Here is a 69,890-nt window from a genome sequence, read left to right as displayed (position 1 = left end):
GGATAGCACTCTCATTATCACATAGGAGTGGGACTTTGCTTAGATTGTAGCCAAAGTCCCTGAGGGTTTGCCTCATCCAAAGTAGTTGCACGCAACACTGTCCTGCGGCAACGTACTCGGCCTCAGCGGTGGATAGGGCAACAGAGGTTTGTTTCTTAGAACTCCATGACACCAGGGACCTTCCTAAGAATTGGCACGTCCCCGATGTACTCTTCCTATCCACCTTACATCCAGCATAGTCGGAGTCTGAATATCCAATCAAGTCAAAGGTAGACCCCTTTGGATACCAGATCCCGAAACAAGGCGTAGCGACTAAATATCTAAGAATTCGCTTCACCGCCACTAAGTGACACTCCTTAGGATCGGATTGAAATCTAGCACACATGCATACACTAAGCATAATATCCGGTCTACTAGCACATAAATAAAGTAAAGACCCTATCATTGACCGGTATGCCTTTTGATCAACGGACTTACCTCCTTTGTTGAGGTCGGTGTGTCCGTCGGTTCCCATTGGAGTCTTTGCGGGCTTGGCGTCCTTCATCCCAAACCGCTTGATCAAGTCTTGCGTGTACTTGGTTTGAGAGATGAAGGTTCCATCCTTGAGTTGCCTCACTTGGAACCCAAGGAAGTAGCTTAACTCGCCCATCATTGACATCTCGAATTTCTGCGTCATCACCCTGCTAAACTCTTCACATGACTTTTGGTTAGTAGAACCAAATATTATGTCATCGACATAAATTTGGCACACAAAAAGATCACCATCACAAGTCTTAGTAAAAAGAGTTGGATCTGCTTTCCCAACCTTGAAAGCATTAGCAATTAAAAAGTCTCTAAGGCATTCATACCATGCTCTTGGGGCTTGCTTAAGTCCATAGAGCGCCTTAGAGAGCTTACACACGTGGTCGGGGTGCCGTTCATCCTCGAAGCCAGGGGGTTGCTCCACGTACACCTCCTCCTTGATTGGCCCGTTGAGGAAAGCGCTCTTCACATCCATTTGGAACAACCTGAAGGAATGGTGAGCGGCATATGCTAGCAAAATATGAATGGACTCTAGCCTAGCCACAGGAGCAAAAGTCTCCTCAAAGTCCAAACCTGCGACTTGGGCATAACCTTTTGCCACAAGTCGTGCCTTGTTCCTTGTCACCACCCCGTGCTCGTCTTGTTTGTTGCGGAACACCCACTTGGTTCCCACAACATTTTGCTTGGGACGAGGCACCAGTGTCCAAACTTCATTTCTTTTGAAGTTGTTGAGCTCCTCCTGCATGGCCAACACCCAGTTCGGATCTAGCAAGGCCTCTTCTACCCTGAAAGGCTCAATAGAAGAGACAAAGGAGTAATGCTCACAAAAATTAACTAATCGAGATCGAGTAGTTACTCCCTTGCTAATATCACCCAAAATTTGGTCGACGGGATGATCCCTTTGAATCATTGCTCGAACTTGGGTTGGAGGTGTCGGTTGTGCTTCTTCCTCCATCACATGAACATCTTGTGCTCCCCCTTGATCACACGCCTCCCGTTCATCATCCTGAGTTGGGGGTTGCACCATTGTTGAGGAAGAAGGTTGATCTTGCTCATCTTGTTCCTGTGGCCGCACATCTCCAATCGCCATGGTACGTATTGCGGTCGTTGGAACTTCTTCTTCATCTACATCATCAAAATCAACAACTTGCTCTCTTGGAGAGCCATTAGTCTCATCAAATACAACGTCACTAGAGACTTCAACCAAACCCGATGATTTGTTGAAGACTCTATATGCCTTTGTATTTGAGTCATAACCTAACAAAAACCCTTCTACAGCTTTGGGAGCAAACTTAGAATTTCTACCCTTCTTCACTAGAATGTAGCATTTGCTCCCAAATACACGAAAGTAGGATACATTTGGTTTGTTACCGGTTAGAAGCTCGTACGAAGTCTTCTTGAGGAGGTGGTGAAGGTAGACCCTGTTGATGGCGTGGCAAGCTGTGTTCACGGCTTCCGACCAAAAACGCTCGGGGGTCTTGAACTCTCCAAGCATCGTCCTCGCCATGTCTATAAGCGTCCTGTTCTTCCTCTCTACCACACCATTTTGCTGTGGTGTGTAGGGAGCGGAGAACTCGTGCTTGATCCCTTCCTCCTCAAGGTACTCCTCCACTTGAAGGTTCTTGAATTCGGGCCCATTGTCGCTCCTTATCTTTTTCACCTTGAGCTCAAACTCGTTTTGAGCTCTCCTTAGGAAGCGCTTGAGGGTCCCTTGGGTTTCAGATTTATCCTGCAAAAAGAATACCCAAGTGAAGCGGGAAAAATCATCAACTATAACAAGACCATACTTACTTCCTCCTATACTTAGATAGGCGACGGGTCCGAAGAGGTCCATGTGAAGCATCTCCAAAGGTCTTGATGTGGTCATCACATTTTTGGGGTGATGAGAGCTTCCCACCTGTTTGCCTGCTTGACAAGCTGCACAAGGTCTATCTTTTTCGAATTGCACATTAGTTAGACATATCACGTGTTCTCCCTTTAGAAGCTTGTGAAGGTTTTTCATCCCCACATGTGCTAAGCGGCGATGCCACAGCCAGCCCATGCTAGTCTTAGCAATTAAGCATGCATCTAGACCGGCCTCCTCTTTTGCAAAATCAACTAAGTAAAGTTTGTCGTCTAATACACCCTTAAAAGCTAATGAACCATCACTTCTTCTAAAGACAGACACATCTACATTTGTGAATAGACAATTATATCCCATATTGCATAATTGACTAACGGATAACAAATTATATCCAAGAGACTCAACTAAAAACACATTAGATATAGAGTGTTCGGATGAAATAGCAATTTTACCTAACCCTTTTACCTTGCCTTGATTCCCATCACCAAATATTATTGAATCTTGGGAATCCTTGTTTTTGACATAGGAGGTGAACATATTCTTCTCCCCCGTCATATGGTTTGTGCATCCGCTGTCGATAATCCAGCTTGAACCCCCGGATGCATAAACCTGCAAGGCAAATTTAGGCTTGGGTTTTAGGTACCCAACTCTTGTTGGGTCCTACAAGGTTAGTCACAATTGTCTTAGGGACCCAAATGCAAGTTTTGTCTCCCTTGCATTTTGCCCCTAATTTTCTAGCAACTATCTTTCTATCCTTTCTACAAATAGCAAAGGAAGCATTTAAAGCATGATATATTGTAGAAGGTTCATTAACGTTCCTAGGAACATTAACAACATTTCTTCTAGGCATATGAACAAAATGTCTCCTAGACATATCTTTACCATGCATATAGGAAGAACTAGAAGCAAACATGGCATGAGAGTCAAAAGCATCATAAGCATTACAACTCTTATTAGACTGTCTTCTATCATGGTACATAAAAGCATGGTTCCTTTTAGCACTACTAGCCATAGGGGCCTTCCCTTTCTCCTTGGCGGGGATGGGAGCCTTATGGCTTGTTAAGTTCTTGGCTTCCCTCTTGAAACCAAGTCCATCCTTAATTGAGGGGTGTCTACCAATAGTGTAGGCATCCCTTGCAAATTTTAACTTATCAAATTCGCTTTTGCTAGTCTTAAGTTGGGAATTAAGACTAGCTACTTCATCATTCAATTTAGAAATTGAAACTAGGTGTTCACTACAAGCATCAATATTAAAATCTTTACACCTAGTGCAAACCACAACATGTTCTACACAAGATATTGATTTATTAGCTATTTCTAACTTAGCAGTCAAGTCATCGTTTATGCTTTTTAAACTAGAAATAGAGTCATGGCATGTAGACAATTCACAAGAAAGCATTTCATTCCTCTTTATTTCTAAAGCAAGGGATTTTTGAGCTTCTACAAACTTGTCATGTTCATCATATAAGAGATCCTCTTGCTTTTCTAGCAATCTATTCTTATCATTCAAAGCATCAATCAATTCATTTATTTTATCCACCTTGGTTCTATCTAGACCCTTGAATAAACATGAATAATCTATTTCATCATCCTCACTAGACTCATCCTCACTTGAAGAAACATAAGTACTAGTGTTACGAGCGCTTACCTTCTTTTCCCTTGCCATGAGGCAAGTGTGATGCTCGTTGGGGAAGAGGGATGACTTGTTGAAGGCAGTGGCGGCGAGTCCTTCGTTGTCGGAGTCGGACGACGAACAATCCGAGTCCCACTCCTTGCCAAGATGTGCCTCGCCTTTTGCCTTCTTATAATTCTTCTTCTCCTCCCTCTTGTTCCCTTCTTCCTGGTCACTATCATTGTCGGGACAGTTAGCAATAAAATGACCAACCTTACCACATTTGAAGCATGAGCGCTTCCCCTTTGTCTTGGTCTTGCTTGGCTTCCCCTTGCGACCCTTTAGCGCCGTCTTGAAGCGCTTGATGATGAGGGCCATCTCTTCATCATTGAGCCCGGCCGCCTCAACTTGTGCCACCTTGCTAGGTAGCGCCTCCTTGCTCCTCGTTGCCTTGAGAGCAATGGGTTGAGGCTCATGGATTGGACCGTTCAACGCGTCGTCGACATATCTTGCCTCCTTGATCATCATTTGTCCGCTTACAAATTTCCCAAGAACTTCTTCGGGCGACATCTTGGTGTACCTAGGATTTTCACGGATATTGTTCACCAAATGTGGATCAAGTACAGTAAAGGACCTTAGCATTAGACGAACGACGTCGTGGTCCGTCCATCGTGTGCTTCCGTAGCTCCTTATCTTGTTGATAAGGGTCTTGAGCCGGTTGTATGTTTGGGTTGGCTCCTCTCCCTTGATCATTGCGAATCTTCCAAGCTCGCCCTCCACCAACTCCATTTTGGTGAGTAAGGTGACGTCGTTCCCCTCATGTGAGATCCTGAGGGTGTCCCAGATCTGCTTGGCATTGTCCAAGCCGCTCACCTTATGATACTCGTCCCTGCACAAGGAGGCTAACAACACAGTAGTAGCTTGTGCATTTCTATGAATCTGTTCATTGATAAACATAGGACTATCCGAGCTATCAAATTTCATTCCACTTTCCACAATCTCCCATATGCTCGGATGGAGAGAGAATAGGTGACTACGCATTTTGTGGCTCCAAAATCCGTAGTCCTCTCCATCAAAGTGAGGAGGTTTGCCAAGTGGAATGGAGAGCAAATGAGCATTTGTACTTTGCGGAATACGAGAGTAGTCAAAAGAAAAGTTCGAATTAACCGGTTTCCTTCTCTCGTAGTCGTTGTCGTCGTTGTCCTTTTGGGAAGAAGTGGACTCATCGCTGTCGTCATAGTAGACGATCTCCTTGATGCGTCTTGTCTTCTTCTTCTTCCCATCTTTGCGTTTGTGGCCCGAGCCCGAGTCGGTAGGCTTGTCATCCTTGGGCTCGTTGACGAATGACTCCTTCTCCTTGTCATTGATCACAATCCCCTTGCCCTTAGGATCCATCTCTTCGGGCGGTTAGTCCCTTTCTTGAAGAGAACGACTCTGATACCAATTGAGAGCACCTAGAGGGGGGTGAATAGGTGATCCTGTAAAACTTGGACTTAATGCCACAAAAACTTGGTTAACCGTTAGCACAGTATTGCCAAGTGGCTAGAGAGGAGTCTCAATAAAACACAATAACCACAAGAGATCAATCACAGAGATGGCACAGTGGTTTATCCCGTGGTTCGGCCAAGACCAACGCTTGCCTACTCCACGTTGTGGCGTCCCAACGGACGAGGGTTGCACTCAACCCCTCTCAAGTGGTCCAAAGACCCACTTGAATACCACGGTGTTTGCTTTTCTTTTCTATATCCCGTTCGCGAGGAATCTCCACAACTTGGAGTCTCTCACCCTTGCAAAGATGTTCACAAAGAAGCACAAAGTAAGGGAGGGATTAGCAACTCACACAAGACACAAAGATCACAGCAAGTACGCACACACAAGACCCAGACTTAAGCTCACAAGACTAGCACACTAGAACGGAGCTCAAATCACTAGAATGTCGAACAAGTGCGCAAGAGTGGAGTGTAAGTGATCAAGAGTGCTCAAGGAATGCTTGGTCTTCTCCTCCATGCGCCTAGGGGTCCCTTTTATAGCCCCAAGGCAGCTAGGAGCCGTTGAGAGCAATCCGGGAAGGCAATTCTTGCCTTCTGTCGCCTGGCGCACCGGACAGTCCGGTGCACCACCGGACACTGTCCGGTGCAGATTTCTTTCCTTATTTGGCGAAGCCGACCGTTGGCAGCCTTGGAGCCGTTGGCGCACCGGACACTGTCCGGTGCACACCGGACAGTCCGGTGCCCCCTACTAACCGTTGGCTCGGCCACGTGTCCTGCGCGGATCGCGTGGCCGACCGTTGGCCCGGCTGACCGTTGGCTAACCGGACAGTCCGGTGAATTATAGCCGTACGCCGTCGATGAAATCCCGAGAGCAGCGAGTTCGCAAGAGCCAGTCTGGCGCACCGGACACTGTCCGGTGCACCCAGACCGAGCTGACTCTGGCAGAACATAGCCATCTCATTTCCAATTCAATCTTTCCTGTTTCCAGCACTTAGACACAATACATTAGTCCATAAAACAATGTACTAAGTCTAGAAACGTACCTTTTGACATGATTTGCACTTTGTCTACCACATTGCATAGATCAACACAAAAGCGCTTGTGTTGGCACTCAATCACCAAAATACTTAGAAATGGCCCAAGGGCACATTTCCCTTTCAGGGCCCCCATGCTGGGTGCGTTGGAAGTCGGAGGGGCGCACCCACTTGGCGCGGTTGCATGCCGCCTGCATGGCTGCCCGCCCTTTCGCCCGCTGGTCTGGGCGAAAGCGGAGGAATGCTCGTAACCGCTGGGCAGTTGCATGCACCGCGCGCGGCGGTTTGGCTTCTTCTGCTCTGGGCCAGTTTGCATGACGCGTGGGACCCAGCCCCCGCGCCGTAGGGGGATGACCTTGGAGCGTGTTGGAGAAGACTCAGCCCACGACGGCTGGGGACGCAAGTAGGGAGAGTCGCCTTTAAAAGGAGGGTGACCCCCTTGAAAGGCGACCATGTCTCCGCGCTCCCTTATGCATCGTGTCTTTCCACCTTCCGAGCCCCCGGATGGGGGACACCCGCAATTCTTCTGCCTTGTCGTTGGAGGAACGCAACTCCGTGGGAGTTGGTACCTTTCAGCCATCGTTCGGCTTCAAGGATTTTCATCATGCAGCACGGCCGCACCCCTCCGTCGGCGGTCACCCAAGACGGTGACCTCCAGTTCGATGGCAGGGGAAAGCAAGCCGGGCTGCGGCCTCTGCCCCTCCCTCAGCCTCAAGGATTTTCATCATCAGTGCTGGGGAGAGGAGTGTGCCGAGTTGGGGTCGGCCCCTGCGCGGGCGACGGCCCGCTCCTTCCCTCAGTGATCGGGGGGAAAGGCGTTCGTCGTTCGTGGCGTTGGCAGCTGCCGCGTGCCTGGCTCTCTGACCCGAGTGGCTTCGGAGCCGCTCCCGGCGTCGCCTTCCGCCACGGCAGCTGGAAGAGGTTCTTCCGCCGACGAGATAGCCGGGGCCGCCCACGGACCGACCTCCAACTCTACGGCCTTCTGCCCGTCCTTGCCTCACGAGTAAGGGCACGGGCGAGGGCCTCATGGCAGCAGCATCCGCGCTGAGGTCATCGCTGCTGCTGTTCGGCCCCCCGGAGCAAAAGTCGTCGTCGTCGCTGCTGCTGGAGCGGGCGACGGCGAGCTGTTCGTCGGTCTTCTGTTGCTCCGCAGGCCCCCCAATCGTGTGGGGTTGTTCGTACCTGCGGAGGTGGAACCGGAGTTCCATTTGTAATGGCACCTTGAATGCCGGTCTTTTGTTCATTGTGGCTGTCGGGGCCTGAACGTGTATGTATTTTTGGCGCGGAGCCGTGTTTTTTCCTCATTTTCGAGCACTAAGACTCGCCTGTTGGTTGTCTGAACCGCTTCACCAAGCGTGAGTCGCCCCGTGCAAAGGTGACGAGTGAGGTATCCGTATCTCGGAGGCGTAGGAGTCCCTCGGCTCGGTCGGCCTTGCTGTCCGAGGCTTCTCTTGCTTAGTTAAAGGAACCCCTCGACCGCCCTTCGATGAGCCAAAGCCAGGGGTAGCGGTGTCAGCACGGATAGAGGCAGAGTTGGCTCGAAAAGAAGACTTGGTCGGCCGGAGCCTGGCCGGGTCGTCCGTTAGCGGGACCGACGCCGGAGTTGATCTGCCGAGGCCTCGGGCCGGGCTGATGTCTTCGGGGGACAGCTGGCCGAGGCCTCGGGGTGACCAGCCGAGCCGCCTGCTTGAGCCGGATTCTTGGAGGAGACCCTGGCGGCGATGGCCCGGGCGTGATGATGACGTCGTCCTTCAGAGTGGAGATCCTCAGACCGCGTCGCCGTCCGAGGCTAGGTCGGACCTCGCCGAAGGTGTAGTCGACGCCGAGGGTGCTGCTGCTCCCTTCAACTATCGAGGTCCGAGCCTGCAGGATCAGATTATCTTGTAGCGTGTGTTTTCTGCGGCCGCCGAGGCCCAAACACGCCATCGTCGTGTTGTAAAGTTGCGTTTCTTTTCCTCTTGTTTCGAGTATCTGGACTTTTTCGTCGGTAACAGATTTGTCTGTGCGAGCGAGAGTTGCTTTTCACGGAAGGTGATGAGTGAGGTATCCGTATCCCGGAGGCGTAGGAATCCCTCGGCTCGGTCGGCCTTGCCGCTTACGCGCACTCTTGCCCGTCCATAGGGTCCTGTCACCGACGCAGTCGAGAAGGCCCGAAGAATCGCTTCGGCATAGGAGCTTTCGAGCGCGAAGACTTGTTCGGTCCGCGGAATCACTTATCCGGACGCGAGTTACTTATCGCAGAAGGTGATGAGTGAGGTATCCGTATCCCGGAGGCGTAGGAGTCCCTCGGCTCGGTCAGCCTTGGCTGCTTACGTGTACCCCGTCGTTTTCAGGATCCACTTTCGAAGTAGTCGAAAAGCACGAAAAACATCCTGGCAGAAAGGATCTTTTTTCGAGGAAAATTTCGACGCAGAGGGGGTTCCCCCCTTTTAGCCCCCGAGGGAGGGTCGGGCTTTGCCGAGGCAAGGCTAACCGTTCCTTGATGACTAAACTTTGCGTGGGAGCGAGGTATATGAACAACTTGAAAGCATCTTAAGGGTAGAAGCGACATAGCTGTTGGATGTTCCAAGCGTTGCTGTAGACCTCGCCTTGACTGTTGGCCAGCTTGTACGTTCCGGGCTTCAGAACTTTGGCGATGACGAACGACCCTTCCCAGGGAGGCGTGAGCTTGTGCCGCCCTCGGGCTCCTGTCGCAGCCGAAGCACCAGGTCGCCCACCTGGAGGTCTCGGGACCGGACCCCTCGGGCGTGGTAGCATCGCAGGGACTGCTGGTACCGCGCCGAGTGTAGTAAGGCCATGTCCCGAGCCTCTTCCAGCTGGTCCAGCGAGTCTTCTCGACTAGCTTGGTTGCTTTGGTCGGCGTAGGCCCTCGTCCTCGGGGAGCCGTATTCTAAGTCTGTGGGTAGGATGGCCTCGACCCCATAGACTACAAAGAACGGCGTGAAGCCCGTGGCTCGGCTCGGCGTTGTCCTCAGACTCCAGACCACCGAGGGGAGTTCCTTCATCCATCGCTTGCCGAACTTGTTGAGGTCGTTGTAGATCTGAGACTTGAGTCCTTGTAGAATCATACCGTTGGCACGCTCTACTTGCCCATTCGTCATGGGGTGAGCCACGGCGGCCCAGTCCACCCGGATGTGGTGATCCTCGCAGAAGTCCAGGAACTTTCTGCCGGTGAACTAGGTGCCGTTCTCGGTGATGATGGAGTTCGGGACCCCAAAACGATGGATGATGTTGGTGAAGAACGCCACCGCCTGTTCGGACCTGATGCTGTTTAGGGGTCGGACCTCGATCCACTTGGAGAATTTGTCGATGGCGACCAACAGGTGCGTGTAGCCCCCGGGTGCCTTCTGCAAGGGGCCGACGAGGTCCAGACCCCACACAACAAAAGGCCAGGTGATGGGTATCATCTGCAGAGCCTGAGCGGGCAGGTGGGTCTGCCTCGCGTAGAACTGACACCCTTCGCAGGTGCGGACAATTCTAGTGGCGTCGGCCACCGCCGTCGGCCAGTAGAAACCTTGTCGGAAGGCGTTTCCAACAAGGGCTCGAGGTGCTGCGTGATGGCCGCAAGCCCCCGAGTGTATCTCTCGTAGGAGCTCCTGACCTTCGGCGATGGGGATGCATCGCTGGAGGATGCCTGAGGGGCTGCGGTGGTAGAGCTCCTTCCCATCCCCCAGCAAGACGAACGACTTGGCGCGTCGCGCCAACCGCCGAGCTTCGGCTCGGTCGAGGGGTAGCTCTCCTCGGTGGAGATATCGCAGGTACGGGGTCTGCCAGTTTCGATTAGGCGTGACCCCGCTTCGCTCCTCCTCGACGCGCAGTGCCTCCCCTCGGGGGCCGAGGGTACCTCGGGCTGAACCGAGGGTGGCTCGGGCCGAGCTGAGGGTGCCTCGGGCCGAGCCGAGGGTGCCTCGGACTGAGCCAAGGGTACCTCGGGCTGGGCCGAGGGTGCCTCGGGCTCGGGCGTGTCGTCGATCTTGACGGAGGGTTGATGTAGGTCTCAGGAGAAGACGTCCGGGGGAACCGTTGTTCGCCCCGAGGCTATTTTAGCCAGCTCGTCCGTAGTCTCGTTGTAGCGCCGGGCGATGTGGTTGAGCTCGAGCCCGTAGAACTTGTCTTCCAGGCGCCGAACCTCATCGCAGTAGGCCTCCATCTTCGGGTCGCGGCAGTGGGAGTTCTTCATGACTTGGTCGATGACGAGTTGCGAGTCACCGCGAGCGTCGAGGCGTTGGACCCCTAGCTCGATGGCGATGCGCAACCCGTTGACCAGAGCCTCGTACTCAGCCTTATTGTTGGACGCCGGGAAGTGGAGGCGTAGCACGTAGCGTAGATGCTTTCCGAGGGCGAGATGAAGAGCAGGCCTGCGCCTGCTCCTGTCTTCATCAGCGACCCGTCGAAGAACATGGTCTAGAGTTCCGATTGGATCGGAACTGTTGGGAGCTGGGTGTCGACCCATTCAGCCACGAAATCCGCCAAGACCTGGGACTTGATGGCCTTCCGAGGGGCGAACGAGATCGCTTCGCCCATAATTTCCACCGCCCACTTTGCGATTCTACCCGAGGCCTCTCGGCACTGGATGATCTCCCCCAGGGGGAAGGATGATACCACAGTTACCGGATGAGACTCGAAGTAGTGTCGCAACTTCCGTCGCGTCAGGATCACCGCGTACAGCAGCTTCTGAATTTGTGGGTAGCGGATCTTGGTCTTAGACAGTACCTCGCTGATGAAGTAGACTGGCCTCTGGACGGGCAATGCATGCCCCTCTTCCCGTCTCTCAACCACAATCGCGGCGCTAACCACCTGAGTGGTCGCGACGACGTAGATCAAGAGGGCTTCTCCGGCAGCGGGAGGCACCAAGATGGGCGCGTTGGTGAGGAGCGCCTTCAGGTTCTGAGAGCACCTAGAGGGGGGGGTGAATAGGTGATCCTGTATAACTTAAACTTATAGCCACAAAAACTTGTTAAGTGTTAGCACAATAAATGCCAAGTGGCTAGAAAGGAGTCACAACAAAACACAATACCACAAGAGATCAATCACAGAGTTGACACAGTGGTTTATCCCGTGGTTCGGCCAAGACCAACGCTTGCCTACTCCACGTTGTGGCGTCCCAACGGACGAGGGTTGCAATCAACCCCTCTCAAGTGGTCCAAAGACCCACTTGAATACCACGGTGTTTTGCTTGCTTTTTCTCAATCCCGTTTGCGAGGAATCTCCACAACTTGGAGCCTCTCGCCCTTACAATTGAAGTTCACAAAGAACACAGAGCAAAGGGGGAATGAGCAACGCACACAAGACTTCAAAAGATCAGAGCAACAACGCGCACACAAGTTGCAACAAGAGCTCGCAACACAACTCAAAGAGTTCGCAACTCAACAAGAGCTCTAGATGCTATCACAATGAAACGAATGCGCGAGAGCGATGTCTTGGTGCTTAAGAATGTTGTAGAAATGCTTGGTGTCTTCCTCCATGCGCCTAGGGGTCCCTTTTATATCCCCAAGGCAGCTAGGAGCCGTTGAGAACAAATCAGGAAAGCCATCCTTGCCTTCTGTCATCGGGCGCACCGGACAGTCCGGTGCACACCGGACAGTGTCCGGTGCCCGATTCCTTTCCTTAAATGGCGAAGCCGACCGTTGCAGATCTGGGAGCCGTTGGCGCACCGGACATGTCCGGTGCACACCGGACAGTCCGGTGCCCCCTTCCGACCGTTGGCTTGGCCACGTGTCGCGCGCAGAATCCGCGGCCGACCGTTGGCCCTGGCGACCGTTGACTCACCGGACAGTCCGGTGCACATCGGACAGTCCGGTGAATTTTAGCCGTACGCCGTCAGCAAAATTCCCGAGAGCGGCCTCTTCGGCCGAGGCAGCCTGGCGCACCGGACACTGTCCGGTGCACCACCGGACAGTCCGGTGCACCACCGGACAGTCCGGTGCCCCAGACCGAAACAGCCCCTTGTCTGTACACAGCCAACTCTTTTCTTTTCTTTTTCTTCCTGTTTCCAATACTTAGACAAGTATATTAGTACACAAAACCAATGTACTAAGACATAGAAACATACCTTTGCTCTTGATTTGCACTTTGTCCATCCACAAGCATGATTTCACATTTAAGCACTTGTGTTGGCACTCAATCATCAAAATACTTAGAAATGGCCCAAGGGCACATTTCCCTTTCAGGTTCCCGAGGGCTTCCTCGGCCTCAGGGGTCCAAGTGAAGCACTCGACCTTCCTTAAGAGGCGGTACAGAGGCAGGCCTCTTTCGCCGAGGCGTGAGATGAAACGGCTCAGAGCCGCGAGACATCCCATGACTCTCTGTACGCCTTTCAAGTCCTTGATGGGCCCCATGCTGGTGATGGCCGCGATCTTCTCCGGGTTGGCCTCGATGCCCCGCTCGGAGACAATGAACCCCAAGAGCATGCCTCGGGGAACCCCAAAGACACACTTCTCGGGATTAAGCTTCACGCCTTTCGCCTTGAGACATCGGAATGTCGCTTCAAGGTCGGAAAGGAGGTCGGAGGCTTTCCTCGTCTTGACTACGATGTCATCGACGTAGGCCTTGACCGTTCGGCCAATGTGTTCGCCGAACACATGGTTCATGCACCGCTGGTACGTCGCACCCGCATTCCTCAAGCTGAACGGCATGGTGACGTAGCAGTACATGCCGAAGGGTGTGATGAAAGAAGTCGCGAGCTGGTCGGACTCTTTCATCCTGATTTGGTGATACCCTGAGTAGGCATCGAGGAAAGACAGGGTTTCGCACCCAGCAGTGGAATCCACGATTTGATCGATGCAAGGCAGAGGGTAGGGAACCTTCGGACATGCTTTGTTTAGACCAGTGTAGTCTACACACATCCGCCATTTCCCTCCTTTCTTTCTCACAAGCACAGGGTTGGCAAGCCATTCGGGATGGAATACCTCTTTGATGAACCCTGCCGCCATTAGCTTGTGGATCTCCTCGCCTATGGCTCTACGCTTTTCTTCGTCGAATCGGCGCAGAGGCTGCTTGACGGGTCGGGCTCCAGCTCAGATATCCAGCGAGTGCTCGGCGACATCCCTCGGTATGCCAGGCATGTCCGAGGGACTCCACGCGAAAACGTCGGCGTTTGCGCGGAGAAAGTCGACGAGCACTGCTTCCTATTTGGGGTCGAGCTCGGAGCCGATCCGGATCTGCTTGGAGGCGTCGCTGCTAGGGTCGAGGGGGACGAACTTAACCGTCTCCGCTGGCTCGAAGTTGCCGGCGTGGCGCTTTACGTCTGGCACCTCCTTAGAGAGGCTCTCCAGGTCGGCGATGAGGGCCTCGGACTCGGCGAGGGCCTCGGCGTACTCCACGCACTCGACGTCGCATTCGAACGCGTGTCGGTACGTGGGGCCGACGGTGATGACCCCGTTGGGGCCTGGCATCTTGAGCTTGAGGTAGGTGTAGTTGGGGACGGCCATGAACTTCGCGTAGCATGGCCTCCCCAATACTGCGTGGTAGGTTCCTCGGAACCCGACCACCTCGAACGTGAGGGTCTCCCTTCGGAAGTTGGAGGGTGTTCCGAAGCAGACGGGAAGGTCGAGTTGTCCGAGGGGCTGGACGCGCTTCTCGGGGATGATCCCGTGGAAAGGCGCAGCGCCTGCCCGGACCGAGGACAGATCAACACGCAGGAGCCCGAGGGTCTCGACATAGATGATGTTGAGGCCGCTGCCTCCGTCCATGAGGACCCTGGTGAGCCTGACGTCGCCGATGATGGGGTCGACAACGAGCGGATATTTCCCCGGGCTCGGCACGTGGTCGGGGTGGTCGGCTTGGTCGAAGGTGATGGGCTTGTCGGACCAGTCTAGGTAGACTGGCGCCGCCACCTTTACCGAACAGACCTCCCGACGCTCTTGCTTGCGGTGCCAAGCCGAGGCGTTCGCCGCTTGCCCACCGTAGATCATGAAGCAGTCGCGGACCTCGGGGAACTCTCCTGCCTGGTGACCTTCCTTCTTGTCGTCGTCGCGAGCCCTGCCACCCTCCGCGGGTGGCCCGGCCCTGTGGAAGTGGCGCCGAAGCATAGCGCACTCCTCAAGGGTGTGCTTGACGGGGCCCTGATGATAGGGGCACGGCTCCTTGAGCATCTTGTCGAAGAGGTTGGCACCTCCGGGGGGTTTCCGAGGGTTCTTGTGCTCGACGGCGGCGACAAGGTTCGCGTCGGCGGCGTCGTATTTCGCTTGCGACTTCTTCTTGCCTTTCTTCTTGGCGCCGCGCTGAGTTGACGCCTCGGGGGCATCTTCCGGTGGGCGGCCCTGGGACTGCTTGTCCTTCCGGAAGATAGCCTCAACCGCCTCCTGGCCAGAGGCGAACTTGGTGGCGATGTCCATCAGCTCGCTCGCCCTAGTGGGGGTCTTTCGACCCAGCTTGCTGACCAGGTCGCGGCAAGTGGTGCCGGCGAGGAACGCGCCGATGACATCTAAATCGGTGATGTTGGGCAGCTCGGTGCGCTGCTTCGAGAATCGCCGGATGTAGTCCCGGAGAGACTCTCCCGGCTGCTGTCGGCAGCTTTGGAGGTCCCAGGAGTTCCCAGGGCGCACATACGTGCCCTGGAAATTGCCAGCGAAGGCTTGGACCAGGTCGTCCCAGTTGGAGATCTGCCCCGGAGGCAGGTGCTCCAACCAGGCGCGAGCGGTGTCGGAGAGGAACAGGGGGAGGTTGCGGATGATGAGGTTGTCGTCGTCCGTTCCACCCAGTTGGCAGGCCAGCCGGTAGTCTACGGGCCACAGTTCTGGTGTCGTCTCCCCCGAGTACTTTGTGATAGTAGTCGGGGTTCGTAACCGGGTCTGGAACGGCGCCCGTCGTATGGCGCGGCTGAAAGCCTACGAACCGGGTGGTTCGGGCGAGGGACTCCGATCCTCCCCGCTGTCGTAGCGTCCCCCACGCCTGGGGTGGTAGCCTCGGCGCACCCTTTCGTCGAGTTGGGCCCGACGGTTGCGGTGATGGTGCTCGTTGCGTGTGTCGCGCGTGCGCCCGGTGTGGACCGAGGCTTCCCGCATGAATCGGGAAGTCGCGGCGCGATGTTCCGAGGGGTACCCCTACCTTCGGGAGGTGGAGCTCTTGGCCCGTCGGACCGCGGCGCCCTCCAGGAGATTCTTGAGCTCTCCCTGGATTCGCGCCCCTCGGTGGTTGATGGCTCCGGCATAGCGCGGAGAAGCATTGCCGCTGCAGCCAGGTTCTGGCCAACTCCACTGGAAGCGGGTGGCGGCCTCACCCTGACATCGTCGGCGATGCGGTGCTGGATACCCTGGGGTAGATGACGCACTTCTCCGGCCGGAGGTTTGCCCGCCCATTCCTGCCCGATGTCCCGGCGGATCGGCTCAAGTGTTCCTGCTCCCTCGTCGAGCCTGGCCTGCACCCCGCGGATTTGCTCGAGCTGTGGGTCATGACCCCCCGCCTGAACGGGGACCACAGCTAGCTCCCGTAGGATGTCAACGCGAGGCACAGGCCTAGAGAGATCACCGTTCTCCGGCATACCAAGATGGTTGCCTTCGGAGGGACCCCCTAGATCGACGTGGAAACATTCACGACTTGGGCCGCAGTCCTCGTCGCCGAGGCTGCGGCTACCGTCGGAACAGTCGGAAAGGCAGTAGTCGCATGCGGTCATGAAGTCCCGCATGGCACTAGGGTTACCAAGTCCGGAGAAATCCCAATAGAAGTCGGACACGTCATCTTCCTCGGACCCCGAGGGCCCGTAGGTCGAGACGTCCGTCAGCCGGTCCCAGGGTGACCGCATATGAAACCCCAGAGGGTTTGGACTCGCCTCTACGAGAGCGTCCACCAAAGCGAAGTCGCTTGGCGGGTCGAGGCTGAATCCAAAGGGCGTGAGATGGGAATCGGTGGGTACCTCTTGGTCGACGGGCGGTGACGAAGTCACGTCAGGGACTGACTGCACCGTCGTCTCAGGTACGAGGGTGACGCCAAGCAAGCCTTTCGCGAGCGTGCTAGTGTCGTCCGTTTGCTTGGAATTGGCGTGTTGCGGGGAGACGGCGCTCGTCTTCGTCTCAAACGCGAGGTCGATGCCCGACGTGCCCCCGTTGGGGCGCCGGCGCCGTCGACTCGCTCGACAGCCGACGAGGTGCCGCCTCCTGCTTGGCCTTGGTTTCCCCGCCTCCTCCTCCGTCGGCGGGGGAGAGGGCAGGGTGAGCTCGAATGTTGTTCTTCCCCCACGCGGGGAAGACGTCGTCGATTCCGCCGCCAGCGGGCGGGCTGTCGGCCGCCATTGTCGCTGTCGCACGACGGGGGAAGGAGTATCATGTCGTAGCTGCCGTCAAGGGACATGAACTCAAGACTCCCGAAACGGAGCACTGTCCCGGGCTGGAAAGGTTGCTGGAGACTGCCATCTGGAGCTTGACGGGAAGCTGTTCGTCAACACGCAGCAGGCCCCTACCTGGCGCGCCAACTGTCGGCGTTTCGAGACTGGGGGGGTCCCTGGGCCGACGAGTGAAATGTCGCCGCGTGCCCCAGCCCAGATGGGTCGGCGCGAGACGGAGCGCGAAGGGGGGGAAAGGACAGCCGGAGCGAGAGAGAGGTGGAAATCCCGCGGCCTTCGTGTTTGTCCCGCGCCCAGGTCGGGTGCGCTTGCAGTAGGGGGTTACAAGCGTCCACGCGGGAGGGGAGCGAGCGGCCTCACGCGAGCGCTTGTCCCGTCCTCTTCCCTGCGCGGCCAACCCTCTGTAAGAGGGCCCTGGTCCTTCCTTTTATAGGCGTAAGGAGAGGATCCAGGTGTACAATGGGGGGTGTAGCAGAGTGCTAACGTGTCTAGCAAAGGAGAGCTAGCGCCCTAAGTACATGCCATTGTGGCAGCCGGAGAGGTTTTGGCACCCGGTTCGTATGGTGTCGTGGCCGTCGGAGGAGCGCTGGAGCCTGGCGGAAGGACAGTTGTCGGGGCTGTCGAGTCCTTGTTGACGTCCTCTTGCTTCCGTAAGGGGGCTGAGAGTCGCCGTCGTCATAGAGCGTGCGGGGCGCCATCATTACTTGTCTAGCGGAGCGAGCCAGATGGGACGCCGGACTTGTTCCCCGTAGCCTGAGTCAGCTTGGGGTAGGGTAATGATGGTGCCTCCTGTTGACGTGGTCGGTCCGTGCCCTAGGTTGGGCGATGTGGAGGCTCCTCCGGGGTCGAGGTCGAGTCTGTCTTCCGAGGCCGAGGTCGAGTCCGAGCCCCTGGGTCGGGCGAGGCGGAGACCACCGGCGGAGGCCAGGGTTGAGTCCAAGCCCTGGGGTCGGGCGAAGCGGAGTTCGTCGTCTTCAGGGGCTGAGCCTGAGTCCGAGCCCTGGGGTCGGGCGGAGCGGAGTTCGTCGTCTTCCGGGGCTGAGCCCAAGTCCGAGCCCTGGGTCGGGCGGAGCGGAGTTCGCCGTCTTCTGGGGCCGAGCCCGAGTCCGAGCCCTTGGTCGGGCGGAGCGGAGTTCGCCGTCTTCCGGGGCTGAGCCCGAGTCCGAGCCCTGGGTCGGGCGGAGCGGAGTTCGCCGTCTTCCGGGGCTGAGCCCGAGTCCGAGCCCTGGGTCGGGCGGAGAGGAGTTCGCCGTCTTCCGGGGCTGAGCCCGAGTCCGAGCCCTGGGTCGGGCGGAGCGGAGTTTCCTATGGTGCCCGAGGCCGGGCCTGGCTGCCTGTCAGCCTCACTCTGTCAAGTGGCACAGCAGTCGGAGCGGCGCAGGCGGCGCTGTCCTTCTGTCAGGCCGGTCAGTGGAGCGGCGAAGTGACTGCGGTCACTTTGGCTCTGGCGAAGACTGGGCCTCGGGCGAGCCGGAAGTATGTTCGTCGCTGGAGGGGGGTCTCGGGCGAGGCGTAGATCCTCCGGAGTCGGCTGCCCTTGCCCAAGGCTGGGCTCGGGCGAGGCGTGATCGAGTCCCTCGAATGGACCGATCCCTGACTTAGTCGCACCCATCAGGCCTTTGCAGCTTTGTGCTGATGGGGGTTACCAGCTGAGAATTAGGAGTCTTGAGGGTACCCCTAATTATGGTCCCCGACAGGTGGGTCTCTCACAAGACTACTTGAACCATCACATTTACCACACATTATTTCAATAGTGCCCATAAATGTCCGAACTTCAAGCTCGTGACTTTCATTTTGCGATTATTGGTTCAGCCTCGATTGCATTTATCAATGACCCGATAAGAGAGCTTAAAGCACTCATACCTAAGACTTTGTTTTGGATAGGGATGGCAATCGCGCGGGTAGTACACGGATATATAGTTCGCAAATCTATACCCGCGAGACAAAACTTAACCCATATCCGTACCCATAAACGTTCGTGGGTATGGATCTGTATCCATACCCGTAACCGCCGGGTATCCGCTATCCAGTGGATACCCGTTACCCGCCCGCCCACTACAATTTTAGCATTAAACACTAAACAACAATTTTATTACATTTCAAGATAATCATCATTCCAATAGCATTAAATGATAATTTCAGCACCAAACAACATGTTATGGATAAAAATTGATAAATAAGAATTTATGATAATATATAAATATGGATGGCCCACATGTTAGATATCAATTGGGTAACGGGTATAGATACTGGATATCCATACCCGCGAAAAAAATATCCGCGGATACCTTATTATATCCATAACCGTACCCGCGGATATCAAATTCCACCATACCCATATCAAATGGATAATTATCCGCGGTTATTTACCCATACCCGTACCCATTGACATCCCTAGTTTTGGACCCCTTTGCAATCTAGAGAGGCAAGATAGGTGTCGACACATTTGTCTCCCACATTTAATAATGATCTCCGTCATTTCCAAAAAACGAAGGATACTTTTGTTTGGTTAATAGATACCGATACTTTTGTTTGGTTAAGTTTTTATTGATAGAACTAGGTACTACAATCCAATCTAATTATAACTAGTAATCATTACCGCCGCTAAAAAAATCCTATTATTATTCTTTTAATAACGTGTGAACCAAACAGCATCCAGACAGGACGTATTACAGTTGATATCGGTACTCTTCTCATGCCATAAAATAGGTAGACAAAAATATTGAGAACAATGATGAATCGTATATGTGGATAGAAGGATGTAGCGTTCATAGCTAGAGAACGAGCTAGCCCCTTCTATCGAATATACGGAGAGAGTTTTTTTTTTATCTTACACCTGGTTTAGATCATTGAAATTAAATTTCATTCTAATAATAATAATTCAGTCATATATCAATTAAGCTAATTCGATTTTATACAAAATATATTTGTATACTATTATTAGCAAAATGTTACAGATATTTATGTGCTACATTTTTACTATAGAGGACTGAGACGAATGGTGTCATGTAAGTTACAGAGTATAAACAAATTCTACTAATACATAAAATCATTTCTCATCCGCCACCCATAAATGAATGGATCCAAATGCCCCGTTAGAGTAAAATGTATAAGAGGCCATTAAATTTGCACAACTCTGTGGAACTGTTGATTATGAGACTACCTTCAACGATTTTGGCTACAGCTGCCTTAAAAAAACATACCATAGCTATTGTACCACAACGGGTAACTGTAAATGCTCTTTCTATATCTGCCTGATTGGCTATCTGTATCATCTTATTTTGGACCACCATATATGTTGACTTTATTTAAATTTGTGTTTGGTTGACTGCATATGAGAGATGCATGTTGCATAGACAGATGCAAAATAAACCGGGTATCTGCCGGTACGCGCCAAATGTCTGTATCCGACCGGCAAGCACGGCGGAGCCTGCACGTCCACGCGCAGCCATCCATCAGGACGTATATGTATAGGGAGGCAGAATTTTATTGTATAAGTGTAGGAGCAATATGTCCTCTATACATTAATTAAGTCATTTTTAACCTTAATTGTATCCTGTAATAAGATAGTATTGTGTATTATGTTACTATAAATTAGTATAAGATTTTTTATATGTATTATATAAAAAAGGAGTTATAGTGTACGTAGGAGTTTCTTTAAGGAATAGTTAAAAATATTTTAGAAATTATAGATCTCTACTACATACAGTGAGGGCGTCCACAGACGCCGTGCCCCCGGCTCTCGCTCGCGACCTCCCGCACGTCACGCCATCCCTCGCTCCCTCTCCCGATGCCCAAATTTGCGCCGCATTGCCGCGCCCGTCCATCCTTGACCCGTGCTTCTGCCCGCGCCCCCGTCACCCCCTTCTTCCCCCGCACAGGTTCTCTCCCACCGCCACCTCCTTTCCGGCTTCGTTAGGCTGTGGCCGCCACTCTTCCTCCCCGTCGTCGCTCTCTCCACGAGCCGCCGCGTGCGCCCTCACCGGTGACCACGCCTCAGGGCGTTCTCCATAGACAGGCCGCCCTCACGACCCCTCCTCTCCCTCTCTCCACGCGCTCACAACCCCTCCTCTCCCTCTCTCCGCACGCGCCGCTCGTCGCCCACTGCTCTCCCACATAGGGTTACCCTTCACCCCACATCCTATTGTTCGATCTGATCTCGTCACGTCCAACAACGATGGAAACAAGTCGTACTAGCCGTGATGGGGCCCGATCGACACCAGCAGCCGGTGGATGGGATCGCTGCCCCGCTCTCGCCGTCGTTGCCCCATTGGTGGAGGCCCGGTCAGCACCTGCAACCGGCAGATGGGATCGCCGCCCCGCCCCTCGCCGTCGTTGCCCCATCTGTGGAACACCTCGTGGCTGGGGTTGTGCCGCCCATGGCGACCAACCAGCTCACCCTCTTTTTCCATGGCGAGTTGCATTCCAGGCAGATGGACTCGCACAGTGTTGGTTCTCTTTGTCTCCCCTAAAATGCCCCCCTCCTCTTCTACCCTCTATAGATGTGAACTTGTTTTCTCTGCTTGTAGTCAATTCAATTCGCAAGATTGATGAGAGCTATTGGTTTCGTCCGTAGGTCCAAGCCGTGCTTTTGCTGCTTGGAGGGAGAGAGCTGAGCAGGCTGGGTGGAGCATCGTCCTCTACACCTTATAGTAAGGTTAGTGTAATTGATGTTGAATTTTATGTATAATGCCTATTTCATCAATCTGATTACACTGCATGGTAATGATACATGAAAGCTTTCTATTTTTTATTAAATAAAGGACTGCACTATCATTTGTAGCATGATTTAATTAACATATTGTCTTATGATTCACAACTTTTGTAGCATGATTTATTCATACAGTTCATTTTTTCTTGTTCAGTAGTCAGCACGTTGGTCTAAAATTCCAGTTTCAGTAAAGTTGCATTGCCTCATTTATTTGATCTCTACATCAATACTTCGCTGATTTACATATCACCATGATATAACTTGAATTTTAAACATCTTAACAGGTATATGCATGTGCATAATGTTGGAATACTTGTTGAACTGAAATTGAAAACTGAATACTTGTAGCAGCTGTTCTGTTTGCCTTATCACTAGGAAAGCAGTACACTGGATGGGAGCATGTTTCTGATCGACAGCTAATTATTTGGCTTCAGTTGAGTATTACGATTATTTACAGTACCGGATAGAAATACTAGATGGGAATGGATGTTTCTAAAAGTCCGTTAACCCTCCTCTTCAGTTCAAGATTGTGATGATTTGTAGTACTGAATTGGAGGCTTCGATCCCCTGCAATTTATGTGCTACAAGTAAGGGTTTTGTGTGAGAAGGCGAATGAGATTCTAATGGAGGAAAGAAATGTTCAGGTTTGCTATTTTAATCACTTTGAATTAATATTACCAGCAATTCCATTCTATGACCATTTGAGATATCTTGTTTGGGTCTGCTTAACGTTAATTCATGTCTAGCATAAGTTTTGACCTGACCCAGTTAACAATTAAAAAATGGTCCAAATCCCCAGCTGACACTCCACGCGGCCTTGCACAACTAAATGACACCTTATACTACATCTTCATTCCCACACATCATCTTCAAGATTTGATGAAGGATTCCTGAACCGACCTTTTTTTAAGTTTTTTTTAATAAAGCATCGTGGTGGTGGGAAAGAAACACATTCAGAATAGCAGAATAACCTTGTGATCATGAATTGCAGTGCCACCTGAGCTCGCCCACGCTATGCATGGAAGGAGCGGCCGCAAAGCTCGCCCCAAATCTGCCTTGCCCCTGCCCCGGCTCTCAATCCCGCCATCCTCCAATCCGCCGATACCAGCACCCTTCAATCGGCCAATCGGCTATGTCTGTGTTTGCTGATTTAAATATTATGTTCTCACACAGGCAGCTCAAAAAGACAGAAGAGGTAAGCAGCTTCAAGATGAGGCCTAAGTATCGTGAAGAACGGATCAAAAGACTGGAGCAGGTTGTTTCAAGGAAGTTACCTGTTGAATCATATCTTTTACAAGAGAAGGAAAACCTTGTAAAGGAATTAGAAGTCTAACGGGGTCAATTAGATCGTAATCCGAAAATTACAAAAATTGTAATGGAGAATCTACAATTAAAGGAAGAGCTACCAAGGTTAGTATTACTATCTATATTATAGTGTTCTTTAAATGTTTATGGATTCATCTTTTCTTGTGTGATTGTTGGCAAAGAATAACTGATTTTTGAATAGCCTTTTTTGCTTCATGCCAATATTTGTCCTTGTTACGCAAGAAGAAGAATTCATGCCAAAAGCAAACCTCAAACTAACGGTTAGCAGCTAAAATTAGCTGAGTGGTTCAGAACAGACCAGCCAATAAACCATATAATTGTTAGTTATATCTCTTAAATTAGCTGAGTTTTTTTGACATATCTGTGGTTCTCTTCTTCTTCAGTGTTCTGACGTTCTGTCATACAACGTAGCGGTATGTAACGTATCTGCCCGCCGTCTCGCTGGGCCTGATGATCTTCACGACCTGGCCTCGCCTGAGACTGTAGTATCTAGCAATTGGATTCGTGATCTGTATTCTAGGAAGCTGTTGGTCCGATATGCATTCAGAAAAAAAGAAAAGGAAGGGTTACAGACTTCAAGGGATGTATATTGCTTGGAATGCACGGCAAAAATGCACAGAGACTGTCATAAAACTGGCCCGTTCTGTTGTTAAGAGTGCAGAGAATGATGGCATCATCTGACGGCCTGACCCTTGTATTTGCTGCCTCTTTCTTTCTCGGAAGAGATAATAGTGATCACTTTGGCCTGTGAACATGTGAGAAGCTCCTAAACACTGCTCTTGCGTGAAACTAACTCCACCCCAAGAAAGTTCTAGACTTGTTTAGAGCTCGACACCTCCAAATGGAAATGCATTTCCTAACAAATCTAACTATACTTATTTAGGCCTGTTCCAAACCTCTACAGTTAATTATTAGTCAACTAATAAGTTATTTGGCTGGTTTTAGCTGGGTTAGAGCAGCTAACAACTGTTATATAGCTATTTAAGAGATATAACTAACAATTATATGGTTTATTGGCTGGTCTGTTCTGAACCACTCAGCTAATTTTAGCTGCTAACCGTTAGTTTGAGGTTTGGAACACGACCTTAGTATAAAAAAACACTAATATCTTTTCATATTTGTACTTGTTTCGACTAAATGATTTCTGTAACTGTTTTCAGAACTGGAGAAGCACATTGAAGACATGCATGTCCGGATTACCACCCCATTCCACCCAGCTTATGTCACTGCAGAGAGGATAAAGAAGGCGAAGAATCTTGAGTTTCTTCTCACGGCAGGAATCGGCTCCGATCATATTGATCTTCCAGCAGCTGCTGCTGCGGGCTTAACTGTGGCTGAGGTCACTGGAAGCAACACTGTCTCTGTGGCAGGAGATGAGCTCTTGCGCATTCTGATTCTGCTCAGGAACTTCTTGCCTGGGTACCAACAGGTAGTTCAAGACGAATGGAACGTAGCAGGCATTGCCCACAGAGCTTATGATCTTGAAGGAAAAACTGTTGGGACTGTTGGGGCTGGTCGTATTGGCAGGCTCTTGCTTCAGCGTCTTAAGCCCTTTAACTGCAACCTACTTTACCATGACAGACTTCAGATTGACCCAGAGCTTGAGAAAGAAATTGGGGTCAAATTTGAGGAGGACCTGGATGCTATGCTTCCAAAGTGTGATGTGATTGTGATCAACACACCTCTTACGGAGAAAACAAGGTTTGTATTCATCATGTACCTGACATTTCCAAAATAGTTTGACAGTATTTTCTGAGTTTTGTTTGCTGTTTTTTTTTTCAGAGGCATGTTTAACAAAGAGAGGATTGCAAAGATGAAGAAAGGTGTAATTGTTGTGAATAATGCTCGAGGAGCAATCATGGATGCTCGAGCAGTCGCAGATGCATGTTCTAGCGGTCACATTGCTGGTACTTACTACGTTAATATGTTTTCTTTGTCTCTTTACACAACAATATTGCTACATAAGTTAGTCTAATTCTACTGAAGGGGTCCATGAATTAATATTATTTTCCTTAAGCTTGGCATGCTTTGTATTCCGTGGCTTCAGTACGAAAACTTCAAATGAGCTGTTTTGCTTTCCTGAAAAGACACCCTGCCTACATTTTATCTGAAGAATAGGGAAATAATGCGACTATATTCCTACATTGACCGGTACTTTGTGTAACATGGAGCATCTCATTCCCATTTCTCAGGATATGGTGGTGATGTGTGGTTCCCACAGCCAGCACCAAAGGATCACCCCTGGCGCTACATGCCTAACCATGCCATGACCCCTCACATCTCTGGGACTACAATTGATGCGCAGGTCAGGTTCTGAGTTTTGTTACCTGAGTTTGAAAATCTATCTAATTCTAATACCTCATAGGACACTAGGTCTCTGCTTCATGCATTAGCAGAACTCAATAGAATGGCAATCACCTTAAGGCTTTACTGGATTAAAATCGTACTGAGAACTGGAATAATTAGCTAATAGTGTGTCTGTGTACCTTGAGTCCTTGACGACATGTACACTGATAGCACATTTTCATGATGAGTATTTGCTATTCGTTCTCGTGCATGCTGCTGACTATTGCGAGCAAACAAACAATTCATACAGCTGCGGTATGCGGATGGTGTGAGGGACATGCTGGATAGGTATTTCAAAGGCGAGGACTTCCCGGTGCAGAACTACATCGTCAAGGAAGGCTAGCTCGCCAGTCAGTACCAGTGACCGCGCGAGATGTTGCTGTGCTGTGTAGGCTTTTCTGGTGAGAAGCTGCGAGGAAGAAACTCATGTTGCGTACTTGCGTTACTGTATGAGTAGCTCTGAGAAATCTGTCAGCGGCCACCTGTAATAAAAAAATGCCTTGCTGGTATCTCACCGTGGAGATCAACAAGTCCCTTTTTTTCCTTCTCTGTCACTGAACTGCATGCACTGTCTTTTTTCGGCTGTGACAACGCAAATGGTAACGAACTGCATGCACTATGCCATTTGTCACATGTTTGGTTCAACACGCACATGGTAATGAAATCAGGTTGCACTGTAACCAGAGATGGGATCAGAGTGCCTCTAGCGGGGTAACCTGTTTCCAAAGAGAAAAAAACCTAATGCGACACAGAAATGGCCTAGCAAGGATTCTAATGCTTAGCTTCTGTTTCCATATCAAGTTTATGTCATAATTACTTTTTTAAACTGTTGGATTTATTTTGGAAATTATGGTGTGTTCATTTCTGTGTCGCATTCATGGTTCCAAATTGAATTGGGTTTGGTGTTCATTTATCTTTGCATGTGTTGCAGTGAAGGAGGAATGGGTGGAGGGACGAGCAAGATGGCAACGTGATTATTAGGCTATCACTATTGAAACAAACTACCTCTATCGTCAACCTACTAACTTCCATATTCTTCACATTCAGTTTGCAAAATTTACTTGACTAAATTTTTTAGCTTAACATATAACTCAGGGAGACATGCGATTTTTTAGCTTAACATATAGCTATTGGAAGAGAAGATTGCCTCTGTCCAGGAGACCAGACATGCCTTTGGGAGGACAGCGCTGCTCTTGAGTGGGGGTGCTTCACTGGGTCTTTCCATGTAGGTGTAGTGAAAACATTGGTCGAGCATAAGCTTCTGCCTCGGATTATAACAGGATCAAATGTTGGTTCTATTATATGTTCGATTGTTGCTACTCAAACATGGCCTGAGATTGAGAGCTTCTTCACAGACTCATTACAGAATGTTTGACTTACTTGGCTCCTCAGCTCCTTGCCGACGAAGGAAGAAGATGTTGCTCCTCAGCTCCTCGCTGACCCTCTGCTCTTCGGTAAAATTTTTATGTACAACATGTTTGACTTACTCGGCCCATAATTTGTTCATGTGATGATGGATTGCATGTTCTTTTGCTCATGTGGCATTGGATTTAATCGAACTCACTTGGGTTTGTTACCGTATTTTGAGCAGCCTGCAGCAACCTAGGGAAGAGATACCAAGATTGAGGACCTGAACTGAAGATGCTATGTGCCTGTTTAGTTTGGGTCTATTGCATATCTATCGATATATTTGTCTATTATTCGAAATTCTATATTGATTTTTAGAAATAATTTATACGATATTATAATGTTCGTTTGACATCAGTTCATTCCATTTAAGTCGGTGTATCTATAATAATATTACATATTTGTATCGTCAATATAATATTAAAGTTATGATGATATTTATCATACAGATTTTACATATTATAGTGATGTTTATCGTTCTGTATCTATGTTTTATATTAATTTTTAACTCTCGTGGCAACGCACGAGCACATACTTATTATAGTGATGTTTGTCGTTCCGTATTAATGTTTCATATAAATTTCTTAATTCCGTTGCAACACATGGACACATACCTCTAACAATATAACACACATATACATAAGTTATCGTGTTATTATACGGTTCCGTTGCAACGCACGGGCACTCAACTAGTAGATAAAAGAAAGATGTATAGAGGAAATGGTCGAGCCTAAGAGGACGACTCACCGCGCCTTCTCACCGGCAGATGGAACTCTAAGCCACTAGAGTGCTGTTTGGTTCGGTGGGATGTAATGGGATTTGATTATAGTTACATTGTATTGTGTTTGTTTGAGCCACAACGTAACGTGCTACCTTGTAATTGGATACCGACTTAGGGCCTGTTTGTTTACTCCCATGGATTATATAATCTGGATTATTTTTGAAGGATTATATAATCTGGATTATATAATCTAGATTATATAATCTCAGTAGTCCTGTTTGTTTACCCAGATTATTTAAGTTGTTAATAGGATTCTTTTGTATGAGGAAGACAAGAATGCCCTCTATATTTGTACTAGGTTGAAACTCATATGAAAAAAATAATTCAATTGACATTGGCAAATATTGCATTAGCAATATTATCACGGAAGGCATTCATGTCACCTTCTTTATCCTCAAATTGACTAGTACTAGGCGCAAAAACGATTCGGTGGATTATAATGGCAAATAATCTGAAATAAGCACCTCCTCACTTGCTTATGGATTATCATAATCTAAGAGGTTAGATTATATAATCTGCGCAAATAAGCTAGACTGTTTGTTTGCCTCTTAAGATTATTTAATCCAGATTATATAATCTGGGGGTAAACAAACAGGCCCTTATAGATAATAGAGTGTTATCAAATACCTCTCCTATCAAAACGTAATAGGATATCTAACCTATACCAAACAATCTAAGTGATAGCTTACTTCTTTTCTATTTGCAACGTTACCAAATAGTGTTTATGTTGCTGGTCAAATTCTACAACCAAACAACACCTGATTGGGTCAATCGTTTGGTTCGACCTTGACCGCCTGTAGGGGTGCCGCCGAATGAGCTCGCCGCTCTCTCTCTCTCCCTCCTAGCGTGCGGTTGCGGCCTGGTGCTCTAACCTAACTCGCACGAGTTTATCCGCCCATCCTAGTCAGGTCGAAACTTAAACTACACACAACACTGTCTGATCAGATCGGCAGCAGGGTACTGGCTGGTTGACGTCGTAATAGTTATACTAGGTGAGTGCCCGTGCGTTGCGACGGGAATAAAAAAATTGTATGAAATATATAAATGGAACGACAAATATCGCTATGATATGTAAAATCCATGTGGTAAACATTATCAATATTACACAAATTATTTCTAAAGAGTCAATTTAGAATTTTGTAATGACACACAAATATATCGACAATCATACACTAATCTAATCCTTTTTACCACGACGTAGCGACGACAAGCACGACAGGGAGAAGATCATTACGCGGGCGAACTCGATACGGAGCAATGTACGAAGAAGAAGCGACACTCGACGCAGCTTCGGACGTCAGGCGCACACGGCTCGAGCACGCAACAGTTAGTGATGACGGCGAACTTGGACGATGGCAACGACTTTCCAACATCGCAAATAGAGGGCGCGGCTTTCGGCATTGCGAACAGAAATCACCCTCACTTTCCCTCCAGCAGCACCCCTATCCAACATCCTATATTTAATCATATCCTAAGTCACCCTCACTTTCCCTCAAATATGGTGTCGAGAAACTGTTGGAGGAAACATTTAGGAAGAGATTTTTTTTGTCGGATGCACCTATACGGTGACATAGGGGAATTAAGTTTACATTAACAGAATTAATCAAACTTACTTTGTTAAAAACAAAATTATAAAGAAGGAACAACTCTCCAGATATATTATACCTGTCATCACTAAACAGATCAAAGCACAAAGAATGCAAGTAATGTCTCTTGGTCACTTCACGAATTCAAATCATACATTTTACTTCCGGAAAACAAAAATACGAACAGATCATGTCTATTGGTTATATCAATTCAGCAAGAAGTATGAACAGGGCCAGGAAAGCATTCAACGTTGCCAATTAAAGATTCTTGGTTACGTGTACCCTAACGTTCAGCAAGAAGTGCAAGCTGCATTTCTTTCTTCTGTGATGATGGTGCATATCTAAACAGACTCTCTGGTCTCCTAGTCCCTTTAAGCATGTAATCAGTCTTCTTGAATCAGGTGGCCTTACTAATCTCACACCATATACATCGTGAAGCTTCCACTTGCATCTGTAGAATGTAAGGGAAGCTCAATCTGAAATTAAAAGTACATGTAATTGAGCTTCTATTGCCAAGCATCAGACACAAGTTTTTTTCCCTGAAAAGGCGGCAAGAGAGTTTCCACAATTCATTAATAAGAGGGAGAAGCATGCAAGCAAAGGAAGATACGTGTAGAAGGAATATTGCAAAAGAAGGGAAAAGAAACAATCAACGAGGAAATTTTGGTTGGACTTCTTTAATTCTAAAGTAGTCTAGTGTATGCATTATTAAAAGTAAACTCCCTATGTAATTGTTATAAATCAATAAATGGCTCACCCAAAACTGTATAGTTCAATAAAGCCTAGTATATGTTTGCATACTTAGACAAATAATCCTGGTACAAGATCTCATCAGTTGAAAGAAACAGTCACACACCATGTCCCAACCATCACTATAGCTGAAAAGATAAAATTCTCAGAACACCAGGTTTACCCATAAACAGAAACTTAGAACAAAAGGCCCAAATAAAACCTTGAAAAGCAACACATTAACCACCGAGAAGTCAATAGCCACTTTGGAGATTTGGAACAAGCACAACCAAACTCAAGAAAAAGTGTGGTCCTTCTACACATCCACAACATCAAATTATCAACAAATAGCAATGAAATATTGCAGAGGTTTCAAAAGCAGATTACAAGATAAGTGAGCATCAACCTACGAGGTCATCATCAAAAAAGATGGACAGCTAGTAGGAATGTTTCAGTCTGGTGTGCCATGGAGTATTTCATATTCGAGCCTGTTGAAGATCAGAGTTTTCAACAGTGCAGCCCAATCCTTTTTATTCTAACCCTTCATGAATATCTCTCTCTCCTATAGCCGCTATAATATTTGGCAGCATGTTCTTTAATATCATGACCATTGCGACGTTTATATACTTCAAATTGAAGAACTACAGAGACAAAGATAAGGGGTGGGTTAATTAACAGTACTGCAACTGCAAGACTACCACACCAATAAAGTTTACTTCGGAACTGAGACAACTGCAACTTGAAATAAGAAGATGAAATAATATCACATTTTCCTGACAGGTTTAAAAAGATGAAATAATATCACAACTTCAACTGAGCTTTTTTCTAGCCCTAGGTGTGGCTGATGGTAATTTTTCTTTAAAAATCATCATGTGATGTTGGTACTGCTCCCAAATTCTAGTATAATGAATACTTCATCTATCAGCATCTCATACATATTTAAGTTATTATAGACGATAAAAGGAGAGGTTGTAATTAAATTACCTCAGTCATAAAATGGTGCATTCCAAGCTGCTATCTGAGGAGGGCTGGGAAATATTGGGATCACAAAGAATAGTTACCTGCTTCCATCAAATAGATTCATTTTTGTGTATATGTGTGGGACGAATTTTCATGGGATGTCTTCTTGTTCTGTAAAAAGAATCTGTAGTCATATCAAAAGGAACCTAAGCACCAAAAGTAATCAGACCATATGGTATACTGCATGTTCTGAATTGAGATGGCCATAGACTTACGAAAGTGCAAACAAATGCTAGTTGAACTTTGGCAGCTGCACCTTTGATTCTAAGTGCGCACACAGCCCCTAGATCTGCGAAATCAATATGATAAAATACATTGATATATAATGTCTCACAGTCTAGCATAGGTAGGAATAATTGTATAAAGCAACTGCGACCATTAAACAAAGATGGGATGGACAATAATACATGTAGCAGAGACCATCCCTTTCATCAGTTCCACGCTATCAGGCTTGTCATGCGCTTCCTTGGTCCATGCGTTAATCCTGCAAAAGTAGAAGTCCACTTATTCATAACTCATAAGAGAGATGAACTGGATGGAATCGTTGGTAAGGAATACATGATATTTGAGGATCACCTTTCATCAAATGCTTAAACCAGATCTTCAACTCAGATTTAAATTCGGATCGAAGCAATACATATCAACTACCTGTTATATCTGGAAGTCAACCCAACACTCCTAATCACAACCAAAATATATAAGCTATCATATTTTGGGGTGCAATTTGAAAAACTATGTTCCTATAGAAAACAAAATTGTCTACATCTAAGCAAAACAATTCACAACAGTAAAACATGATTTATAAGTTTGGGGAATGGAAGAACTTCACTTCTTTCAAATAGAGAGCGGAAGATACTAAATGGAAACTAAAATTCTAAAAAGATGTATACATGTAAACTTTTTGGACACCACACGACAAAACAATTTGTGGTTGCAGATTATCATGTATTCCACTTCTTAATAAACAACAACTTTTTAATGGGAGCACACAGAAGTTATGAATCAAATACTGAAATAGATACCAGTGAATTAATCCCATGAAAGGAACATCAAATACACATTAAGATGTACAGATGGAGCAAACATTAACCTGGTCATAATGCCATTTCAGCTTGCAGTGCAGCCAATTTATCGTCTTTAGCTGTAGCTTTCTGTGAAGCAGGGCGAGCTGGTTGCTTGTTGCCTGGGACATGCACTGGATGCATTGAAAGAGCTGCAACAAGCTCTAGAAGCTGAGATTCCAACTCTTCTCCTTCCAGTTCTTCAGGTTTTGCATCTAGTTCATCATGTAAGTTTTTTCGGTGCAATGGGTGCTTAGTGTGTTAGAGAAAACTATGCACGACAAGGTTGCAAATCTCAAATGCCCACCATGGTAGTGTGCTGACCGGCCGTCCCCTGCCAAAAGTGCAAAATGAGTAAAACCACTCGCGTTGAGACAAGAATTTGTTTTGTTTCTGAAGCATCACAACATCTAGCATCGGTTCACATGAATGCTAGAGTGGCTACAAAGGTAGAAGTCTGATTCACTTGGATGACATATCTTCGTGTCAACCGCGGTTCCTAAGAACACAATAAAATTAGTATCCAGAAACAATAAGAATGCATAGGAGAGCCTCATATATATATAAATATATATATATATATATATATATATATATATATATATATATATATATATATATATATATATATATATATATATATATAATATACATACATACATATATGATTCATCAAATAGTAGTAATGTGGCCTCATCAGTTTCAAGAACAATTGCACAATAGCAAATTTGTTTTACCTGGCAAAATATTTCCACGTCGATCTGTCTGTTTGTGTGAACAATGATCTTCAGGACAAAATCGTGTGTGATGGCGCTTTTGCACCACAATGAATGTAACTGGAGGAAGGTAGCCCTCTTCCAAGCTGGCACACGCCTAAGTACAAACACAAACAATAAATTATGTAAACACAGTTAGGAGAATACATCAAAAGAGAATAATATTGTGAAGAAAATACCTTTCTAATTGCATCCACTTCATAAAGCAAGAACCGACTAAACTGCTCCTCACTGGCATGTCTCTACAAATCAAGGAAACAAGTAAAATAACTCCAGGATTCTTCTCCAAGTATACAAGGTGTAGTTGTTTAGCTGGTGAAATATGTACTAACATGAAGAAAATTGGCAGCTGTTTTTCTTTACATGCAAGAAAAAGAGATTAAGTTCAGACAGCAACATGATTCATTCAAACAGACAATTACGAACCCATAGAAATTTTCCTATTTGGTTTGCGGCTCCCATTTGCCTTATAGAATGACACGAGTAGTTCCATGAAGCAAAAATATGACATTTAAAAAAAGGACAGATTGTTTATCTGAAGAACTAAGTTAGACAACTAAGATGTTTAGCATGCTTGATCATTCCACAGTGAACAAATCCCTTTTGTGGATCCTTCACTTGTGTGAAAAGATCAGCTATGATATCTTCCCTATGCCCTTGAGAAGACACCAAGCACATGTACTTTGAAAATTCTAGCCAATCCATTGATGCAACAACTAATCATAAACTTTTACATGACCAATTAGAAACCAAAAACACACGAAAATTCTGACAAGGTGCAGCACCTTATGTGCATTTTTGCATAAAGGTGTGAGGCCTCAACCTCAGTATTGAGCTGTCTGCGGCCGACGGCGCGACGCGACGTGTCACGGACTTCACCCATCACAAGAACATACAAAATTTGCAGCCTAGGAACACCCACCATGGAGCAAAACTCCCCAGTTATATAGGACAGAACACAACTCGCAACTAATTAGAACTTAATTAATACTCATTCCTTCCTCTGTACAAAAAGGCCACCTGCATGTATCCATATTCAGCTCCGTAAACAATCCTAAATTTCATAAAAAAATCTACTACTGTTTGATTCTGCCCATGTGTATTTCATTTCCAGAGGTAGGAAATCTCCATGGATCCCGCACCAACCGCCTGGCCAGACAACTGAGAGGAAATCAAGGGGGAGGGCACGCCATAGTAGGAGTATAGGATGGGTGTGCAGTGCAGTGCACTGACCATGCTGAACTTGCTTTTGCCGTCGCTGTAGCCGCTGATAAGCACCGCCTGGCCGCTGCTCGTGCCCTTGCAGACGCCCGACGGTGGACGGTGATCCTCCCACTTCCAGTTCCCGATCCTAGACAGACAGTGAGAGGAATGGAGATATGTTTTAGATGTATGGGCACGGGGATTCCAGCACCGGACGATGAGCTTCCAAATTACCTGGACATGTTGTAGAGGAAGGGGAGGTCGAGGACGGAATCACTGTGGCACGCGGCGACGACGGCGTGGAGCTTGGCGCCGGGCACCAGCGGCCGGACGCTGTCGATCTAGGCGTAGAAGCTGCAACAGGCTCTAGAAGCTGAGATTCCAACTTTTAGAAACTGGAGACCGCAGATTCCGTCGATCTGGGCAAACCTTCCATGGAGAGCGCGGATCGAGGCCACAATCCCATCCGCGTAGCTACGGGCATTCTCCAGATCTGGATCGTTGCACAGCAGGGCAAACACAAAAGGGAAGCAGGTCGTGCAGAGCGCCGTGCAGTGAACCAACAGTACGCCGCATTAGCTACAGGAGGGTGAGGCGAGTAGCTAGTGTAGCCTGTAGGCCTCTTTTGGCCGCCACAGGGAGAGTGAGGGACGGGACGTCGATGCTGATGAAATCTTCCATGAGCCCCGACCCCAAGTACTTGCGCCCAGCCCACATGCTTCATGCCCAAGCTCTTCGGCCAGAGGAGCCCAAAGAGCAGCAGCACCGACAAGAAACCCAAGGGCGGCAAGCCCAGGCAGCGGCCTTGTGTATCCTAAAATCACCCCCAATAATCCCCAAGAACGACAGGATTCGATTTCCGAAATGCAAAATCACAAGCAAAAAGGAATGAATCAAGAACGTAGGGCGTGGAGGAAGGGGGAAGGGGGCTTGCAGAGCTCGGACCTCTGGTTCTCAAGGCGGAGGGAGGGCGTGGATGAAGAAGGAGCTTGCCACCTGCGGAGCTCGAACCTTTGGTTCTTGGGGGCCGATTGGCGGCCGCGGCGGCAGTTGCAAGGTGACGATTAGCGGGCGGGGGTGGAGCGCATCCCGGGCGGCGGCAACTGCGTTGAGGGACGGTGGAGACATCAAGTGGGAGGCTTAGGAAATAACGCTCGGTGGTTTTCCTCTCCCTCGGCGCCGCACGCTCGACCTCGACACCGCACGCTCTTCTATGCGCTGAATCAGGCGAGGTTGAGGCCGTGCGTGCGTAAGTGGCGGAGCTGGCAGAGCGTTGAGGTCGTGGTCATGGGGGAGGAGGTCGAGGTCGTGTGCAGAGTGCGGCGCGCCGTCGTGGAGTGAAGGGCACCGCCACACCGAAGAAGATGACAGGCGCCGTATGCTGGGCTGCACAATGGGCCGCACCAATTGTTGGGCCGCACGAACCACTGGCTGCATAACAGGCGCTGCTATGAGGTTTTTTGATTAGTGCCATACCGGCCACCGAAAGTGTCGAAACGTAGCTTATAAGCGTCAGTGTGTGTTGTTCGTTGTTCATACTAACGCCTCTAGTGCTGCATCAAAATGAATTTTTGGCGCGTCATTGTACGACCGTCGGTGGCAGAACATGTCAGAGGCAGACTACTATTGCTTACTTAATAATTGGTCGGTGGCAGAACATGTCAGAGGCAGACTACTATTGCTTACTTAATAATTACTTAATAAGTAGTAGAGATATGGATCGGCTCTGCATGCACGTGTCATGTCAGATCAGCACGGGAGAGGGCACGACCGGGCATAGGCATATGCGAGCCGTGCGCTTGTATAGGGCCCCCAAAAATTGAGCCCCCCCCAAACTTAGCAGGTCCATCTAGTTTTATGATCTTCTACAACGTAACACATGATAATATGTAGCACCTATTTTGCTCTCTATCATGTCGCTGCGCTGAAGCGGAACTATCGAGCGTTGTACCGAAGAATGAATCTAGGATCTTAAAATGTATGTCCACGTGAACGAAGTTATCTAAATTAAAGCTACTAAATTTATATTTGTGTTCTACTATGACATAAAAGGATATATTATTTAAGCCACAATAGCACTCGAGAGTGAAGCCTGGGAGAAGATTGAATATAAACATAATGTACAAAATTTTCTTTGAAAACCCACCAAAGGACCGATGTTGTTCAATATGTTCCTTTAGATATTCTACTATAATATATATTACTGTAAATTGTATAGTGTTATTAATGATCTTTAATAAAATATAGATCGCACCGCTTTAGATTTTGTACATGGCATCAAATTTCGGAGGCCCAGACCTGGAGAGGGTCGGGTAGGACAAGCGAAGAAGACACACAGGCGAGATTGGATCTACGGCGTCGGGGACAAGCTGGCTGATTTGGTTGCGTTAACAATGATTGCCCATGACTGGCTGCTGGGCCGGGGGTGGGGCTACCTCGGGGCTCGAATCTCTAGAAGATGCATGCGCGGCTGTCACGACTCACGAGCACTGACCGGCCTGTGTTCCTGCGAATGCATCTACGCAGAAAGCACATAAAAAAAAAGAGAATGCCTCCCACAACTGGAATGCAGCACACCAGTTAGCTAGTAGTAGTACGTAGTATCAACGTAGTAGCAAGCGTTGTAATATACTAGTACAATTGAACTTGATTGGCTGCTAGACAAACAGCACGCAGGATCCCAGATCTTTGGAAGTAGCCACTATCAACGTACGCCTGTTGGAGTATTCTCAGTATTAATTCTCCCCGGTCATAAAAACTAGTTAGGCCCAACCTGTTGGTGGTGGGGGGTGGGGATGTATTTTATGGTTTTACTGCGATATATAATAGTACTACTTTCATACTCGAATATTTATCACCGGTTAATTTATTTTTAGACTAAATCACGATAAATAAAATGAACGTAGGTAGGGCATGTTTAGTTCGCTGGCTAATTTACTACACTTTGTCTAACTTTTCTGTTTAAGGTTAGTTCTTAAATTCAGACGACTAACATTAGATAAAGTGTGACATAGTTAGCCACGAACTAAACAGACATGTAGTATTTTAGTGCTAAAGACGTTTGCTTGGTCCTCCAACTGCAGCGTTTGTAGGGTTTTGGGTTTTCCTTTTTGGTTAGAGTTTTGAATACTCAAGTGGGGTCGGGACAAAGTTTTCGTGGCACCGGTGCGTCCACGCCTCGCTCTCGTACTCCCGCGCAGGCACCTACTACCTGTTCTCCCCTCTCCGTACGTCCTTCTCTCTCCGCTGCCCTGTCACGTGCATTGGGATTTGGGAAGAGTGGCACTGTGGCACACGCGATTCTCTTTCCTTTGCCGGTTGATCCGGTTCCTACGTCCTACCTACCCACTACCCTCTACTCCAAGGTCGTAGTTGGAGGAGGTAGAGGTAGATCCACATCCAGTCCAGTCCAGCCCCGTCGCGCGGAGAGGACAAGCGGATCCTGTTCCTGTCCCTCCTGCATGCATGCGGCCCGACGTTGTGCATGCATGCAAACAGCCATGTGGACTGAAGCAGAACAGTTTTTTTTTTTTAAAAAAAAAGAGCAAACACATTGGGTCCGTCCATTTAGGAGAGCGGCAAGGACAAGTCACGTTGTACTGGCTTGTGCACTTCTTGGCGCAACACTGTAGGTAGGAACAGTCACTTCACTAGCTTGCCGCAGTAGCACTCAGATTCTGCATTGTAGTCTGCTGTTGCCTGTTTGTGCGTGTGGTTTGGGTGCAGTAGAGGAAAATCATAGTGCTCACTCCGTCCCAAATTAGTATCACGTTTGAGATCTTTTGAAATGGCGTGCATCAAGCATTGTATGAATCTATCAATAAAAGCCTTGGGACGGATTCTCATACTAACGGAAGTACTAGTCTTTATGTTATAGAGACATACAGTGGTATTTCTAACAATGGTATTTTTTTGTAAACCATGCTGGTTTTTTAAAAAGCTGAGCTACCACACAGCGGCTTATAACTGTTAGCGCTGCTGTGACCAACTACCCTGATTGCTAATAAATAGTAACTTGACAACTTGAACGTTTTGGGTTGGGCAGACAAGGACATTTTAAGGACGTACGTGTGGTGTGTGTAGTGTGTACCAACCACCAAACAAGGCCTTCAATAGGGTTGCTCTCCAGTGGCGGTCCAAGCTGCGGACCCATTGCTGCCGTGGATATTTTCGTACAGGCACAACAGGAGGGGTCGGGACTCGGGACCGTGGTGATTGGGCCAGACAACAACTCGATACCTGCAGCAGCAGCTAGCGTACGTACGTCACAGCCAGGCTGGCTCGCAGGTCGCAGCACACACGACACGACGACCGGGATATGGTCACCGCCGCGCCATGCATGCACATGCATGGTAGTGAAACGCCACGGTATATCTACTACCATCAGATCAGGTAGTATAAAAAAAAGCCTACGGGGTACTGCTACCTCAACGAGCGTATCTGCTTTTTTTTTTGGTAAAAGAATTTGTTTTTGCAAAGCTAGCTCCTACGCTGCCGCCGCCATGCACCGCTTCGCCGCCGACAGGGCGCGCCGCGCGGTGGCCGCGTCCCTGCGCGGCGCAGCTTCCAGAGCAGCAGCAGCGCCGTCGCGTCACGCTCCGGCGCCTCGCCATCCAACCTCCCCAGTCGGGGCGGCGGCGCCGGTTGCTGCCGCCGCCATGGCGAGGGCCGCCATGTCCACGGCGGTCGCGGGCGTGCCACCACCGGTGTCGCTCGACACCATCAGCCCCAAGGTGCCGCCAGTGTCGCTCGACACCATCAACCCCAAGGTGCCGCTTTTGTGCCCCCGGCCCCTCCCTCCCCTTCTTCTTTGGTTCCTCTGTTTAGCTAGTTTGGGATGCTCTCTGTCTGGTGGACAGCAAACCGTGCGCATGCATGTCCGTGCAAAACGCTGTTCCGTTTGCACTTAGGAGGAGTACTTGTTTTGCACTAATTGCTGGAGAGATAGCCTAGTGTGCTGTGCTGTGCTGCTGCTTTTTTAGTTGGGTCGCCCTGTTCCGTTCGTGCTGTAATCGTTGGGAGTCCAGTGTCCATGGACTGCAAACTAACTGTATTACCCTCTGTCAATTGATGTGATTTGTTTTTGTTCCTTCAGGTCTTGAAGTGTCAATTTGCAGTCCGGGGAGAGATTGTCACACGTGCTCAGGTATGTCAAATATAAACCCCCCCAAAAAAAACGAAAAGAAATATAATCGATAGTAATTTTTTGCGTCTCGAGTAACTTGGAGAATGGAGATATTTATCGCTACCCCACGTTCTTAATTCAAAAAAAAATCAACTCCTGTCCCATACTACTTCTTATTATTTGAAAGAGGAGTTAGGCTAGAAGTCGATCCTGTCTGTATATGCTGACGCTGACATTATACAACCTTACATTTATTATTTGAAAGAGGAGTTGACTACGAGGGAATTGTTTCTAAAACGATTCTGTTTGACTCGGTTATGATCTTGATTTCCTTGTTGCAGAAATTGCAACAAGAACTGCAGAGAAATCCAGAATCGCTTCCTTTTGATGAGGTTTGTATTCTGGATCCCATGAGCTAGCTACTAGCTGCATCTCTCTTCGCTTATTGCTTTCGATGGTCAATGGAGTTTATGTTACACTTACACCTATTTATTTTAATGGCAGATACTCTACTGTAACATTGGAAATCCCCATTCCATTGGCCAACAGCCAGTTACCTACTTCAGAGAAGTGAGTCTGCGTTCCTTGGTGTTTTGGTTGTGGAACAACAACCGATGGAACGGTTCATGGTTGCTTACTATATACTAGCTCGTGTTGCCTTTTTCAGGTTCTATCTTTATGTGAGAATCCAGCTCTCCTGGACAAAAGTGAAACGCATGCTTTATACAGGTACATGCAAGAATTCAATATTAGAGAAGCAAGAGTAAATCGGTGCTAATGGAATATTTGCATATTGACACGCTTAATTTTGAATAGGTTTCATAGTTACTAAACTGATCATTTATGTGTTAAGTAGGTGGCCAACTACACAATTTGTTGTTGGGCCTAGCTAGAATGTTGATTTATGTTTATATTTTCATACAGGTCAGATGCTATAGAGAGAGCACGGAAAATTCTAGACAAGATACCAGGAAGAGCTACAGGAGCATATAGCCACAGTCAGGTACATATACATTGCACTCTTGGATGAATGCTGTTATGGCTGGATGAGCCTGTTTACGCATGTTGCTCTCTATTTCAGGGTATAAAAGGTTTACGTGATGAAATTGCTGCCGGAATTGCTGCCCGTGATGGGTTTCATGCAAGCGCAGATAACATCTTCCTAACGGATGGAGCAAGCCCAGCGGTATGTACTATACATCTTCTTTTGATGATTTGATCAGTGGTAGTTCATTTATGTGGAATCAGGACTTATTCATCTAAGTGTACTCGGTTGACTGTTCATAAGGATAAAACTTGCCATCGTTACTGATAACTGATATAGTGCAATTTCTTTTTTGAACTAGGTACACATGATTCTGCAGTTATTGATAAGGTCCGAGAAGGATGGCATTCTTTGTCCTATTCCACAGTACCCATTGTACTCTGCATCAATTGCTCTTCATGGTGGTTCCCTTGTACGTTCTGTGACAATGTTTCTAAGTTGTATGTTACTGCAGTTTTAGGCAATAATCTGAGTTTAAACCCTTCATATAGTTCACTGAGTTCACTAAAGTCATTTCATAATGACTAGTGAATTGATCATCGCAAGTCAAAGTTGATTTGTATATGACTGTTGTTAAATGATACTAACAAAGCGAACCTGCAGTAATATGATGATCTGTATGTCTAACAATTTGATTTGCGAACAATTTTTCTTTCAGGTTCCTTATTTCCTTGATGAAGAGACAGGGTGGGCACTTGAGGTTGATGAGCTCAAGAAACAACTTGAGGAGGCTCGATCTAAGGGCATCAGTGTCAGGGCGCTTGTTGTCATAAATCCAGGAAATCCAACAGGACAGGTAATTATTTATCTGTTTGTTACACAAAAAAAATGACAAATCTTGCATGGTTCTCACTAAAAAAATATACCTCACAAGGCATCCGGGTTACTATTGTAACATGTTGTAATATTATGAGATAAAAAAATACCTACAAATAATGGCATCCTATCCCATTTTTGTACAAGAATTATGGTTGTAAGAGCCGAGACGAGGCAATACCCTCAAATGATGGTAAAGCGTCTTCTGAGAGCATCTTCAATAATGTGACCTATAAAAATGCACTAAACATTAATATATATTATATAATTTAGGGCACGAGCAAAAAAATTAAGCTCCAACAATAAAGCCCCAAATCAAGTGATTAATATATATTTCGTTCGTCTAGAAATGAAAATTTTATAAAGCGTTCATTCATTTAGATTTAGATATTTAGATTTAGATATGGGACAACCCAACAAGATGCAGTATATTATGAGTTTATGACACTTCAGAAAGTGATCTATATTTTTTGACAATTTTTTTTTTAACTAGGGCGATGTTATGGATAGTTTTTATAGCTCAAACCCTATAATTTAATTTGGACATCGAGACAAGCCACCGCTCTTGGTATATCTATTCTCTCCCACAGGGTCTCAATATCCCACTCGCGCTCTCAGTATCATGTGAGCATGTAATTTATTGATAGTGATCTGTCACGTCAGTAGTGTAACCTGTCACGTCAATGTCCTGATCTAGCGGTCCCCCAAGACTGTGGCCTTTCTCTCATTTTCCCTGGCACATTGGTGTCACGACACGACAATAATGGTTTTGATAGTGACCGCCTAACACGTACTATTATTCTGTAACAGGTCCTTACCGAGGAAAACCAGAAGAAAATTGTTGAATTCTGCAAGAATGAAAGGCTCGTTCTTCTCGCGGATGAGGTGAGCCAGAGAGCTTGCGTGTTTTGAGGGTTTTCGCCATAACAATACCCGTGAGCTATTTATTTTATCCATCGATCTCACTACCTATAGGTTTACCAAGAAAACATATATGTCGAAGACAAGCAATTCCACTCGTTCAAAAAAATCGCACGGTCGCTGGGATACACTGATGACGACCTTCCTTTGGTATCGTTCCAGTCGATTTCTAAAGGTAATCCAAAATCAGACTCAGGTGGTTTGAGTTCTATGTACTTCGATCTGTGCATGCTTCCTATTCTGTTGTTCCTCTCTACTAGTTTTTTTTTAAAAAAAATCCTGTAAAATTAAAGTTACTCTGTGTGCTGGATTGCTGCTGCTGCTAGGCTACTATGGAGAATGTGGAAAGCGAGGTGGTTACATGGAGATAACTGGGTTCAGTCCTCAAGTACGGGACCAAATCTACAAGATGGCATCGATAAATCTGTGCTCCAATATCACCGGCCAAATTCTTGCTAGCCTTGTCATGAACCCACCAAAGGTCCGTGTATGATGCTTAATTAGGAAAACTCTTTAAGCAAAACGATAATGCATGGCAGTAAACTAATAAGGTATTTGCTACCTACACAGGCTGGGGATGAATCCTTCGAATCCTTCAGGTTAGAGAGGGATGGTATCCTTTCATCGTTGGGTCGCCGTGCAAAGGTTAATTAGTTTGTGCTACTATACTCCTGCCCTTTCTTTCTAACCTGTACATTATATATTGTTATATATATATATATATATATTCTTTATTTATTTGTCACAGGCTTTGGAAGAAGCATTCAACAGTTTAGAAGGTATTACATGCAATAAAGCCGAAGGCGCGATGTATCTGTTCCCACGCCTTCACTTACCCCGGAAGGCGATTGGAGCTGCCCAAGCAGCCGGCACTGCCCCAGATGCTTACTACGCTAAACGCCTGCTAGAGGCCACTGGGATCGTCTTCGTCCCTGGTTCTGGTTTTGGACAGGTCCCCGGAACATGGCACATCAGATCCACGATACTGCCGCAGGAGGACAAAATACCTGGGATAGTATCTAGGTTCAAGGAGTTTCACGACAAGTTCATGGATGAATTCCGTGATTATTGAGTGTCCATCTCAGTTCAGTCATTGCATGAATTCTGCCAAGAGGGCATCCTGTCATTTTGTCGCGATCGGCACCGTCTGCCCGAGTTCCAGCCACGGTCGGTCGGTCGGTACCGACTAGCTAGCTAGCGGTGGATCCGTGGATGACCACCGATGAACCGTTCGGTATAGACCATCTCTGCTGCCACGTGTGTCGTCTTTTCATTAGTCCACATTATTTCGATGTCCAAAATATTTTAAGAACCTAAGGAAATATTTATGAATCATGTAACATTTATATTTACATATTATATTTTTTATGTTTGTGTCAATTTTATTTATGATGTACAAACTATGTAATTTGTATTTCTTTTATGAACTATATAATTTTATTTGTTCAATTATATATTTAGATGGTTTTTTTATTTCGATAAAAATGTTGTGTTTCATTTAAAATATAAAGGCTGTAAAAATTGTTGAACGTATCGTTGAGGTGGCTTGTAGGCTGATGACGAAGGTTGTGAACTAAAGCATGTGATAGATAAAGGCTTCCTGTGATAGATATAGACTCAGTACTGAAACAAACATCCTAAGGTTACTAATTGGTGTTGCCCCCTCATCGTCCTATGGATGCATGAACAAAAAAAAACATCTTAACTTCTGTTAGGATATATGGCTAGCAGATCATGTATATGGTAATAAAAATATTGTTTTATGTTATAGATTGTATTATTTATAGAGTGCTATAGACGATATTATTTGAAATAACTGGATCTTCGAAAGCACTACGTCCACGGTGATGGGCTGCAAAGAAATGTTTTTTTACTGTCACCAGAGGGACCATATCCGCTTGTATTATTCATTGAAACAACCGGGCAAAAAAAACACCATACAAAGAAATGTTCAAAATAGATAGGATTAGAAAGTGGATACAACAACTCGATCGAGTCTTTGGCTGTCAGGAGTTCAGGCACCACACATGTTGGATTCAGTGATCGATGCCCTGATGTCCGACACAGTTCACGGCCACCATTGAACCCACGGGTAAACCGCCTCGCGGGAGCTGTTGGTAGGTCCGTCAGTGTAGGATTACACCGGTCACTGCAGTAGTGGTAGGCTGAAAGAAGCCCAAAAGAATAAGGCCTCCATCAGGGCCTACAACTACTAAGAGCAACTCCAATAGTTATGTAAATTTTAGCTCTCTAAATCACAGATTTAAGAAGTTGCTAAATAACTTTGGGAGTAAAAAAATGTGAGTTTTCCAATAGTTCTCTAAATATAGGTTGTATTTTTGTTTTGTATCTATCCACATAAAAAAATAAAGTCACAAATGTCATCAATTACCTTCATTATCTATATAATGCAGTAAACATTTTTGTTTAGGGAGTTGTTAAATGGTTGTCAAATGTAGAGAGAAAATAAGGTTAGATGAGAAGTTGTTAAATTTAAAAAGTTTATTTAGAGAACTGTTGGAGATGAGTTTTTGTGTTAACTACTTAAATTGTTGATTTAGGAAGTCTATTAGAGAACTACTGGAGTTGCTCTAAGGCTAGGTGGATAGGGAGTGATTAAATCATCTCCTATACAACCCCTCTAATACTCCTCATGACTTGTTCGGTTAGGTTAATTTAGAAAGAGATTAGAGAAGATTAAATCATCCTCTGGATTAGCGTAATCGAAAGTCCTCGTTCTTGTTCGGTTAGGAGTGGATTTAATCCCAACAAACCCTAAACGCGTAACCACGCTTTGGACGAGCTTTGTTTGCACTTGCAGAAGTAGCCGTAGCTCACTCATCCACGCCCGTAGCTGCCACTACGCCTCAAACGCAAAAGCAACAAGAAAAGCACGCACACTAGGCGCTCGCATTGCACGGCCACAGATCCACGGTGATTCCATTGTGGCCAAACGGAGAGCACATGTAGATGGAGCATGAGTGGAAAAAAGAGTAAAGAGAGGCGGGAGGGACGCCGGGCCGGCAGTGTTCCAGCACGAACGAACAGCGGGATGAGACGGCGATATCCCCCCACAAGGATTGTGTCGTGCTCGTGCCCTGCCCGTGACTGACTTTACCGGCCGTGGCCCTCGGCGAGACTGGAGCCGGGCCGTCAGGTCAGTGGGAGGGCAGAGCAGCAGACCCCTTCCAAAGCAAAAGCGAAGGCCGCTTTCGCTGTCGCATGGCCGAGCACCACGCATCATGGTGGCCTCGCACTTGCGCGCGCAAAAGGAAAACTGGAAAAGGCACCCCGGCCGCCGCTGGTTTGCTCGGTGCTCTGCTCCTCCAGACCGTCGTCGGCTCTTCTGCTCACCTCTTCATGGAGGGTCCCGTGTCCAAACGTTCGAAGAAGCTCTGCGTACCTGATGGCCTGACCTGAGACGTTCAAATGGAGGCCTGGTGCGTCCTGCCTCGATCGGTGTCTAGCTATGGCGCTAGCACACCTGTTCGTCTTGCTCCGTTGCTGTTCCTTATCGGTGATTTTAGGCCGATGGTGGTCACACGATCAGGGCATCTGGCATTTGCTAATTCAGGAAGGAAAAGTGAGCTCTCGCTCTCAGTTGACCGATTCAGAGCTCGGTGGGCAGCGGCACGAGGCTCGAGAAACGACAGCAGCCTGAATCGGAATGATGGAAGGGGAAGGCAAACGAAACGATCTCAATCACGCGCGAACAATCCATGGAATCACACTACACGCTTTGCTTACTACTCCAAGGGCACCAACCAGGAATGCCGCCAAGCACGAAAGAAATAGCCAATGCCCAAGAGTTGAGACTCAGACGGCGGCCTCCATTCTCGGCTCGAACGAGAGCGCGGCCACGAATCCCGTGGAGCCGTCCCCGTCCCCGCCTTGGCGCCGCGGGAGCTCCTCCCACCGGTTGGTCCTGACGTCGCACATGAAGCAGCCGCTGGCGGAGCTGGAGCTGGAGCTGACGCAGACCATGACGCGGCCGCCGTGGCCGACGCAGTTGACGTCCGCCTTGGCGCCGCGGAAGGCGTGCGCCATGGCGGGCGGCATCGCGGCCACCTGCCGCCACGCGCCGCGCGCGAACTCCCACACGCGGAGGCTCGCCGCGTCGAGGAACTCCGAGAGCACCACGGCGTAGGCGGCGCCGCCGCAGGCCGCCACGTCGACGGAGTGCTCGTGGTGCGCGGGCAGGATCCGGGGCAGCTCCGCGAACGCGCGGCGCGCCAGGTCGCAGGCCACCACCGTGCCCGACCGGCTCAGGAAGTACGCCACGGCGTCGGCGCCGGCGCCGCACGCCACGGCGGACGAGTACTGCCGCGCCGCGCTCCGCTGCGTGGTGGTGGCCACCACGTCGCCGGACTTGCTCAGGAAGTAGACCGTGCCGTCGCCGCCGCCGCCGCCGCCCTCCTCCTCCGGCTTCCGGGACAGCGCCGCCTCCTCGCCCCACGCGTCCGTGGACGAGTCGTACGCCACCGTGGACAGGTCCGGGAGCTCGCCCAGGATGAGGACCACGCGGTACGGCGCGCCGTACATGGCGATAGCCTGGAGCGCGCGCGTCAGTGCCGGCGGCGGCGGCGGCGGGAGCGCGTGGGCCGCGCCCGTGAGCGGGTTGACCACGGTGAGGTCACCCGTGCCCGGGTCGCGGTACAGCAAGAGCCCTCCCGCGGCGGCCACCGGCCGCTGGGGCCCCGGCGCGCCGCGCCACCGCGCCCAGGCGCGCTCGGCGGCGTCGAAGACGACGGCGGCGGCGGTGTAGCGTGGCCGTTGCTCGTCCTGGTGGTCGGGGTCGTCGAGCATGAGGAACCATGGGTCCCGCGCCGTGACGCGCGCGCAGGCGGCGCGGAAGGTGCTGGACTCCGCCGCGGCGCGCCACCGGCGGGAGACGCCCCGGAGGCGCAAGTAGCTGGCCGGCGGGAGGCGCGCCAGCACGCGCTCTAGCATGTCGTCGTGGAGGTCGGCGAGGCCCGGCGGGACGCGCTTGCGCTTCTTGCCTCCGCCAGCAGCTCCGTCCAACGTGGGCCCCATGCCCGACGGGCAGAGCTTGCTAGGCAGCAGAGAGACGGAGGCCGGAGCGGAGGGAATCCAAGCAGGACAAAATAGTGGATGGATGTGGAGTAGAGTAGTTAGACCAACTCCAGCAGACTCCCTCTCCGTATCCCTAAAACGCGCGGCCAACACATTCTCTCTCCTCTTCGTATCCGTCTCCGTTTCCAGCAACACTCCCCATCCCACTCCGCATGCAGTCTATGACACCTGGGGCCCGCCAGCAGGCGCGCGCGCACGCAGAGAGCTGCGGAGAGGAGAGAGAAAGTGTGGAAATGGGGAGCGCAGGGACACGGCGTCCATTTTGCGGAGAGGGATGCGGAGCCTGCTGGAGCGCGCAATAGTGCCTCAGACCGTGCAAAATGCGGATGCGGAGTGGGATACGGAGTGTTGCTGGAGTTGGTCTTAGTGGTGCGACTTTGCGAGGGGCGCTGGCTTTATACGAGCGGGAGCGACGAACCTTCGTTGTGTGGCAGGCAGAGCAGCGGTGCCGGTGGTGGATGGAGGGAGTCCTTTTTGTTCGCGTCGCGTTGACATGCGGAGCACGGATCGGAGGGGAGAAAGAGAAAGGCGCCGCCGCGGCTTTGGGCGTGAGGTGGTGGCCGTGGGATCGTCGCGTCACGAGCGAGCGTGGTAGGCACGCACCACCTTGCCGGTTGTTTGTTCCCCGTCTCTGTCCGGCGGAGCCACAGCTGCTGTGTGGTAAGGAAATGACAATCCAGATGCAGCCGTTTCGATGCCCGGTCCGGTTCGAAACGCAACGGAGAGGAGGTGGACTTGCACAGGCAGCAGGACGCCGAATCGGAATCACCCTCTGCAGCAGCAGGCGACAAGAGTACTCAGGGCACACACGAACTCACGAAGGTAGGCTCCGCTGCTGGATGGTGCACCTCCCCTCCTCGTAGAGTACAGTAGTAGGCCGCAGGGGCAGCGGGAATCTCTTCTTTTCTGTACAGGAGTATATCCTCGTGTGGCCCGGCCGGCGGGCCGGGCAGTTTGCATGTGCGGTGGTGTGGTCTCGAGCTCGACTCTCGACTCGACATGGATGGGTGAGCTTTTGCTTTTGCGCAAGTCAAATGCATGGGCGGGCCCCTTGGCGCTGGGGCCTCGGCAACCGAATACGAGGTGGGCCTATCCGTTCCTGTTTTTTTTTTAATTTTAGTTATTTATCGCCGGGGCGGCCATCGTCGTCTTACTGCCATCTTTCTCGGTATGCTGATCCCCGGCTTCTGTAGGCTAGAGCTCGGTACGATCCGTTCTGTAGTGTCCTGGGGAAGGTCTACGTAGGACATTAGTGCGCATATCTTCCGCAAGGCACTACACAAAGGATTTCACCGAGCCTCAGACTACAGAAGTCAGGGGTCGATGTATTCAGAATGATGGTGTTTGGAACCATCATCGCCCCGCGATAATATGCAACTGCCAGGTAGTCTCGGACCCCACGAGTACGCGTGGATTCACCCGAGGCAAAACGGTAGTTTTACCCTTGTCTTACGGCTCCTTCCTAGAGAAGGCACTGCCGGTCGACCCCTGTGCTGGCCTATAAAAGAAAGAGGTTGGCCTCAAGGCAAGGAGGATCGACATACGGGTCAACAGACGGAGACGAGCCCACAAGGACGAACAGGAGGAGGAGGAGCTCCGACGAGTACCTGGAGGCCGAAAACACAACCAAGGAGATTGGGATATTTTTTTTCCTATTAGATAAATTTGATATATAACTCTTCATTACAAAGATTAGAAATATAACATAGTCACATATATGCCAAGTTTATGTTAATGGCACTATCTTTAGATTAACAAATTACGAGTTTTATATAAAAAACTAAAAAAAATAATGACTCATGAGTTCGAGTAGGAATACTATATCTGATAGCCACATCCCACACCAACACCACACTAAGGTCATGTTTAGTTCAGGGCTCATTTCCAGAATCTGATAATAGAATCTCATTGTTAACCAAACAATTCGTGTATTCTGCGTTGGATTTTGTGACTAGAAGAATCTCAGTATCTGTTCTTAGGTTGATAAACAGACTTGTCTTGAATTTTGTGTAGACTCTGAATTTTAAGAATCCATGGGACCAAACGACGCCTAAACAGTGAGTAGGAGTGGTTACTAGCGAACATATGAGTACCTAATTAATCTACAGTTAGCAAATGTTTAGTGTAACATCACATGAATGAATCATAGAGTAATTAGATTTAATATGCTTGGTCTTGCTATCTAGTACTTAATAAGTTTTGTCATTAAAATATATTTAATACTTAATAGTATTCAAGCACGGGTCCTCAAGTCCTTGATCAAACGAGCCCAAATTAAGACTGGTCGCTGAAAGGCTCGCATTTGAGACTTTGAGTTGAGAGCTTGAGCCGGCGTCTATGTCCGTTGCACTCCATATATGTGTGGGAGAGAAGAAACTTCCCCCACATATGGGACGAGTTTTAATCTCCCTCGTAACTTATTCACTTTATTTCTTCGTGATATTAATAACACTTTTTAAGTACCGTAACCTGAAAACAATGTGTATTATGGTAGTGTATATAGTATATGATTTTTTCAAACTTCAAAAAATCAATGAAAAAATGTCAAATAATTGAATTATAGTATATATAAGGGGCTGAATAGGGTGAATAGTTGGTGGAGTTCTAACTGTAGGAGGAATATCTTTTAGAGCGACATAGTAAAATATATGTGGAGTGAATGGTTGGATATGATCTGAGTGCGACGCGAGCCGGTGAAGCTCACTCAGGTCAGGCCTGCCCTCGCACCGGCACTCCGATTAGGCTGCGGCTTGCGGGCGGGGGCTGGGGTGGAGTGGTGGACCCGCAGCATCCGATGCGTTCGTATGGTTCGGATTCAGAGGCGGCGACGGCAGGCGAAGAGCGCTGCGCCGCTGCCCCTGCCAATGCAATGCCATGCCGCTGCGGCGCCTGCGCCCTGCGCGTGTGTGGACTGTGGATCGCTCCACTCTCCTGGGCTCCTGCCACTTTGACTGTGCGTCGGAGTCGGAGCGCAGTAGCGCACACCGCGCGTCTGTCTAGCAGGGCACGCAGACGACGGCACGTCTCAGATTCTGATGCCCTGGGCCCCCTGGCTAAAGTTTTCAACGCCATAATCATGCCACGCTTGGACGGACCTCCACTGCCAGTCTGCCACAGGCCGCTGGCGCAGCAGTAACAACTACTGTTTGCAGCCAGCACTGCAGGGTGCCTGCCATTCGTCACTGTAATCCACTGGACTGGAGTATCTTTCTTTCTTTCTTTCTTCCTTCCTTTCGATGATAAATAAAATCTGTTAGCACTTGAAAGCATCTTCCTTTTAGTATATATTTGTGTATTATACAGAAATGGCCTCCAGAGTCCAGAGCAGTCGTCTTGTCTTGTTTCTCTTCGACACCAACGACTTCCAAGATTCTTTTTTTTTAATTTTTTTTTTCTTCTTCTTCTTCACACTGAAACCAGTTGCAAAAGACAAACAAAACAGTAACACCAAGGCAGAATTACTCCCGTTCTCCAACGACAAGCTTGGCCTGGAAACCCGCGCGAAGTGCAAAATGATAATCAGGCAGGCGTCATGTGCATGCAAATGCAACAGCGAACCGCCAGCAGGATGTCGTTCCAAAACTTGCCGGGAACCAAGAAAGATGCTGCTGCCCGTACGACGTTCACTATACAAACGTTGGAGAGAGTAGGCACAAGCACAACACACACATATATATTCAGCTCGGAGCCAAGATAAAACAGGTGAAACCAAACAAACACCTGCCCCTCCTTTTTTTTTAAAAAAAAAAACCCAACGGCCACAACTCTGACTTTCCAATCGAGAAATAAATAAATAAATAAATAAATATAGTTCTACATATAAAATAAAAAATTCAACCAAAACGGATGATATCAACCAAAACGAGATGGGCGCACGCGACGTATAGCTGGCGTCACACGCGAGACAAAGGACGGAATCCGGCCTCTTCTTCCTCTCCCTCCTAGGCAGTGTAGTGTAGATGCAAAAGCCAAAACCAAAGCAAGCTGAGGTCCTTTATTACCCCGTGCTGGGCTCACTCATCACACAACACACTCTCAGGAACCACAGCAGCTTCAGCACTGCTCCTCTAATACGAACAATAACAGCGCAAAAAAACACGCGCCTTTTGAGAGGGCGGAGCGCTGAAGCTGCAGGTGTGTTACCGCTGCAGGGACGTGTCAGTTGCGCGCATGAGCCAGCGGGACGACGCAGCAGGCGACATGCTCATGCTGCGCACACGTACGTGGACGGTTAAGCCTTTTGAGGCCAGCCGAGCGAGCGCAATTATAACCCTAACGACCACGCTGTCCAAACTTTCGTCTCCAGCGCCTGACGAACACGCTCTCTAGTTTGTACGTAGTTTCTACTTTCGACTACCTGCTGCAGTGCCTTTGATAAAGTTGCAGAGGTTTCCAATGCATAATTAAGAGCGAGTAGTGCGTATAGGCGGCTGCGCTTTTGTCATTTGCGCTAACTACCGTAATTATATATGCGGTTCTGTCATGTGCAGAGTAGAAGCCACAATCATGGCACCGGCCGGCTAGCTAGAAATTAAAAGCGCTTTAGTAGTTTCTCCACACCACAGACCTCGCCTACCACAGGTGCATGCAGTAAGTAGCTCCTAGCTAGCTTTTGCGTTGCGTGTATCGGCGCCCTTGTCGACATTGGCAAGGCGAGCAGCGCCGTACGATACGAGCTAGAGACCCTGGCGAGAAAAAAAAGAAAGCTATCTCTCCTCCGCGCGACATCGTCGAGTGAGGGGAGTACAGCCGGGGTGGAGTGGACGGGTCGCTGCTGCCGGCGGCGGCGAGCGATGCTCATCCGCCATTGTCGTGGACGATGTATGCACGGGCGCCATGACTGACGACCTAGCGGAAGCTAGTAGCTACAAAAGCTCTCTTGAGATGCGAGTGTGAAAAAGGACGGAAGGAGGAGGAGGAGGAGGAGCGGCGGCGGTGTCGTCAGGGCCGGCGACTTTTGCTGATACACACAAGGACACGGACACGGCCGAGCAGAACTCGTCGCTTTTGCTTTTTTCTCCTTCCCCGAGGCCGGCCGCCTGTTCCGGTCAGCCTTGCACGCACAGATTAGATTGTCCTTGTCTGCGGCTGTCCCGTGGATGCTGGACCATGCTCCATGTGTCATGTGCATGGATAACGCGCGGAGCTCTTCTTTTGCAGCTTGCATTGCTTTTGCCAGCATCCTAGAGAGGCTCGCGTGGTCATGTGAATTTCTACCTGCCGGGTGTTTAGCCGAGCTGGCCCTCCTGCAGTCCTGCTTCACCGAGGAGCCTCGAACAGATAATTTGGCCAAGGCAGAGCCTGCTTAATCAATGGCCTAATTCAAATATTATGTTGCAAGGAAAATGGCCATTTAAGACATAAGTATAAAACGATATTTTTGGCATATGACATTGCACTTGGGTAGATGGCATATCTCTAATTAGTTTATAAATAAATAAATGGACATGGTTAATAAGTATAAAACGATATGGCATCGCACTTGGGTAGATGAAATAATAATAATAATAATAATAATAATAATAATAATAATAATAATAATAATAATAATAATAATAATAATAATAATAATAATAATAATAATAATAATAATAATAATAATAATAATAATAATAATAATAATAATATTCAGAGAACATTCAAGACCATGAATGGACGTATCAACATCAGATACTACTTCAGATAATAATATTCGGGGAATTCCAAGGATCGTGTCTATTGCATTACATTAATTTGGTGTTTTGGTTACACACTCTTAAATCAAATTATTTGCATAATGTCAAGTACAAGTGTCAGGCGAATTCCTTCATGTTCAGTAGCGTAGAGGAGGGGCAGGGACACGCTCGGATCGCCTGGCTTCTGTCGGTGGGCTGCTTTGGATGGGCCTGCAGTACATTGGTGAGGGAAGCAGCTTAATGGGCTGAAATTGGGTGTAGGAGGGTCAAGAAGGAACCACCGTGTCTGTGCCCGTGAAGCCGCGACACGCCGACACCACTAGACCAGCCAGAAGCAGACGCACCCTCAACACCGAACGCATTCGTTGCCAAAGTTCGATCGGGTTGCTGGGAGGAAGGGCCTAAACAGTAGACACGCCCTAGCACTAGCAGAAACGACGCCAAATTAAGATCATTTTTTTTTTCATCTTCAAGTTTTAATGCTGTCTTCGTTGACATTGGTTTCAGAGCGAGTACGAGAAAGCTTTATTGTCAGCGAGGAACAGTGTAGGAAGTTTTCAAGTGATCAGGTTACTTACACTTCATACTCAACTCATGGCACATTCTCACCGTCACTAGTGATGGATCTATATACTCGCATTCATGCCAAAGAACCTCACCTAATAATCTCAATTATTTGTAAAATCTGGACACCATGCATATCATGTCGCGACGAGGGAACGCACACGAACAGCAAATTGTGTGATCGATAGAGATCAAAACGTAGCACGCTCTGCACAGTGCTCTCAGTGTTATTAGATAAGCTAGTATCGGTGGCCGCGGGGCGTGAAGACGACGAGGTCAAGCTGGAAGACGGCGGCCTCCGGCGGGGCGCTGGCGACCTGGAGCAGCGAGAACCCGCGCGCCATCCTGAAGCCGCCGGTGCCGCCCACGACGGCGCGCTCGAGGGCGCCGTCGGCGGGGAAGCTGTACCGGCCCTGCAGGGACAGCGTGCTGCCGCGGTGCTCGCCGGCGGCGAACACGAGCGTGATGGCCGAGAAGTAGCCGCCGCCGCCGCCGCTGTCGTCCGCGAGGTCCGCGCCGGCGAACAGGCCCTGGTACCGCCCCACCTCCTGGGAGGACGCGCGGGGCCCGGCGCGCAGCACGTCGTCGACCACGCCCACCTCGCCGAACGTCGAGTTGCCGCCGCGCAGGGACGGCGCCACGGACCCCACCGTCGCGTTGCGGCCGGTGAACCGCTCGTGCACGTACACCCGGATGCGCGTGCGCTTCTCTCCTCCGCCGCCGCCGCCGGAGCCGGACGCGGCGAGGCCGGTGGGAGCCAGCAGCAGGGCCAGGAGCACCAGCGGTAGCGCCGGCGAGGAGGCCATACCTGACGCCGGCACGGTGAGGCGGCGGGAGAGCGTCGGGTGGTGCCTGGTGATGGAGATTGGCGAATGCCTCGACGCTTGGTTGTAATGGCCAATGGGCATGCGCCGCGCCTTGCGTGTTTATATAGCAGCCGTGGTTTGGCATCTTGGCCTACGCGCTCGTCGGAGCGGCCACGCCCATGAACCGGTCGACGAGGGACAAGCGGACAGGACGTGGAGCATCGCGTGCGTTCAAAACTGCTAGCTAGCATCTGCAGCTTAGGCCCTGTTCCAATCCCGCGAGATAAACTTTAGCAGCTTTTTTTTTAGCTACTTTTAGCCATTTGTAATCTAAACAGGGGAGCTAATGGTGATAATTAAAGCTAAACTTTAGCACTTCATTTCATATAGCTAAAGTTTAGCAGGAAGCTAAAGTTTATCCCGTGAGATTGAAACGGGGCCTTAGTCTACACTGATACTTGTAACCAAGTGCAAATAATAAATAAAAGCAGCCAAGAATTGTTCCGAGCAATCTTGATCGATCCGCCCAGATCGACGCTGCTTCTTCACTGGGCTTGGCGTCTATTGTATCGTACTAGTAGTTTGCGGCGGCAGTGGCTTGCCTGCTAGCGGAGCGGGTCAGCGGAACAGATTACAGAACAGAGCAGAGAAATGTCATGCTGGCTGATGCTAATCTCTAGAAGATAAACAATCATCCACAAAACCAATCGACCGCAAGTAGCATGTGAGAACGAGAACGGCGCCTGGTTGTCCTAGGTCGGCCAGGAAGACTAGTAGAGTGTCATTCTAGTTGTCAAATTAAGGACAGCAGGAACGTTAAAAGAGATTACGATAAAAGAAAGCATTAGATATATAAAAAAGAAAGGATCAATTGTGTGCGTTGGATCTCTCAACCGATCATGATCTTCTAATTATATATAAAATTATTCATTTAGAAACAAGTCTAAATCGTAATTTCTACAATAATCTAACACTAAATACTCTGCTAATATTTAATGTGTGGACTGGTGTCAGTAGTGAAACCATCCAATGATCTAAAGCATGGATCGGTTGCATGCGGATAGAAAAGGATTGAGGGGGATTAACTCTCTTTCTATTTAATTTGACTATCAATCGATTTAATCCTCTCTAATCATCTTCAATCCACCCTTAAGAAGCCCTAAATCGGCTAGCAAACAAGGGCTGAGCAGCTCGGGGCCGCTCCACCCTCCCAAACAGGATATGGGTTGCCGTCTGGTATGCATCACCGTAGAAGCGGAGATTGGTTTCCATTCTAGTTGTCACCACATTCCCTTCCAGTGAAACACCAACGAAGGCACCTGTTTACAAGTTTTCATGACATCAAGTGGTGAGGATATCTTGTACCAAGCGCAAGCTACAAAGATCTTGTGATATCTCAATGTGAGTAGTATGAATTGGCAATTCAGACTGTTTGGTGAGTAAAATGCACATATCTTCTTTAATTATTGCCAGACGATAAATAGGAACCTAAGTGACACTATTAAAAGAACACTGCCGTGACCTTTTACGATCAAATTAGCACTTACTTATTTCTATCCTAAAAGAACCTAGGAGCGATGTTAAGAGCCAATGTTCAAATTTCTACCTTTGCTGCAGCTGTAAGTGTAGCATATCCCAGATCCCTTTTCACTGGTCCTGCCAATGGGCCCTGCTGCAGCACTCAATCCTGCCCCAAGTTGGGAGGACTATGGATGAGATGTGGATTCCGCTCGTAAGAGAGACTTACAACAGGTTTATCAAAAATCAAATGTTTAATTAAACACATTTTTAACTTTCTCTCATAGCTTAGACTTCAAAACAATTTTTAAAAGTCCATAATGCACACCAACATTTTCATAAAGGCTATCTCTAGCAGACTTCCTATCCCACCTACCACCACACCACCTATTTCAAACTTCATTTTTTTAAACAGAGTAATATACAGTGCAATGACCATATAAACGATCTACCGAGCACAACCTATCCTATAGCTCAGCCAAACATGTTCCTAGAGCATGTACAACTTAATTACTATGTTATAGTTCTCCAAGCACTAGATACATCTAAGAAACTCTTCATACAACCTAATGTATCTAAATTTTTTTATCTTATTCACTAGAATCACTTAAAAGATAACTCATTTATTTGAATTGTATAAGTAGAAGTGTAGAACCGTACCTTAGACTTAGAAAACTGTGACATAGACATTCCTTAACCAAGATATGTTTCTTTTTTTTTCATTTAAAACCTCATATATCATTCTTTTTTTCATTTACACCCTCATATATCCCTTAAGATACAGTGTGGATTGTACATGCCCTTAGCATCGGTTCTCATTTGTGGAGAATAGAGGCAAAAGAGAGAGAAAAACCTGAAACAAGCAAGTGCTGTGTTGCACTTCCAAGGAACCGAGGGAGTCATGTGAAAAAAAACTAGAATATACAACATTTTATTTAGCATGATAACAGAAATACTTCCTCGATTTCAAATTATAAGTTATTTTAGAGTTGTGGTGGAGCTATATTTTCAGCAGCCAGAGTTTTTACTCGTGTTCTGGTAAATGAACTGCGGATGAACGTTCTTGAATCCATCTTGGCAATACCTCAATCAAAATAAAACAAACGGACGAAGGAATCCTATAAACAAAATTCTTAACTTGAGAGCTAGCAAATATCGCAGTGCCGAAACTGCTTCCACCATATCAAAGTGTGGTGCAGAACTGCACATCATTTATCCATCTCCCAGATAATAGCACTATCCTCTGCATGAAAGAAGCACAGCTATTCAGAATCAGAGTCTGTGCAAAATACACAAGCAATGCAAGGTTTCCAGGCACCATGGTGCTGTAAATCCTCAAGAAAATAGAGTGAGTGATTTGATGATTTCCCCTGCCATGTACCTTTGATCTTTTTGTTTATCCACACCTCGATCAGCATTCCTGCACCAACTCCAGCAGCACACACGGCACCATAGATTGCCAGTGCAGAAGGCAAAGATCGCCGAGGCAGAAAATAGCACTCAGGGACTTGTCTGATCTTCTTCGGAAGGCGTTTCTTGACAACTGGCTGGCTAGATTCAGTAGTCACAGCACCGCCCACGGTCTTCCAGTCCACGTTCTTCAGCATATCTTTCGAGTCCTCACTAGCCATTTGGAAGCTGTGCATGCACAAAGGTTATGACAGACAGCAAGGACACACCATCTCTCTCAAAATTAGCTCCATACTCCATTCGTTCCAAAAATATTAGTCGTTTTAGCATTTTAATAGATTCATATAATACTTAATGTATGTGTTTTATATATATGTCTAGGTTTATTGTCATCCATTTGAATATTGACATAAAATTCAAGATCTAAAGCGACTAATATTTTGGGACGGAGGGAGTACAATCTAATAAGATCCTAATAGACAACTAAACTTGAACAGTTTGGTTCCTAGCCAAACCACAAAAGATGTGGCTAGAAAATTTATAGCCACAATTTACCATGTCTAAGCGAATATCCCCATACATTTTTACTCTTTGGTACTTGATACATGGAGTCCCGAAGAATCTTGCCTAAGTTAAGACCAAATGATGCAAGGGCAAAAGCACTAACCTGGACTGGACCGCTGGGCGCTGGCCGTAGAACTGTAGAAGTAGTGTGCTGTGTGCCTAGGCGGCCTGGCGGACGGCAGCAAGCCAGCAGGCAGCAACTGCCTGGGCCCTGGGCGGACGGCCGGACGCGGACCGCGGAGGCGCGGAGGCGCGGACAGCGCTCGAGGGAGAGGCGGGGCGGGGCAGGGCGGCGCGCTCAGGTCGGAGATGAGGGGCGGAGTGGCGGACCGGCGGATCCAGAGTCCAGACGGGCCTTGGTCGCCCTGTGTTTCCTCGCTGCTTCCGGGTCCGGGATCTGCTGGAGCGGTGGAGCACTGGAGCCTGGCGGCTAGGGTTAGGAGGAGTCGAGGTCTCTGGATTTGCTGCTCGCTGGATGCCGGATAGAAGAGGCTGGTACTGGGAGCCTGGGTCCTGGGACGCTGGATCACGGACTCACGGCCCACGGGGCCGGCTGGCGCATGGGAGAATAGGATCTGGGTGCACATGTTATATGTCCAACGGGTAACAGATACGAATAATGTCAGATACAGCACCTTCAGAAACAAAACATTTCATAATCCTCAAGCATCCATTCAAATTTGTAAGTTCATAACTGGGACCACGATTCCAGATTGAAGGAAAGCACATACAGAGACAGCACAACACATGGTTGGCCCAACCCTTTGTAATTTCTCCACAAGCGAGCAAAACGAACGAGCACGGAACTGATTCCTTATCCGACTAAAACACGCATGTCCACGCAGCTAATGACATGACTATGAGAAGAAAGCGAGGCCAGGCCAAACGAGATGGCGCGTCGGCTGTGGATAAGAAGTGCGGTAAATCCCCTGACCTGGGTGAACTGGATGATGGCGGCGTCGACGGGCAGTGACATGGCGCCTAGAATCAGTCAGCTATTAGGGTCGCAACCCGCGAGCCCGTACAGCGAACGGAGGGCTGATCGTATGGCGAGCGATGCGTCCGGAGTCGACGTAGGTTGGACAGCCCGGTGACGGACGACGGCGAGTGCTCCGCGATTTGTTGCGACGGCTGAGCGTCGGGGAATTGAGAATTGGGGAATCGACCAGAAAGGAGACGAGAGTGTCACACGTACATGGGCCAGGAGAGTGGTGGGCCTACAATACATTCTAGGAGGTCCATCGACCACCCCAAAAAGGCCCAGAAGGCCTGAAAAGCAAAACCGTAGAAGATCACTACTTCACTAGCTAGGGTTTTCATCCGTGACGAAGTGGTCTATATAAAAGGTCAGAACCGAAACCTTAACCTTATTCGGCGACTATGGCGGCGGCACCGGCAGGCGGCGGCCCTCGGGCATTGTCCCAGCGGGAGCAGGACATCCAGATGATGCTCGCCGCCGATGTCCACCTCGGCACCAAGAACTGCGACTTCCAGGTGGAGCGCTACGTGTACAAGCGCCGCACTGATGGTACCAATCCAAATCTTTCGAGACTAACCAAATGTTTACCTCCAATGCTTGTTGTCTTTGATATCTAGTTTTAGATCTGCTCGTGTTGACTTCTATTGGAACTTGCTATGCGCTTGCGTATATTAAGATGCGATGTATAGATCAACTGAGAAATATTGGCGCGTAGTTTCATTCGAGAAATAGTGATTCGTAGGCATGTGATTCTAGTTAAATTTACCGTTGATAGAAGCGTTAGCTACTTTAATATCGTTTCTCCAGTATGGTCTTGTGGATTTGTCTAGCATAAAGAGCTGAAGAATCCAAATGTGAGCTGTGATACACATGTGTACAATCCAAATGTGACAACACAAATGGTATTCGTCTCAATTTCATACCATAAATATGAGCTGTGCAATTGGTTTATACTAGATTCTATCAAAAATAAAGGATCAATTGATTGATACCAAACATCTTTTTGTCTGTGTTGCTGTGATTGTTCACTGGAATCAATGGGAAGAATGGCTCGTAGTTCAGTGCTAACTCGAGTTGCTTATGCTGGCAATTTCTTATACCTAACAGTAGTGCTTTTGTATATTATTATCATCATTATCTTTCAGGTATCTACATTATTAACCTTGGAAAGACCTGGGACAAGCTTCAGTTGGCCGCCAGGGTCATCGTTGCCATTGAGAATCCGCAGGACATTATCGTGCAGTCTGCTAGGCCCTATGGCCAGAGGGCTGTCCTCAAGTTTGCGCAGTACACTGGTGCCCATGCCATTGCTGGCAGGCACACTCCTGGTACATTCACCAACCAGTTGCAAACCTCCTTCAGTGAGCCACGCCTTCTTATCCTGACTGACCCGAGGACTGATCATCAGGTAAAACTTATATCTGTTGAAAGAAAAACTAGAGCGTGCAACTCGGTTTGCTGATTCAGAGGACTTTAAAATCTTCTTTATCCAAACTTTGTACAGCCCATTAAGGAGTCTGCGCTTGGAAACATTCCCACCATCGCCTTCTGTGATACTGATTCCCCTATGCGCTATGTTGATATCGGCATTCCCGCCAATAACAAGGGGAAACAGAGCATTGGTTGTCTGTTCTGGCTGCTCGCCCGAATGGTCCTCCAGATGCGCGGTACAATTCTTCCAGGACACAAGTGGGACATCATGGTAAACTGATATAATCTAAACTAGTTCCTTCCCTAACAATGTCTAACATTTATAAACAAAACAAATACTTTTTTTCACTCGTTGAATCATGCTCGTTTCCCATTTGCAGGTAGATCTTTTCTTCTACAGAGACCCAGAGGAAGCGAAGCAGCTGGAGGAAGAAGAGGCTCTGGTTGCACCTGACTATGGCGCGGTTGCAGAATACACTGCACCAGGCGCTGACAACTGGGGCGGTGAATGGGGTGCTGGCGAAGCTGCAGCTCCAGCTGCTAGCATTCCAGCTGCTGGCGCAGACTGGGCTGCTGCTCCAGGTCCAGTTACTCTTCTCATAATAACATGGATCTTCCTGCTAGTGTTTTGTTTACACGTGCTTAGTTTGTCTAGGATACAGTGCTTAATTGATTGATAGTTGATGCTCCGTTTCATCATTTGTGTGCCTAGAAAAGTAGGTTTAAATCTCCCAAGTATTTTTCTGTCTATACATGCTTGGTTTGTCTTCTCATAATAACATGGATCTTCCTGCTAGTGTTTTGTTTACACGTGCTTAGTTTGTCTAGGATACAATGCTTAATTGATTGATAGTTGATGCTCTGTTTCACCATTTGTGTGCCTAGAAAAGTAGGTTTAATTTAAATCTCCCAAGTATTTTTCTGTCTATACATGCTTGGTTTGTCTAGGGTACAATGTTTAATTGATTGATAGTTGATGATCTACTGTTCTTTTTGTCTGCCTAGCAGTTGTGCCTAAAGCTGCAAGGTGACTTTAGCTGAAGCTTTGATACGTTTTTCTAGTGTGGCTCAAAATCAATTGACATTGTTTTTTAGAGTATACTAAATGTTCACATTTGCTTGTTTTGTTTCGTACACCTGTGGCTCATACATTTCGGCATGCGGATTTCAGCTCCTCCTGCTGACGGTGTCTGGGACGCAGCTGTGGCTCCACCTCCAGCAGCAGCCCCCGGATGGGAACAAGGCGCGGCCCCCGTTGCGGCGTCGACCCCTACCTGGGAGTAATTAATAAAGAGTAAATGAGCATGGTGGATGGTTTATACTAGTCATCAGCGGAGCTTGTTGGTAGGCACTTGCTGGAGTAGTTGCTTCGAACTTCTTTTTTTCGTGTTAGATGAGGTAAAAAAACAATTTTGTGTTATTGACTCTGCTGTGAGCGAGTGAACCTTGCACATTTTCGTTATCTCAAATGGATAGATCTGTTCTACGCTTGTTTTGTGAATTGTAATAGCTGTTCGTTTCGGCAAGTGTCTCGCCTGGCAGACGGTTTTGCGCACTCTGATTCTTCTGGCAGTGGCAGTGGCAGTGAAGTGATATCGCCACCGTCCTCGGTGCCGATGAGGATGCCCTTGAGCAGGATGGGCAGCCATTCCACGTTCTGCAACCAACCACACGAACCGTCAACCACCGCGTAATTGCCCAGCCGTTCGGCAGGACTACTGCGCCCAGCCATGGGCCATCGGTGCATTGATTCAAGGCCGCAACAGGCAGCCAAGGTCAGTGTTCTAATGGCAGGATGACACACTGCTCTAATGGCAGCATGTTGTCTATTATATGCTCTCGTCAGTACCTGCTGCGGCGACCTGTTGGTGCATGTTTCTGTTTGTACTGCGCATGGCGGAGCACGCACATGCTAGGGCATTCAAGGTCCAAATATATATATATTTATGGCACGGATACCGGTTGCGCTGTAGGCCTGCAAGTCTGCAACGTACCTTCGACGACGAAGGATCCAGCGCCTCGCGTAGTCGCGTGCCTGCCGCTCCAGCTACAAAGATGATAGTGGTTTAGTCATTCGGAAACGAAAAAAAAGAGGTGGCCCGGCGCCCGCTATGAAGTATGAACAAAGCTTTTGTACCTCTGAACTACGTACTCCTATGGAGCGAATGTTTCAGTCACAGTGCTAAGATCGCTATCGAACAACATGTCATCCCGCATGAGCAACCAGCTCAGGAACACCGTTCGTGCACTGAAACACAAATAGAAGAGGAAGGATTTTCCTGTTTCTTTTTGCAACATTGTGATGTTCGAGCTATTGAGATTCTCTACATAAAATGATAACGGTTGACGCCCTGGATGTCGCCCCATCCTCCCCCAACCCTGCCCCCTCTCCTTCCAAACCCTAGCCGCACCGCCTCCCACGCCACCGTCGCCAACTTTGCAACAACCTCCAAATCCACCGCGGCCGCTAACCCTGCCACCGTCGCCACCAACAAACCCTCTGCCCACTTCAACCTCACCGCTCCCATCCATCACAACATCCGCGCAAAAAGCCGCCACACTCCCACGACCCCTCTTAACGCTCCCACTTAGGGATGGCAATGGAAAATTTTCCGTTGGGGAATAACTCCACATACCCGTTCCCGCGTCGAAAACATTTCCTTGCAGGAATCCCCACGAACGTTTGCGTTGGAAATTTCTTCCTCATCCTCGTTCCCTGCAGGGATAAATCCCCGACGGGAACCCTCGTCCCCATTTAAATTATAATTCGGACCTACATCCATTGTTATTAATGCAAAATATTTTCACTTACACATATTGTTAGATGTAAGAAATCATTATATGTACATTAAAATGAACATATATGTACAATGATTAATCTCTTGACAAAGCAATTATTTATTTTATCATTAACTAGTACACGAAAACATCGTCATGTGTAGGTTCAACGGGTCCCCGCAGAAAACAGGGATGGGGAATGCTTCCTCGACCCTATCCCCGAATTTTCCTCGTTTATATCCCCATGGGGGAAGAAATTTCCCATTCCCATCCCCTAATGGAGGAATTCCCCGCGGGGAATCAAGGATCAGGGCCCATTGTCATCTCTACTCCCTCCTCCTCCCTCTTCCCGAGTGGCCATCGTCCTCCTCTCCAAGGCCGCGTTTATGTACATATGCAGGGTTTAGGGTTTTACACATATGTATATGTATATGTATGTATATATATATATTTATACGTGTGTATATATGTACATGTTCTTGATTAAATTATTGGATATGTGTGTATATATGTATATATATTTATAGATGTATCTTTAATCGATTTTTTTGTTCTGTTATTCTAAAAAATTTTGGACTAAATGAGTGACTAAATGGTTACAACACTCGTAACATAATATGTGTGGAATTGTGTCTAACACAGTATGCGAGACAAAAAAATTGCTACCGACACTATTTGTGTCTGACTAGTTCTGTATTCGATACATGGCTATCCGTATTTGCATCCGAGAATATCCGTATTTATATTTGTATTCGAAGATATTCATATTCGAATCCAAACAAAAATATGAAAACAAATATGTTTTTTGTAATATTCGTACGTATTCGATCTGATTACATATAGATAATATTCTTCATGTGCCTAGCGCTTAGAACAATCTGCTTGTCTCTGTCTATCGTCTTGCCTCCGATTCATCAGCAGCACCGGTACGGCCCCCTGCACCGCGTTAACCACCTGTAGTGCAGCGCAGGACACCCCGACCAGGGCCCCCGCGGTCCTTTGTCAGTCTACGGCCGCTACCGCCGTCCGCCGCAGGTCGCAATAGCAGCACGCCCCCGACTGCGTCCCACCCCACCCACATGGAGCGGTTGGGTCAGGAGGCACTACAGGAAAATGATGTATTTCCGACGGTTCCTAGGGTACCGTCGGAAATAAGTCTATTTCTGGCGGCCCAGCCGTCGGAAATAAGACTTATTTCCGACGGTTCCCCAACCCCCCGTCGGAAATAAGCTTATTTCCGACGGCTGGCCAACTGGGCCGTCGGAAATAAGTGACGCCCCCTAACGGTCGTCCCCCGCGCGGTCCCCCGGCCGCGCACACAGCCAACGCACACACGCACGCACACACGCGTTCTAACGACTCCGCGCCGCCGCCGCCAGGACCCGACGGCGAAGCTTCGCCGGCCACCTTCGCCGGCCACCTGCCCGGTCCGCCGCCCCGACGCCAGCGCGCCGCCGCCCCGACGCCAGCGCGCCGCCTCCCCGACTTCCGCGCTCACAGAGCGCCGCCGCCCCGACGGCCGCACACCTGCCCCGACCCCGCACAGCGCGCCGCCGCCGCCGCGCCTCGAGCCGCCCGCGCCCGGCTTTGCCCACCGCCGTCGCCCGGGGCTCGCCAGAGCCATCGCCGTCCGTCGTCGTCCGGGTAATGGCATCACTGTCGTTTAGTTTTCATTATGTAAATAGTTTTTTTAATATAATTAGATTATAGTCGTTCGAATATTTGATGTGACATGGAACCAAAATACCCGTGCAGTGCACATTGGCACGCTGCATCGAGCCGATCCGGCCCGGCCCGGACTGCGTGTTGCATGGCTCCAACGAAAATAGAATAGAACCACTGCTAGCTAGGTCGACAACTGGCGCCAACATGCTTGGCCATCATGCCAGACACGTAGGCAAGCTAGACGCAGTGGCGGCCTGTGACTCTCACCGTCTCCATCTACCATTAGTTTAAAGAAAAAATGGAGCAGAAGGCAGTACTGGCTGTGCGCCTGTGCTAGTGCTTCTCTGGTAGCGATAGCAACTGGCATGGCGTTAACGCTTAGCTTATCCAGTTGGAAGCACTGCTCGTTTAGAGAGGTGAGTTGACAGTAGTTAACACATCGACTTTCATCTCTATTCCAAATCCCAGGTAACCAGCAGAGCCACGATGGGTGATAGTCGTCGCTGGATGTATGAAGGCTGGCGAAAAAATAATCCTTCGCTTGAGTGGATACAGAAAACCGAAGATTTTATCAATCGTGTTTTTTCTTCGTCAAGAAATGGTCGAGTGTGGTGCCCATGCAGTGTTTGCAAAAATTATCAACGTCAAACCAAGAAAGAGATGTCTGGTCATCTTTGCAAAAATGGCTACGTGCCAAATTATGAAGTTTGGGTGCATCATGGTGAGGAGCTTCCCCGTGGATATGCTGCAGAAGGTCAAGACAATTTTGACCCGGATTTAGACCGAATGGAGGAGATGGTTCAGGATTTAAGAGAGGATCCCGATTTAGTGTTTCCAGATAATCCTGAGGATCCTCAACCGCCGGAAGTTAAAAAATTCTTTGAACTTCTCAAGGCAGCAGAAGAGCCGTTGCACGAACACACGAGAGTAACCATTCTTGCTTTTGTGACGTGACTTATGGCTATCAAGTCTAAGTTCGCATTCTCCATCAACTGCTTAAATGAACTTTTGAATTTGATCAGCGACGTATTACCACCAAATCACAAAATGCCCAAAGACGTGTATCAGTCAAGAAAGTTACTCTCTGGCTTAGGTATGGAGTATCAAAAAAATTGATGTTTGTCCAGATAACTGTATGCTTTTCTGGAAGGAAAATGAAAAATTAGACAAATGTTTGAGATGCAGCAAATCAAGGTTCGTTGAGGTCGTAAATGAAGATGGAGAAAAATTGACAACAGAAGTAGCAAATAAGCAACTTCGTTACATGCCTCTCACGCCTCGTGTAAAACGGTTGTTTCTCTCAAAAAACACCGCTAAGCAGATGAGATGGCACAAAGAACGTGAACGCGAGAACCCTCAAGTTATGATGCACCCATCTGATAGTGATGCGTGGAAGGCGCTTGATGATTTTGATTCGGATTTTGCTAGTGAAGCTAGAAATATTCGAATCGGGTTGGCGACGGACGGGTTCTCACCTTTCAATATGACTGCATCGTCGTATTCTTGTTGGCCTGTATTTGCAGTTCCATACAATCTTCCACCTCACCTTTGCATGAAATACGATTACATGTTTCTGTGTCTAATCATTCCTGGACCAGAACACCCTGGAAAACATCTCAATGTAATGTTGGAACCTTTAGTCGATGAGTTGAAAAAATTGTGGGAAGGAGTCGAAGCTTACGATTGCTACAAGAAAGAGAGATTCAATCTTCGAGTTGCGTACTTGTGGTCGATTCATGATTTCATGGCCTACGGTATTTTTGCTGGATGGAGTTGTCATGGAAAGTTGACATGTCCAATATGTGGTAAGGATACAGATTGTTTTCGTCTTGAGTTTGGTGGGAAAATCTGTTACTTTGATTGCCACAGATGTTTCTTGCCTCTCGATCACCCGTTCAGATTTGAGGCAAATCAATTCAGAAAAGACACCATTGTTACCAAAGGCCCACCGAAACGTTTGAGTGGCGCAGAGATTCATGCTGCGCTCGATAATTTGAAACCAGACGGTACTGGTTACCTGGGATTTGGAATAGAACATAATTGGACACATAAATGTTCTTTGTGGGAACTCCCTTATACGGAGGCCTTGATTCTGATGCACAACATTGATGTCATGCACCAAGAGCGGAATGTTGCTGAAAGCATTATTAGTACATGTATGGATTTTCCCGATAAAACCAAAGATAATATAAAGGCCAGAAAAGATTTAGAGAAAATTTGTAACCGACCAAGCCTGGTCTTGCTTCAGAGTGGTGCTAAGCCACGTGCGTCATTTTGTCTAAAATCTAAGCAAAAGAAAGAGGTGATGGTGTGGTTGAAAAACTTAAAATTTCCAGATGGGTATGCCGCGGGATTCAGAAGGTCCGTGAATTTGAGGACAGGAAAAATGAATGGATTGAAGAGTCATGATTATCACATTATTATGGAAAGATTACTTCCTGTAATGTTTCGGGGTTACTTGAATAATGATGTGTGGACGGCGTTAGCTGAGTTAAGCTACTTCTATAGACAACTTTGTAGTAAAGAAATTAAAAAAGATGTGATGGAGAAATTAGAGAAGGAGATTCCGGTCCTTATTTGCAAATTGGAAAAAATATTTCCCCCTGGATTCTTCAATCCGATGCAACATCTACTTGTACACCTTCCATATGAAGCTAAGATTGGGGGTCCTGTGCAGTATAGATGGATGTATCACATAGAAAGGACACTTAAGAAGCTTAGTGCAATGGTTGGCAACAAGGGAAGAGTTGAAGGGTGTATTGCTGAAGAATTTAAATATAAAGAGATATCAGCCTTCACGAGTGTATACTTTGCAGAAGAACACAATGTAAATGCACCTACATTAAGGTATAATGTTGATCAAGCTGGTCCATGCAGTAAACTCAAAATTTTGTCATTTGAGGGAAAGACAGTTGGAGCATCAACTGAATATCACATTGGACGTGAAGAAAAGTTGGATGCATTACTCTACATGTATGAAAACATGGAAGAGATGACTCCATACTTCAAGTAAGCATAGATTTTCAAAATTGAAGAGCAACATGTGCTCATTACTCCTCGTAACTCTTTTATTTACTTTTTTTTCAACAGAGAGTACGAACGACAGAATAAGGGTAAACTGTCGACGAGGCTGTATGAAATCATGCTTCGCGAAGGAAAAGAAGGCACTCCCAATTTCATTAATTGGTTTCGAGTTCATGTAAATATCACATCCGTTTTCTTATGTGTTCATATAGTTTATCTTTTTAATAGTTCCTCCTATTGATCTATATTCGTAACTGACAGTGCGAAAAAACTTCCAACGTTGACGAGGACTTACGTCAGATGTCACGTGCACTTGTCAAAGTCAGAAGCTATGGTCGTTATGATGTCAAGGGATATCGTTTTCGTTCAACCAAATTTGAATGTACTCGACCGTTAGCTGCAACAACAAATACTGGTGTGGTATGTTGGTCTTTTGATGAGCAAGGAAGGGAGATGAATTATTATGGAACTATCAAAGATATATTGGAATTAGACTTCGCTGGGGGAAAAATCTGAAAGTTATGTTCTTCAAATGTGATTGGATCGATCCTAAACATGGGATACGACAAAACCAATTTGGTATGGTAGAAGTCAAACACGAGCGTATAATGACTCGTGGTTGTAGTAAATTTGTTCTTGGTTTTCAAGTGGACCAAGTGTATTATATGTCATATCCCTGTATCGATCTTAAAGACTGGTGGGTAGTGTACAACGTAAATCCCCGTGAAAGATTATATTTAAAGGGTGATACAAGTTATCGACAAAATGAGGTGGAAGCTGATGTTGAAGAAATTTATCAAGAAATTGAAGTTCCACCCGTTTTTAATATAGAAACAACAATGGAAGTCGAGGAAAACACATTGGGTGCCTCCTCCTAAAGTTCCTGCTCGTGAGGAGGATAAGATTTTGATCGTACCGTGTGGCGACGAGTGAGTTGATTCTAATGTTAAATATTTGTTCATGCATTATATGAAATTTGTTAATGCTTCTTTTGTACAATGTGGTTGCAGGTCTTGGATTGATGCATCTTTTCAAGGTCAAGGACGTCGCACACAGGTGAATAAAGTTTTGGGAAGTATATGCAAATATCTCTGGCCTGGTGTAGTGATGGAGAAAGGCGTTGAGGTGCCTTGTATGTCTTGGGATCAGTACGGGCTCGCGTTCAATGCAGAACATAGGAATGCCCAAGGTGCTGTGTGGCATGAGTTCTGGGTATGTTCTCTAGCCCAACTTGAATTGATTCAACTATACAATGTGCTAAAAATCTTGTTTCTTGTTTTTTTCAGAAACGTTACAAGTTGCCTGAAGATGGAAGTATGAACGATCGTGCACGGATCGTTTTTAACAAGAGCGCGACTACCTTGGTTAGGGATCAGATGTATTATGCTCGGATCCAGGTCACTTCTGATTACATATTAAGGCAGGAAGGACGTCGGCCACGTTCCAAAAGTGAGGCATCAAACAAATACTTAACCGAAGAAGAATATCTTGAGGTAAATTGTTTTTATCCTAATTCATGTCCAAGTGTTAGTACTAACAATACATTGGATCGAAATAAAGTTTTCAGACTCGGTGCCATGGATGGCATCAAATGAGGCTGGTTGGCGGGCTGTATGCAAATATTGGGCAACAGATGGATTTAAAGGTGTTTCATTGAGAAACAGCTCAAATCGTGGGCATGATGTTCACCACAGATATGGTGGTGATGGCCACGTTCGTTTGGCAAAGCGCATGGTAAGTGTAATTTATGGTCGTGCATATCATGAATCTTCTATGTGTTTTATGTTATTTTCTTTTGCCTGTAGGAAGCTAGTTCTGGTGTTACGCCGAGTGATGTTCAGGTTTACCTTAGAGGTCACAGGGGGTCGGATCCTACAAATCCAGAACAGTTGTGTTCTCAGTCAGCTGCTGAGCGTGTGGTGAGACTTTCGCAACTAGTTACAATGCACTTCTATTCTAAGAGTCGAGAAAAATATAACTGCATTGTTTATTATTTGTCAGGCCTCATATGGTGCTTCCATGATGTCGGAGCATGGGCAAGACTATGATTGGATGAATCAGCCTATCGATCCTCAGGTTGTGTATGCTAGTGGAGGCGGAAAACCTCATGGACGGTGAGTTTGCTATTATGAATTCGTCGATTTGATCTTTTCTAACATGATGTGTTGCGTGTTTAACTTCTTTCTATTTTTTTGTAGTTACCCTATGTTTGGTAGTGTTATCGACTCGACTCAGGTGAGGCCTGAAAGGTCTCGCCCATCGAGGTCGTCTAGCCGTGGTCCTCGCTCTAGTACCCAAGGAAACGCCGAGCTGATCCGGGTGCAGGAAGCTTTGAGGCGGCAGGAGGAGTATAACAAGCAACAACAAGAGTACTGGGCTGCTCAATTTGCACGACAGCAGGAGATGATGCAGGTAATTAGATCCTCGTGAGCCTCTACTATAATTGGAGCACATATTTTGTAATATATCCTCGTAACATAGCTTTCAATTTCTTTCAGCAAATAGCACTAGGGCAACGTCCAGATTTTTCAGCGATGACTATGCCACCTCCTCCACCTATCCCGCAGTTTGTACCGACTCCACAATTTAGTTGGCCCACACCTGCACCTCAGGTTATATTACTTGACTTTTTCTTTTGACGTTGCATAACAAGAATTTAACTACTAACACATTTTTTTGAATGTTGTAGGTCCCTCCAGGAAACTTGCTAACTCCGGGAAATGAGGACTCTGAAGATGCGGTCGCTTCT

The 69,890-nt window shown here is 48.0% G+C and overlaps 5 protein-coding genes and 3 pseudogenes across 9 annotated transcripts; 4 read left to right on the top strand and 4 right to left on the bottom strand.

The window, feature by feature from the left end:
- The first annotated feature begins 20,982 nt into the window (after nt 1-20,982).
- Nucleotides 20,983-24,792, top strand: LOC103649308 (PLN03139 superfamily protein pseudogene; annotated as a pseudogene). Its single transcript, NR_161311.1, has 7 exons — nt 20,983-21,228; nt 21,357-21,437; nt 21,843-21,924; nt 22,012-22,135; nt 22,483-22,901; nt 23,978-24,518; nt 24,600-24,792. The product of NR_161311.1 is annotated as a PLN03139 superfamily protein pseudogene (transcript).
- Nucleotides 24,793-24,991: 199 nt separating this feature from the next.
- LOC109944084 (PLN03139 superfamily protein pseudogene) lies at nt 24,992-25,461 on the top strand (annotated as a pseudogene). Its single transcript, NR_163573.1, has 2 exons — nt 24,992-25,122; nt 25,414-25,461. The product of NR_163573.1 is annotated as a PLN03139 superfamily protein pseudogene (transcript).
- A 12,713-nt stretch (nt 25,462-38,174) lies between these two features.
- LOC100279149 (alanine aminotransferase10) lies at nt 38,175-43,113 on the top strand. Its single transcript, NM_001346063.1, has 14 exons — nt 38,175-38,495; nt 38,822-38,872; nt 39,193-39,243; nt 39,356-39,421; nt 39,519-39,580; nt 39,776-39,854; nt 39,933-40,037; nt 40,198-40,308; nt 40,555-40,692; nt 41,523-41,597; nt 41,688-41,808; nt 41,960-42,114; nt 42,204-42,278; nt 42,382-43,113. The coding sequence occupies exons 1-14, from the start codon at nt 38,229-38,231 to the stop codon at nt 42,703-42,705; spliced, it is 1,680 nt and encodes a 559-aa protein (NP_001332992.1). The 5' UTR covers nt 38,175-38,228; the 3' UTR covers nt 42,706-43,113.
- A 2,178-nt stretch (nt 43,114-45,291) lies between these two features.
- On the bottom strand, nt 45,292-47,573 carry LOC103647857 (F-box only protein 13). The gene has a single exon (XM_008672360.4). The coding sequence runs from the start codon at nt 46,665-46,667 to the stop codon at nt 45,450-45,452; it is 1,218 nt and encodes a 405-aa protein (XP_008670582.1). The 5' UTR covers nt 46,668-47,573; the 3' UTR covers nt 45,292-45,449.
- A 4,777-nt stretch (nt 47,574-52,350) lies between these two features.
- LOC111591015 (uncharacterized) lies at nt 52,351-52,420 on the bottom strand (annotated as a pseudogene).
- A 472-nt stretch (nt 52,421-52,892) lies between these two features.
- Nucleotides 52,893-53,964, bottom strand: LOC114133148 (uncharacterized). The gene has a single exon (NM_001368359.1). It carries the CDS (start codon nt 53,872-53,874, stop codon nt 53,206-53,208), a length of 669 nt encoding a protein of 222 aa, NP_001355288.1. The 5' UTR covers nt 53,875-53,964; the 3' UTR covers nt 52,893-53,205.
- A 693-nt stretch (nt 53,965-54,657) lies between these two features.
- Nucleotides 54,658-58,422, bottom strand: LOC100272671 (uncharacterized). 3 transcript variants are annotated; one of them, XM_035964624.1, is made up of 5 exons: nt 58,199-58,422; nt 57,368-57,839; nt 56,672-56,928; nt 55,379-56,533; nt 54,658-55,091 (listed from the first exon to the last, which is right to left on the bottom strand). In XM_035964624.1, exons 3-4 carry the CDS (start codon nt 56,919-56,921, stop codon nt 56,499-56,501), a joined length of 285 nt encoding a protein of 94 aa, XP_035820517.1. In that variant the 5' UTR covers nt 56,922-56,928; nt 57,368-57,839; nt 58,199-58,422; the 3' UTR covers nt 54,658-55,091; nt 55,379-56,498. The 3 variants fall into 3 exon arrangements, with proteins under 3 accessions (XP_035820517.1, NP_001353434.1, NP_001353435.1); NM_001366505.1 differs by lacking the exons at nt 54,658-55,091; nt 58,199-58,422 and having other exon boundaries at nt 56,225-56,533; nt 57,368-57,722; NM_001366506.1 differs by lacking the exons at nt 54,658-55,091; nt 58,199-58,422 and having other exon boundaries at nt 56,236-56,533; nt 57,368-57,385.
- Nucleotides 58,423-58,566: 144 nt separating this feature from the next.
- Nucleotides 58,567-61,175, top strand: LOC100283431 (40S ribosomal protein SA-like). The gene is made up of 5 exons (NM_001367103.1): nt 58,567-58,792; nt 59,389-59,651; nt 59,748-59,945; nt 60,055-60,256; nt 60,846-61,175. Exons 1-5 carry the CDS (start codon nt 58,645-58,647, stop codon nt 60,956-60,958), a joined length of 924 nt encoding a protein of 307 aa, NP_001354032.1. The 5' UTR covers nt 58,567-58,644; the 3' UTR covers nt 60,959-61,175.
- Nucleotides 61,176-69,890: the final 8,715 nt, after the last annotated feature.

The sequence above is a fragment of the Zea mays genome, chromosome 2 (assembly GCF_902167145.1).
Source record: "Zea mays cultivar B73 chromosome 2, Zm-B73-REFERENCE-NAM-5.0, whole genome shotgun sequence".
NCBI classification, from domain to species: Eukaryota; Viridiplantae; Streptophyta; class Magnoliopsida; order Poales; family Poaceae; genus Zea; species Zea mays.
This window is presented reverse-complemented; position numbering and strand designations above follow the sequence as displayed.

Bases quoted from the DNA above. Each gene is read 5' to 3' on its own strand.
- LOC103647857 (XM_008672360.4), bottom strand. From the start codon at position 46,667: ATGGGGCCCACGTTGGACGGAGCTGCTGGCGGAGGCAAGAAGCGCAAG.
- LOC100279149 (NM_001346063.1), top strand. From the start codon at position 38,229: ATGCACCGCTTCGCCGCCGACAGGGCGCGCCGCGCGGTGGCCGCGTCC. The intron at 38,496-38,821 runs GTGCCGCTTTTG...TTGTTCCTTCAG, and splicing joins TCGACACCATCAACCCCAAG to GTCTTGAAGTGTCAATTTGC. The intron at 40,038-40,197 runs GTATGTACTATA...TTTTTGAACTAG, and splicing joins CGGATGGAGCAAGCCCAGCG to GTACACATGATTCTGCAGTT.
- LOC100283431 (NM_001367103.1), top strand. From the start codon at position 58,645: ATGGCGGCGGCACCGGCAGGCGGCGGCCCTCGGGCATTGTCCCAGCGG. The intron at 58,793-59,388 runs GTACCAATCCAA...ATTATCTTTCAG, and splicing joins GTACAAGCGCCGCACTGATG to GTATCTACATTATTAACCTT. The intron at 59,946-60,054 runs GTAAACTGATAT...TCCCATTTGCAG, and splicing joins GACACAAGTGGGACATCATG to GTAGATCTTTTCTTCTACAG.
- LOC114133148 (NM_001368359.1), bottom strand. From the start codon at position 53,874: ATGCCCATTGGCCATTACAACCAAGCGTCGAGGCATTCGCCAATCTCC.
- LOC100272671 (XM_035964624.1), bottom strand. From the start codon at position 56,921: ATGGCTAGTGAGGACTCGAAAGATATGCTGAAGAACGTGGACTGGAAG. The intron at 56,534-56,671 runs GTACATGGCAGG...TCTTTCATGCAG, and splicing joins GATAAACAAAAAGATCAAAG to AGGATAGTGCTATTATCTGG.